The sequence below is a fragment of the Rattus norvegicus genome, chromosome 16 (assembly GCF_036323735.1).
Source record: "Rattus norvegicus strain BN/NHsdMcwi chromosome 16, GRCr8, whole genome shotgun sequence".
NCBI lineage: Eukaryota > Metazoa > Chordata > Mammalia > Rodentia > Muridae > Rattus > Rattus norvegicus.
The window spans coordinates 55,293,888-55,365,976 of record NC_086034.1 but is presented as its reverse complement, the minus strand read 5'-3'; the positions used below and the strand labels follow the sequence as shown (position 1 = coordinate 55,365,976).

The window sequence follows — 72,089 nt, the reverse complement described above, 5'->3', positions numbered from 1 at the left end:
TTTACTGCATGGGCATGGACTCAGAAATCTTACATGTTGTGATACAATACTGTCACAACAGATTTTGGTGTTCAAATTGTGCTAGATTTCATCAGTATCAGCTCTTGAAATGAACATAGATGCACTTTCAACACCTTTTTATGTCTTAAGACTTATTTATTAAAGGATTAATTCATCTACATAAAATTGTAAACATCTTCATTATACAGATTTTAAAAGAATCACACAAATGAAACACATCCCAGGAAACTAGCACAGAGCTAACGGTGAGAATGAAGCTACCACCTCCAAAGCTACCTGACCTGTTCTAAACTGCTCATTCCCACGAATAACCCCTGTGTTGGCTCCACTGCCATGAATTAGTTTGACCTGTTTTGAAAGGTAAATGGGTGAAATTATGCAATGTGTTCTTTGGTCCTGATATACTTTGCTTTACTCTGTTTTGAGAGCTATACTGCCAATGTGTATTAGCTTATTTCTCATGGATATACTTACCTTCACATTGCGATGATTCTCATTCAAGCAGGAATACATATGTATGAATATATAAAATATGTGAATACACATACACACACACACACACACACACACACACACACACACACACACACCCCACTATGTATAATGTGTATACATTTCTCTTGGGTATATTTAGTTGTGAAATTCATAGATCATAGAATGTGCATGTGGTCATTTTTAGTACATATTGTCAAATGATTATTTAAACAGATTGTCAGGTTTATTCCATTTGATCACAGTCTTATGAATGTTTGCTGTTGCTTGTGTTTTTACATTGAGAAATGTGATGACTATGTAGTGGAATTATTCTTCTTTTAATTTTAATCTCTCTCACATATAAAGACACACTTGATGTAGGTGTTGGACATTTGGATTTTTTTCTCAAAACTGTCAGTGATGGGTTTTGTTTCAATTCTCTTTATTTATTTATTTATTTTTCTGGAGCTGGGGACCGAACCCAGGGCCTTGCGCTCGCTAGGCAAGCAAGCGCTCTACCACTGAGCTAAATCGCCAACCCTTCAATTCTCTTTAAATTGATGTGCTGAGATCAGGAATCACAACCTACATGTTATCATGGTGTGTGTGTGTGTGTGTGTGTGTGTGTGTGTTTGAACATATGTGGGAGTTAAGCAAATTTAAAATTCTTATGGCAATACAAAGAGTCAAGATTTGGGAAGGACATTTAAAAAATGTTGCTGAGGAATTTATAGTTTAGATTTTAGTGTTAATGTAATGATTATTACTTATGATAATGTAGCAATTAATACTTATGGCTGAGTAAGCTAATGAAAAAGAGTAGCATATTTGGACTTATGATGTTAATGTCCTGAGGAATGAATGCTGGTTTTCAATAAATACCTTTGGATCAGCTAAAAACAAAGAGAACATCTATTTTGACTTAGGCATGATGGCACATGCCTGTAGTGTCTGAGGCAGGAGGCATACAAGTTTGTGGCATCTCTGAGAAAATTAGTGAGACTATGTCTCAAGGACAAGAAGTAAAAAGGGTTGGGCATGCAACTTAGTGGCTGTGTGCTTGCCAATAATACGCATGAAGTTTTGGGTTCAAAGCCCAGAATGCAACAAGCAAGTAAGTAAATAAATAAATAATGGAAACAAAGGAAACACTCTGGGCACTGGGACTGAAACAAACAAAATCAGTGAGTGGCAAGGACATTTATTTATATGTCATAGCCAGATAGTATGTATGTGAGATATAGATAAGTGGTCCATTTTACAGATGCAAAAACTGAGGTTCAGATGTCCTTATATTAAAGACTAAGGTCATCCAACAAGACAATGTCCTTACTTCCAAACTGGTTCTGTAAACTTTATTATTATTTTTGTGTTTATGTGGTGTGTCCTGCTACAGTATACACATGGAGGTCAGAGGGCAACTTCGCAGGGTCTTCTCCTTTCTCCTACGGGAACTAAACTCATGTTCACAGGTTTGTGTGGCAAATGCCTTTACTGAGTAAGTCATCTTGTTGGCTCCCAAAACTCTTCACTGGCAAGAAATATTTAAATGAACCTTTCAAACTTCATCATGGTTTTTCAATCTACTGAATTTCAGATAAAAATTTGTGATCGTTTTTTCACCTCTATGTCATAAAATAATGTTTTCACACAGGTAACTTAAAGTTCACTTTAGGCAGACAGTGTTTCATAGTGAACATCATGATGGCCCATTCTAAGAATCTCGGCCCATGCATTGTATACACAAGTCCCAAAGTGTCCCATTAGGGAGTGCATCCTGTTTTGTTTTCTGAATTAGAATCTCACTCTGAAGCCCAGGCTTACCTGGATCTCACTCTGTAACCCAGAGTGCTTTCAAATTCACAATTGTCCTGCTTCAACTTCTGGGGTACTGGGACTTCGGGGACCTCCTCCATACCTGGCTTAATTTTGTGAACTGTAGAAACACAGGTGAGAATACGTATCATGGAAGTGGAGGCAGCCACAAAGCCTTTTTTGATTGTAAATAGCTTAAGAGATGAGTTTCCAATTGATATCACTGGACACTGCCAGTTATGTGCTGAGCATGGTTGCAAAACTGCACATGCTATCCTGAGACTTTCAGACCCACATTCTTCTGTGTGGACACTGAGCTTCATATCCTGTGCGTCCCATTGGCTGTTTCAGAACCAGGTCTGTGATGTTGGACAAGTTCTCATCTCTGCACATTTTTGTCGGCGAAGATAGGGAGCACAAGAGTGTGCCACTGTCATCCTCATCAGAGTGGCTTAGAAGATTAAATAACTGAGGATGTACAAGGCACTGAAGTGGTCCAGGCGGATAAGTAATAGAGTAGTGCAAACCATTCTAGTTCTTCCAGTTCCTGCTGTGCCTGGAACACACTGCATTTCTCTTCAGAACTCTCTAAGGAAAACCCATGTGGAAAAAAAAATCTGTAACTATCCTGCTTATTTCATAGCAATCAAAAGAACATTCACCAGTCTCTCTCCCTCATATACTAGGCAGTGGCAGCAGCAGGTCAGAAAACAGTTTTTATTACTAAGTCTCAGTATGTAGATAGAGCAAGTAGTTATTAGATACCTACTTTCATGTTAGACAAGCTTCTGTCTCAATCTAGTAAGAATTAAAAGGGCCTGGTAGTTTAAAATCAAATTAAGATTTACAGCTTTGTGAGCAGGAAGGTTCTGGGAAGTGTTAATTGCCCCTCGTAAGTGATGGCAGACATATTCCCCCATTAGCACATGATGATTCTCCTTCATCTCCTTACTGTGTAGGGGCAATGTATAATGATACTGGGCTGTTAATCAGCTTGATTGTTTCTTCAGTCTCTGCTTACAGAAGTGTCCACACTCCAAGGTTCTCCTTTTGTTAGCTGATGTCCCGCTTCATCATCTGAAGGAGTATTTGGTTAGAATAATTACATTACCGGTACAGTGCAAACCGACTTGTAATGAAAAGAGGGCTGGTGAAAGGAGATTTTTCAAAGGTCATTTTCCAAGTGTTTCTCGATATCAGCCTTTACCATTTGTGTCCTTGACTCAAAACTTAGCAACTCTGAAATTTCTTTGTGCACGTGTGAGGAACCAAAATTTCATGGCTGTTTTGTATTAGCAGAAGGGGTACAAATCATCAGATAGGCGTGGGTGCCTATCCGGAGACTGTATAGAAGCAAGAGTGACTTAGCTAGTGAAGTGATCTTTTTCTTGACGTAGTGAATTGCATTGATTTACTTTGGTCTGCTAAACTGTCCTTACTTGACTGAGATGAACTCTACCTTAATATAATGTATTAGCTCTTTTTGCATATTTCTAGATTTGATTTGCTAATTTTCTTTAGAAATAATTTTTGAATATTCATAAGGAATGTTTGACTGTCTCTCCCTTTCTCTCTCTCTCTCTCTCTCTCTCTCTCTCTCTCTCTCTCTCTCTCTCTGTGTGTTTGTGTGTGTTTTGAAACTGGGTCTCCTATACCTGAGGCTGACCTTGAACTCCTGATTCTCCTGCCTCAGTTTATATTTTCTGAGATTAGAGGACAGTAGCACCATGTCCAGTTTGTGTGATGCTGGGGATCAAGTCCAGAGCTTGGTGTACATTAGACACAATGACAGTCAAGCCTCATCTCCTCTGATTTATCTTGTCTGAATAAACACTTATTTCAAGAGACCCAAAATATCACTGTGGTTCATCAATGTATAGTCTAAAGGATGTCATCTGATCAGTGGTGATGTAACTTAAGCCCCCTTTACAGTGGTTCTAATGGAGCCCTAATCCAGTGGTTATTTTACCAATTTTAGAAAGAGACATTTAGCATCAGCACAACCCCCACATTGGTTCCCTGACCTGTCGAGTGAAGGCTCTTGTAAGAAAGGCCCACTGTAAGCCATGAAAACTACCTCTATCACCAAAACAACAAATCCTGAACAATACTTTCTATGTGGAAGGAATGTTGAGATGAGTGATGTGATCACAGACTTGGAAGACATAGGGTGATGATTCTCAGTATATACCAACTTAATAAGCTTATTTTGGCCTGTGTAGAGGACAGATGGATCTTGAAGACTAGCGTATTTTTTTTTTTTTTGCAAGACTGTGTAAATGTTTTATTTCAGGTCAACCAGGGCTCCCTTTTGGGCTGCTTCACAGGTTCTCAATGGGCTGGTGGGACCAGTACGGGTACTTCTTCTCGTCCAGCTTGGTTTCAGGGAAGATCTCATTCAAGTCATCAATGGTCATCTGGTCAAAGGGAATCATGCTCTTTATTTTCTCCAGCTGCTTCTCATACTCCTGGACCCTAGCCTGAGATCCAGACACGAACTGGGCACAGGTCTTCACCTCCTCCTTCTCCTCGGCGTCCACTAGGGCTGTGTATTTATCCTCAGGCACAGGGATCTTCAGAACGTTATACTTCTTTTCAAAATCATCCACCAAGCCAGCCTTGCCTACATTGGTCCTGTAGTAAGCCCAGTCAATCGCTGGTGGTTTCTCAGACATACTAGCCAACCTGGTGTGGAAGGTCTTATTCCAGGACTTCAGAGCATTTCCAATTGCCTTCTGGTTTTGGGGCATGATCTCCACAAAAGATACCCAATCGATGGTTTTTAGAGCAAGTTTGCGCCCAGCCATCTTGAGATACTTCACCGACCCCGGCGGAGCGCTGTCTCCAGCAGCAAGGAACGGAAGTGTGTTTCCCCCAGCGTACTTTTTCTATTTACCTATGTGATGACTTATTTGCAGCTGCTATATCAAGTATAGTTTTATTGTTTGAGGAAATTATTACAACCCCCAGGCACCCTGTGTCTACATAGCTACTGATCTGTCAAATACTTTCCTCTACTACACCAGTTAATAGACAACCATAGTCAGTTGAGGTGTTTGCTGAAAGCAAGAGGGAATGTGGAGTGGTTAGCGGAAGACAGTACTTGTAAATACCTGCTAGCTGAATGTCACCAGTTGCATAAACAGTATCTGTAGATGCAACATACTTTACATGAAATAAATACATATAAATGTGACATTTTCTTCCATCTACCATCACCCCTTTGATGTAAACTTAAAGTGTATTGACATCATGCCATAGTACTTAACTACTGTTTGCCTCATAGTAATTAAGTTGTGATCTATTAGGAAGAAATTAGGATGTATTAGGAGAACTACTCTCTGGGAAGGAATCTGTGTGATTTTTGCATGTGCGCACAACACCTCTGTCATGTTAAGTGGGATTGTGATTTTTTTCTTCATTTTGAGATCAAATATAGTTTAAGAAGGTGCTATGAGTTCCAGATTGACAAGGTGCAGAGTTGTGTCAAATTGTTGGGTTCACGGGGTACTCAGATGTTTTAACTGAGAGTATCTCTACAGCATTTCTTGGATAGAATGAACAATTTAACTGGCAGACTGAACAAATCAGACTTTTTTCCTTTATGTTAATGGGCCCCATTCAGTTAATTGAAGGTGTTAGCATAATTAAAAGGTGACCATTCTACAAGTAGTAGACATACTGAATTTAACAAATGTCAGTTTTTCCTTATCTTCAGTCTGCTGCTTTCATATTAGAACTCTGCAATGAGCTTGCTTGTTTCTTGACCCTTAGTACTCAACTGTAGTGGTGAGATTATAACTATAGCCTGGCCTTCCTGGACTTCCTAACTCAACCTCTTAATCTTATACTCTATAATTATACATAACCAATCACTTATGATCTCTCTCTCTTTCTCCATTTCCCTCTCCCTTCCCCCTCTCTCTTCTTTCCCTTTCTCTCCTTGCCCCTTCTCATTTTCTTGTCTTCTCTTTCTACGTTTGCTTGAAGAAGCCTGACAAATATTCCTACATAACTTCTATGCATATCACAAAGACTAAATCTGTTATTATTTTAAAAGTTGAATTATTTTTTTCCAAATATAAATACCAGGCAAATCCATGGGATCCCTGAGCTGGGTGTTAAATGACATACGGGTTCAGCATACAGCATTGAGATGAGGGAAAGTAGGATAGTTCAGACCTCGAGTGGGAAAATGGGACAGAGATAAAGATCTATTCATCTGAGATGGATAATTGATGCTGGACCAAAGTAACAATTCTGTCAAAATCCAACTTGACAATTGATGGGTTTACCTGGGTTACTGTAGGATTGTGGGTAAGTCAAGGACCATTGCATTACTGAAAAGCCCACTCTTGTGTACATGACATCTCACAAAAGCTGAATCTCTGGAGCTCTCTGTAAAACTTGCAGGCAGCTGTATGGCTTAAAAGTCTTCAGGCAACTGGGCTGGTTGGAAAGTCTCCTCTTCCCAACAAATTTTTTACTGACTCTAGAACCTTCTGAATTGTCTAAGTTTCATCTTTCCTAAACTTGTCAATTTGTTCCCATCTTAGTTTAATGGGCCTTTTTCATTCTTTCCAGGAGTTAATGTCCAATTCACAGGAAATCGTCACAGAATAGTAGAGTATGTGTTTGGAAAGAGATTCCATCATGCTACTTAGGGCTATGCACAATTTAAAAATGAAGAGTTGTTTCTGGAATTTTCCATAGGATATTTTCAGACTGTGGTTGGGCCTTAATCCCATGTGGATGTGTCACACAGGTGCACATGGTGAGAGTCAAGACTAGGTTGTCCATGAAGAACACTCTGGGGTCCTAATGGTCATCCAGGCAATTATGTTATCATATTATTATTAACTGTACTTTAAACAGCCACATCTTTTAAATAAATGAATAAAATATAATTTAGACTTGCTTGTATAGTCTTCCTTATTATCCTTCTTTGTTTCAGAGATCCAAATTATATCTGACAAAATTTTCCTTCATCCTAAAGACTTTCCTTTAACATTACTCTCTGCTGGCAACAAGCTCCACTTTAACTTATATAGAGAATACTTTATTCACCTTTATCTTTTTTCATCTTTATTAAATTGGGTATTTTTATTTACATTTCGATTGTTATTCCCTTTCCTGGTTTCTGGGCCAACATCCCCCTAGCCCCTCCCACTCCCCTTCTTTATGGGTGTTCCCCTCCCCATCCTCCCCCCATTACCGCCCTCCCCCCAACAATCACATTCACTGGGGGTTCAGTCTTGGCAGGACCAAGGGCTTCCCCTTCCACTGATGCTCTTACTAGGCTATTCACTGCTACCTATGCAGTTGGAGCCCAGGGTCAGTCCATGTATAGTCTTTGGGTAGTGGCTTGGTCCCTGGAAGCTCTGGTTGGTTGGCATTGTTGTTCATATGGGGTCTCAAGCCCCTTCAAGCTCTTTCAGTCTTTTCTAAGATTCCTTCAACAGCGGTCCTGTTCTCAGTTCAGTGGTTTAATGATGGCATTTGCCTATGTATTTGCTGTATTCTGGCTGTGTCTCTCAGGAGAGATCTACATCCGGTTCCTGTCAGCCTGCACTTCTTTGCTTCATCATCTTATCAAGTTTGGTATTCATCTTTATCTTATTTTTTTATTAGTTAACTAGAGCTTAACCACCTTTTCTGTTTACCAAGACTTTTAAGATGTTTTTCCATTGTTGTTTGCCCCACTGGGTTTGGCTGAAAAATTACAAATCTTTATCTTTCCCCCTTAAGTGCACACATATTTTATTCACACATTGGCAAATATCTCATCACAGTGATTTTCGGAATGACCGTCATCACTAGGCTCCCTATTTAGCTTTCATTAGGTAACCACAACTTGGAGCTTCCTAAGTTTCATCAGTTTATCCTAGAACCCACTATGTATCTGAAGATGACCTTGAAAGTATTCGTTTTCTCTCATTTCTCTTTATTCCTGAACAAAGAGAAATAGAAAGATCAGAAAAATTATTAGAAGGTACAGAAGTATGTGACCAAATGTACAGTAAATGCTAATGGGGAAGGATATGCAGGATTTGCAGGATGCTTTTCTTTCCTGAACAGCTCAGTTCCATTCATGAAAGAAGGGACACATAATGAAGAAACTTGACTACTAGTTAATTTATGTTTGGAGGGGACAATCGAACCAAGCTGGGAATGTCATTTCTTTATTAACTTAATTATTCAGTCATTTAGAAAATACACAAGTTCCTGTTATGTGCCAGACAGCATGAGGGCCACTGAGACTATAATCACAGAAGCACACACAAGATCCTGTTCCTGGAAGCATACATCAAGGAAATGGGAAGAGGCAAACTGAGCAATGAAAATGTTCGTTATAAACAGAATACTTTATAGACTATGGGGGCTTATGGGAGGAGGGCAGGCTAGAGTATAGAATACAGGGAAGGATAAATAATTCTGAAAGTCCCTTGAAATTGTGATATAGTAGCCTATCTACTACTAGAAAAACTTATCAGACTATGTGTAAATACATATATGCAAAGAATTCAAATATAATTATTCTACAATGAGATAGCAATGGCCTACTAGACACCATGGATTAAAAAAAATTAAAAAGCCAGGTGTCATGAATGAATTTCCTCTTTTGGAATTCTTTTCCGGTGAGGTCCTAAATATCCCCCAAACATTACAGATTAGTACCAATGCTATTGGTTTCCCTCCCAAACTTGACTGTGAGACTTCATGTAATGAGTTACAGAATGTGAATATATTAAGCTGGTATGGACGTGGAAGTAACATGCAGCTTTTATAATGCATGGTATATGAAGAGAAAAATAATCAGTTTTGAACCCTGTGACATACAGTAATAAATGACTAGCCTGGCCAAGAAATGTCCACTGTTGAAATGTCAATAAGACTGGGGTAAACATCATGGGTGCAACCAATTTGTAGCATAATGTTTTCTAGATAAATTAACACAGATACCACAAACATCTAATGTGGTGAATCAATTAGTTTTATTGTGGTCACTTACAAGAATATGTTTGAAGATTTAGTTATAGGAACAGAAATAATTGAAAGACAACTATGTCACCAAAAGCTACTCCAGGATTGGTGACAACTCATAAAACCCAGAAACCTGGAGCATAATCCAGAGCCTGCAGGCAGCTCAATATGTTGAAAAAGTTCCTTTCCAGGTGGCTAAGTTAGCTCAGCAGGTCTGTGTTTCTTCTAGGCAGTTTGGATAGTCTGTTTCTCTTAGGCTGCTTGCTGGTTTCTGCCTCTTCCAGGCTGTAAGCCTTGTCTGAATGTCTTCTTTGCAGCCTACCTTTCTGAGAGTGACTCTTGGCAGTTTTTCCTGTTTGCTATTGGGGAAGGAGGTGCCTAGTGAAGAGGGTCAGTTTCAGGAACTTCCTGAAAGCTGTTTGTTTACTTTCTGCCTTAATTAGCTTCCCTGGAGGTTGGAATACCTGGTACTGTTGTTGGGCCATGAACCTGTGGCTACATAAGTTGTAGGTCTCAGTGGAGAACCTGTTGCTAGTCAGCTAAACAAACATATTAGTTAATTGATTCCTAATGCCTCATTGTTATACTCATAGATCAATCCACCAAGTCCATCACAGAAGCTTCTACTTGCATAGATAACAATTCATAGAGGCTAACAGCTAGGCAAGGTGCAGAAAACAGGAATTTGCAGAATGCTCTGTTTGAATGTAACATCTGACCTGCACCCCATCCTCTCAATGATCACAGGATTATTGGACAGGAGGGAGGAAGAATATCTACAAGAGTCAGGGGCAATGAATGAGCACAGGGAATAGTGTCCTGCTGACAAACTAGGGAAGCTAAACATGAATTCACAGTGGTTATGACAGCATGTGCAAGTCCCATGCCAACTCAAACCACACCAGTTGTCAGCAGGATGGGGACCTGAATTCTCACCTCTAGATGAGAAGCTATCAGCAACCGATAGCTACTTGGAAAAGAAGAGTCCATTTTATTTAACATCTTGCCACTGTAGACTGACCCTCCTCCAGTGGAAGATCATATATCAATTAATATATTGACAGCACAAATTGGACTTGATAGGTGGAAAACAAAACAAAACAAAACAAAACAAATCTAGTGGGAAGGAAAGAGGGGTGGATCACGGAGAATATGAGAAAAGAGGTGAATATGTAAAGAAAATCTTCAGTGTGCCAAGCTTTCAAAGAACTAATAAAATAAATTTAAAAAATCAAAACAAATTATTCTGAGAATGTTTGGAAAAGTGTCATACTTATTCACTGCTATTAGGAATGTGAACTGTAACAGCCACTGTGGAAATCAATGTGAATGATTCTCAGAAACCTAAAACAACAAACAAACTAAGCAACCAACAGCAACGAGAACAAATAAAAAAACTACTATATGACCCAGCTATATAACTGCTAGGTATGCATCGAAGGACTCCATGTTCTACCACAGGGATACTTGCACACTTGCAGTTATTCCTGATGTATTGTTAATAGCTAGAAAATGGAATTGGCCTGAATGTACATATTTAGATGGATGAGTAATAAGAATGTGATACATGTTAACAATAGAAAGTTTTTGACTATAAAGACAAATGAAATAAAAAGAGAACTCGATAAAAGTGGAAAATATTGAATGGGTAGAGGTAGTTCTGGACAGAATGACAAATGCATACATTTTCTGAGTCATGTGGAGTATATCTTAGAAATTTTAGACTAGTGTGTATAACTTGGAGAGGTCAGAATGTTAGAAAATAGCAATGAGCTCTCTGCTCCCAAACCCCGTGGGAGAGAGACCTCACCGCCTGGTCAGGTGGGCACTCCTGAGGCTGCAGAGCGGAGGAGACCACCAACACTGCCCACCCCTGCCCACATCCCTGGCCCAAGAGGAAACTGTATAAGGCCTCTGGGTTCCCGTAGAGGAGGGCCCAGGAGCGGCAGGACCCCTGCGCCTGAGACACCGCCGGAACCTGAAGGAGACAGACCGGATGGACAGTTCTCTGCACCCAAATCCCGTGGGAGGGAGAGCTAAACCTTCAGAGAGGCAGACACGCCTGGGAAACCAGAAGAGACTGCACTCTGCGCACATCCAGACGCCAGAGGAAAACACCAAACGCCATCTGGAACCCTGGTGCACGGAGGCTCCCGGAAAGAGCAGCACAGATCTTCTCGGTTGCTGCCACCGCGGAGAAGACTTAGGCAGTACCCCACGAGCACACTTGAGCCTCGGAACCTCAGGAAGGACCAACTTTTCCCCTGCAAGTGACCTGCCTGGTGAACTCAAGACACAGGCCCACAGGAACAGCTGAAGACCTGTAGAGAGGAAAAACCACACGCCCGAAAGCAGAACACTCTGTCCCCATAACTGGCTGAAAGAAAACAGGAAAACAGGTCTACAGCACTCCTGACACAAAGGCTTATAGGACAGTCTAGCCACTGTCAGAAATAGCAGAACAAAGTAACACTAGAGATAATCTGATGGTGAGAGGCAAGCGCAGGAACCCAAGCAACAGAAACCAAGACTACATGGCATCATCAGAGCCCAATTCTCCCACCAAAATAAACATGGAATATCCAAACACACCAGAAAAGCAAGATCTAGTTTCAAAATCATATTTGATCATGATGCTGGAGGACTTCAAGAAAGACGTGAAGAACTCCCTTAGAGAACAAGTAGAAGCCTACAGAGAGGAATCGCAAAAATCCCTGAAAGAATTCCAGGAAAACACAATCAAACAGTTGAAGGAATTAAAAATGGAAATAGAAGCAATCAAGAAAGAACAAATGGAAACAACACTGGATATAGAAAATCAAAAGAAAAGACAAGGAGCTGTAGATAGAAGCTTCACCAACAGAATACAAGAGATGGAAGAGAGAATCTCGGGAGCAGAAGATTCCCTAGAAATCATTGACTCAACTGTCAAAGATAATGTAAAGCAGAAAAAGCTACTGGTCCAAAACATACAGGAAATCCAGGACTCAATGAGAAGATCAAACCTAAGGATAATAGGTATAGAAGACTCCCAGCTCAAAGGACCAGTAAATATCTTCAACAAAATCATAGAAGAAAACTTCCCTAACCTAAAAAAAGAGATACCCATAGGCATACAAGAAGCCTACAGAACTCCAAATAAATTGGACCAGAAAAGAAACACCTCCCGTCACATAATAGTCAAAACACCAAACGCACAAAATAAAGAAAGAATATTAAAAGCAGTAAGGGAAAAAGGTCAAGTAACATATAAAGGCAGACCTATCAGAATCACACCAGATTTTCGCCAGAAACTATGAAGGCCAGAAGATCCTGGACAGATGTCGTACAGACCCTAAGAGAACACAAGTGCCAGCCCAGGTTACTATATCCTGCAAAACTCTCAATTGACATAGATGGAGAAACCAAGATATTCCATGACAAAACCAAATTTACACAATATGTTTCTACAAATCCAGCACTACAAAGGATAATAAAGGGTAAAGCCCAATATAAGGAGGCAAGCTATACCCTAGAAGAAGCAAGAAACTAATCGTCTTGGCAACAAAACAAAGAGAAGAAAAGCACACAAACATAACCTCACATCCAAATATGAATATAACAGGAAGCAATAATCACTATTCCTTAATATCTCTCAATATCAATGGCCTCAACTGCCCAATAAAGAGACATAGATTAACAAACTGGATATGCAACGAGGACCCTGCATTCTGCTGCCTCAGGAAACACACCTCAGAGACAAAGACAGACACTACCTCAGAGTGAAAGGCTGGAAAACATCTTTCCAAGCAAATGGTCAGAAGAAGCAAGCTGGAGTAGCCATTCTAAAATCAAATAAAATCAATTTTCAACTAAAAGTCATCAAAAAAGATAAGGAAGGACACTTCATATTCATCAAAGGAAAAATCCACCAAGATGAACTCTCAATCCTAAATATCTATGCCCCAAATACAAGGGCACCTACATACGTAAAAGAAACCTTACTAAAGCTCAAAACACACATTGCACCTCACACAATAATACTGGGAGATTTCAACACCCCACTCTCATCAATGGACAGATCATGGAAACAGAAATTACACAGAGACGTAGACAGACTAAGAGAAGTCATGAGCCAAATGGACTTAACAGATATTTATAGAACATTCTATCCTAAAGCAAAAGGATATACCTTCTTCTCAGCTCCTCATGGTACTTTCTCCGAAATTGACCATATAGTTGGTCAAAAAACGGGCCTCAACAGGAACAGAAAGATAGAAATAATCCCATGCGTCCTATCAGACCACCACGGCCTAAAACTGGTCTTCAATAACAATAAGGGAAGAATGCCCACATATACGTGGAAATTGAACAATGCTCTACTCAATGATAACCTAGTCAAGGAAGAAATAAAGAAAGAAATTAAAAACTTTTTAGAATTTAATGAAAATGAAGGTACAACATACCCAAACTTATGGGACACAATGAAAGCTGTGCTAAGAGGAAAACTCATAGCGCTGTGTGCCTGCAGAAAGAAACAGGAAACAGCATATGTCAGCAGCTTGACAGCACACCTAAAAGCTCTAGAACAAAAAGAAGCAAATACACCCAAGAGGAGTAGAAGGCAGGAAATAATCAAACTCAGAGCTGAAATCAACCAAGTAGAAACAAAAAGGACCATAGAAAGAATCAACAGAACCAAAAGTTGGTTCTTTGAGAAAATCAACAAGATAGATAAACCCTTAGCCAGACTAACGAGAGGACCCAGAGAGTGTGTCCAAATTAACCAAATCAGAAATGAAAAGGGAGACATAACTACAGATTCAGAGGAAATTCAAAAAATCATCAGATCTTACTACAAAAGCCTATATTCAACAAAACTTGAAAATCTACAGGAAATGGACAATTTCCTAGACAAATATCAGGTACTGAAGTTAAATCAGGAACAGATAAACCAGTTAAACAACCCCAAAACTCCTAAGGAAATAGAAGCAGTCATTAAAGGTCTCCCAACCAAAAAGAGTCCAGGTCCAGATGGGTTTAGTGCAGAATTCTATCAAACCTTCATAGAAGACCTCATACCAATATTATCCAAACTATTCCACAAAATTGAAACAGATGGATCACTCCCGAATTCCTTCTATGAAGCCACAATTACTCTTATACCTAAACCACACAAAGACCCAACAAAGAAAGAGAACTTCAGACCAATTTCCCTTATGAATATCGACGCAAAAATACTCAATAAAATTCTGGCACACCGAATCCAAGAGCACATCAGAACAATCATCCACCATGATCAAGTAGGCTTCATCCCAGGCATGCAGGGATGGTTTAATATACGGAAAACCATCAACGTGATCCATTATATAAACAAACTGAAAGAACAAAACCACATGATCATTTCATTAGATGCTGAGAAAGCATTTGACAAAATTCAACACCCCTTCATGATAAAAGTCCTGGAAAGAATAGGAATTCATGGCCCATACCTAAACATAGTAAAAGCCATATACAGCAAACCAGTTGCTAACATTAAACTAAATGGAGAGAAACTTGAAGCAATCCCACTAAAATCAGGGACTAGACAAGGCTGCCCACTCTCTCCCTACTTATTCAATATAGTTCTTGAAGTTCTAGCCAGAGCAATCAGACAACAAAAGGAGGTCAAGCGGATACAGATCGGATAAGAAGAAGTCAAAATATCACTATTTGCAGATGATATGATAGTTTATTTAAGTGATCCCAAAAGTTCCACCAGAGAACTACTAAAGCTGATAAACAACTTCAGCAAAGTGGCTGGGTATAAAATTAAGTCAAATAAATCAATAGCCTTCCTCTACACAAAAGAGAAACAAGCCGAGAAAGAAATTAGGGAAATGACACCCTTCATAATAGACCCAAATAATAAAAAATACCTCGGTGTGACTTTAACCAAGTAAGTGAAAGATCTGTATGATAAGAACTTTAAGCCTCTGAAGAAAGAAATTGAAGAAGATCTCAGAAGATGGAAAGATCTCCCATGCTCATGGATTGGCAGTATTAATATAGTAAAAATGTCCATTTTACTAAAAGCGATCTACAGATTCAATGCAATCCCCTCAAAATTCCTATCCAATTCTTCATAGAGTTAGACAGAACAATTTGCAAATTCATCTTGAATAACAAAAAAACCCAGGATAGCCTAAACTATCCTCAAAAATAAAAGGACTTCCAGGGGAATCGCTATCCCTGAACTCAAGCAGTATTACAGAGCAATAGTGATAAAAACTGTATGGTATTGATACAGAGACAGACAGATAGACCAGTGGAATAGAATTGAAGACCCAGAAATGAACCCACACACCAATGGTCACTTGATTTCTGACAAAGGAGCCAAAACCATCCAATGGAAAAAAGATAGCATTTTCAGCAAATGGTGCTGGTTCAACTCGAGGTCAGCATGTAGAAGAATGCAGATTGATCCATGCTTATCACCCTGTACAAAGCTTAAGTCCAAGTGGATCAAGGACCTCCACATCAAACCTGATACACTCAAACTAATAGAATAAAAACTAGGGAAGCATCTGGAACACATGGGCACTGGAAAAAATTTCCTGAACAAAACACCAATGGATTATGCTCTAAGATCAAGAATCAACAAATGGGGTCTCATAAAACTGCAAAGCTTCTGTAAGGCAAAGGACACTGTGGTTAGGACAAATCGGCAACCAACAGATTGGGAAAAGATCTTTACCAATCCTACAACAGATAGAGGCCTTATATCTAAAATAGACAAAGAACTCAAGAAGTTAGACCGCAGGGAGACAAATAACCTTATTAAAAAATGGGGTTCAGAGCTAAACAAGGAATTCACAGCTGAGAAATGCCGAATGGCTGAGAAACACCTAAAGAAATGTTCAACATCTTTAGTCATAAGAGAAATGCAAATCAAAACAACCCTGAGATTTCACCTCACACCAGTGAGAATGGCTAAGATCAAAAACTCAGGTGACAGCATATGCTGGCGAGGATGCGGAGAAAGAGGAACTCTCCTCCATTGTTGGTGGGATTGCAGACTGGTACAACCATTCTGGAAATCAGTCTGGCGGATCCTCAGAAAATTGGACATTGAACTGCCTGAGGATTCAGCTATACCTCTCTTGGGTATATACCCAAAAGATGCCCCAACATATAAAAAAGACACATGCTCCACTATGTTCATCGCAGCCTTATTTATAATAGCCAGAAGGTGGAAAGAACCCAGATGCCCTTCAACAGAGGAATGGATACAGAAAATGTGGTACATCTACACAATGGAATATTACTCAGCTATCAAAAACAATGGCTTTATGAAATTCGTAGGCAAATGGTTGGAACTGGAAAATATCATCCTGAGTGAGCTAACCCAATCACAGAAAGACATACATGGTATGCACTCACTGATAATTGGCTATTAGCCCAAATGCTTGAATTACCCTAGATGCCTAGAACAAATGAAACTCAAGACAGATGATCAAAATGTGAATGCTTCACTCCTTCTCTAAAAGGGGAAAAAGAATACCCTTGGCAGGGAAGAGAGAGGCAAAGATTAAAACAGAGACTGAAGGAACTCCCATTCAGAGCCTGCCCCACATGTGGCCCATACATATACAGCCACCCAATTAGACAAGATGGATGAAGCAAAGAAGTGCAGACCGACAGGAGCCGGATGTAGATCGCTCCTGAGAGACACAGCCAGAATACAGCAAATACAGAGGCGAATGCCAGCAGCAAATCACTGAACTGAGAATAGGACCCCGTTGAAGGAATCAGAGAAAGAACTGGAAGAGCTTGAAGGGGCTCGAGACCCCATATGTACAACAATGCCAAGCAACCAGAGCTTCCAGGGACTAAGCCACTACCTAAAGACTATACATGGACTGACCCTGGACTCTGACCTCATAGGTAGCAATGAATATCCTAGTAAGAGCACCAGTGGAAGGGGAAGCCCTGGGTCCTGCTAAGACTGAACCCCCAGTGAACTAGACTGTTGGGGGAGGACGGTAATGTGGGGAGGGTTGGGAGGGGAACACCCATAAGAAGGGGAGGGGGGAGGGGGATGTTTGCCCGGAAACCAAAGAATTATTATTAAGTATCAAATAAATAAAAAAAAAACTGAAAAAAAGAAAATAGCAATGAATAGGTAAACAAAAAGAGGCTATAAGGGATGTATTTGGGGAGGTATATTGTATAATATGGAACATATAAGAAAGGTTGCTGGATTTAAAAATGAGGCAATGCCATGAAAGGGGGAAAGAGAGGGATAGAAGCTTAACTAAAACTAAGGTATATGAAAACATCATATAGAAATTTATACTGTATATTAATTAAAATATGTAATAAAGATGTTTGAATAGAGGTATCATGCATGAGAGAATAATGTTTCTGACAGAAGTCATGTTACTAAATGAAAATCCCAATGCCAGGTGTTTAATATTTATCTATACATTTTTGCTCATAGAGGGCTTCATGACAAATAATATAGGATATTGGGATCATTCTTAGATCGACACTAGATCAAGATGGTAATACCCTATTGCTAAACACAACATACTATGCTTACAGTAATAAAGAAACTACACCAGACCTGCTCTAGAATTTCACCTTGTTGGAAAGTTTTCACAGTGCCAGAAAGTGCTATGCAGGCTGATGGAAATAAAATGCTATCAATGTTCTTCCCCAGCTGTGGGTCCTGCATTCTACAACACTGGTCTGCCAGGTATAATATACCCACTGGAGCAATAGTAGCTTAATTGTTATGGGGAAATATATTGCTTTTTGATTGAATTGGAGACCAGTTCCGCAGTAAGGCATTCTTGCTTTATACCATAAACCTGATCAACAGCCCATGACTGGGGTAGACCCTAAGAGGGCAGCTCCTTCTGTTGTTTTCCTAAATGAACATGTTTTATAATTGCATTCTAAATATTTTTGCTTCAAACTTTAGATTAGTGCTGTGGTGAGTTGTGGTCAGAAAACCCATCCTAACTCCATCCCTCTCCATCCCCCAAATGCACACAGTAGATGGTAGTTAATGCACAGACAAATTAGTCTTTATAGTGCAGAACATAAGCGTTAACTCCCCATACCCAAATGATACATGTAAACGTCTAATCACTTCAAGCCTCATGGAATACTGCTTCAGAGGAGCAGGAAGAGATGGAATGATGGAGGATGGGGATGATGGTTGAGAAGAACATGACCTGACCATGGTACTCATGGACATACAGCAGTTGTTGATATGTACATGAAACTGGGAACATCAATATTTCATCATGGATAGAGGAGAGCTTTAGAAGACTCCATGTCCTCTGAAAGAGTTATAATCAGTTAATGGTTGCTGTGTGAGTCATTTTCTTCAGTGGTTTACCCAGTGAAATTTGTTCATAAAAGTAACTCTGAGGAAACTCTGTGTGTCTTAAAATATCATAAAATTATGAGGTGAAGCGACTTACTGACAAGATATGGCTTTCAGTAGAAGAGGAAGTGGTATAAAACAAGGCAATGGGGGGGCAATATTATATATATAATATTAAGGAAATTATTAAATAATGAATTTTAAAAATGTTAAAGGATGGAGAATGGGGGATCAATAATAGGGATGTAAATTAGTACAGATTCCATAAGAAACATTATAGTATTCCTTAGCTATTCTTTTTTTTTCATTATTATTAACTTGGGTATTTCTTTTTTTTGACTTTTTTACATATTTTGTATTTATTAATAAGCCTTTTCAACTCACCTCTCCCAGGCTTCTTCACTCTCCTGCTAACCAACAGCCCTCAAGTAGTTCCCTTTCTCTGTAAATGTCATGTAAACCATCCAGACTTTGTCTTTTATGGTCCCTTTTCTAGTTTTTTTTTATTATTTTTTTTATTAACTTGAGTATTTTTTATATACATTTCAAGTGTTATTCCCTTGGGTATTTCTTATTTCGATTGTTATTCCCTTTCCTGGTTTCCTGGCCAACATCCCCCTAACCCCTCCCACTCCCTTTCTAAGTGGGTGTTCTCCTCCCCATTCTCCCCCCATTACCGCCCTCCCCCCAACAATCACATTCACTGGGGGTTCAGTCTTGGCAGGACCAAGGGCTTCCCCTTCCACTGATGCTCTTACTAGGCTATTCACTGCTACCTATGAGGTCAGAGTCCAGGGTCAGTCCATGTATATTCTTTGGGTAGTGGCTTAGTCCCTGGAAGCTCTGGTTGGTTGGCATTGTTGTTCATATGGGGTCTCAAGCCCCTTCAAGCTCTTTTAGTCTTTTCTAAGATTCCCTCAACAGGGGTCCCGTTCTCAGTTTAGTGGTTTAATGATGGCATTCGCCTATGTATTTGCTGTATTCTGACTGTGTCTCTCAGGAGAGATCTATATCCGGTTCCTGTCAGCCTGCACTTCTTTGCTTCATTCATCTTATCTACTTTGGTGGCTGCATATGTATGGGCCACATGTGGGGCAGGCTCTGAATGGGTGTTCCTTCTACCTCTGTTCTAAAGTTTGCCTCCCTATTCCCTCCGAAGGGTATTCTTCTTCCCCTTTTAAAGAAGGAGTGAAGCATTCGCATTTTGGTCATCCTTCTTGAGTTTCATGTGTTCTGTACATCTAGGGAAATTCGAGCATTTGAGCTAATAGCCACTTATCAATGAGTGCATACCATGTGTGTTTTTCTGTGATTGGGTTAGCTCACTCAGGATGATATTTTCCAGTTCCATCCATTTGCCTATGAATTTCATAAAGTCATTGTTTTTGATAGCTGAGTAATATTCCATTGTATAGATGTACCACATTTTCTGTATCCATTCCTCTGTTGAAGGGCATCTGGGTTCTTTCCAGCTTCTGGCTATTATAAATAAGGCTGCTATGAACATAGTGGAGCACGTGACTTTTTTATATGTTGGGGCATCTTTTGGTTATATGCCCAAGAGAGGTATAGCTGGATCCTCAGGTAGTTCAATGTCCAATTTTCTGAGGAAACTCCAGACTGATTTCCAGAATGGTTTTACCAGTCTGCAATCCCACCAACAATGGAGGAGTGGTCCTCTTTCTCAACAACCTGGCCAGCATTTGCTGTCACCTGAATTTTGGATCTTAGCCATTCTCACTGGTGTGAGGTGAAATCTCAGGGTTGTTTTGATTTGCATTTCCCTTATGACTAAATATGTTGAACATTTCTTCAGGTCTTTCTCAGCCATTCAGATTTCCTCATCTGTGAATTCTTTGTTAAGCTCTGAACCCCACTTTTTAATAGGGTTATTTGTCTCCCTGCAGTCTAACTTCTTGAGTTCTTTGTATATTTTGGATATAAACCCTGTATCAATTGTAGGATTGGAAAAGATCTTTTTCCAATATGTTGGTTGCCGTTTTGTCCTAACCACAGTGTCCTTTGCCTTACAGAACTTTGCAGTTTTATGAGATCCCATTTGTCGATTCTTGATCTTAGAGCATAAGCCATTGGTGTTTTGTTCAGGAAATTTTTTCCAGTGCCCATGTGTTCCAGATGCTTCCCTAGTTTTTCTTCTATTAGTTTGAGTGTGTCTGGTTTGATGTGGAGGTCCTTGATCCACTTGGACTTAAGCTTTGTACAGGGTGATAAGCATGGATCGATCTGCATTCTTCTACATGCTGACCTCCAGTTGACCCAGCACCATTTGCTGAAATTGCTATCTTTTTTTGCATTGGATGGTTTTGGCTCCTTTGTCAAAAATCAAGTGACCATAGGTCTGTGGGTTCATTTCTGGGTCTTCAATTCTATTCCACTGTTCTAGTTGTCTGTCTCTGTACCAATACCATGCAGTTTTTATCACAATTGCTCTGTAATACTGCTTGAGTTCAGGGATAGTGATTCCCCCTGAAGGCCTTTTATTGTTGAGGATAATTTGAGCTATCCTGGGTTTTTTGTTATTCAAGATGAATTTGCGAATTGTTCTGTCTAACTCTCTGAAGAATTGGATTGGTATTTTGATGGGGATTGCATTGAATCTGTAGATATCTTTTGGTAAAATGGCCATTTTTACTATATTAATCTTACCAATCCATGAGCATGGGAGATCTTTCCATCTTCTGAGGTCTTCTTCAATTTCTTTCTTCAGAGGCTTGAAGTTCTTATCATACAGATTGTTCACTTGCTTGGTTAAAGTCACACCGAGGTATTTTGTATTATTTGGGACTATTATGAAGGGTGTGATTTCCCTAATTTCTTTATTGGCTTGTTTCTCTTTTGTGTAGCCACTTTGCTGAAGGTCTTTATCAGGTTTAGTAATTCTTTGGTGGAACTTTTTGGATCACTTAAATATACTATCATATCATCCACACATAGTGATATTTTGACTTCTTCTTTTCCAATCTGTATCCCTTTGATCTTTTGTTGTGTGATTGCTCTGGCTACAACTTCAAGAACTACATTGATAAGTAGGGAGAGAGTGGGCAGCCTTGTCTAGTCCCTGATTTTAGCGGGATTGTTTCAAGTTTCTCTCCATTTAGTTTAATATTACCTACTGGTTTGCTGTATATGGCTTTTATTATGTTTAGGTATGGTCATGAATTCCTAGTGTTTCCAGGACTTTTTTCATGAAGGGGTGTTGAATTTTGTCAAATGCTTTGTCAGCATCTAATGAAATGATCATATGGTTTTTATCTTTCAGTTTGTTTATAAAGTGGATTACGTTGATGGTTTTCCATATATTAAACCATCCCTGCATCCCTGGAATGAAGCCTACTTGATCGTGATGGTTGATTGTTTTGGTGTGCTCTTGGATTCAGTTTGCAAGAATTTTATTGAGTATTTTTGCATCGATATTCATAAGGGAAATTGGTCTGAAGTTCTCTCTCTTTGTTGGGTCTTTGTGTAGTTTCAGTATGAGAGTAATTGTGGCTTCATAGAAGGAATTTGGTAGCACTCCATCTGTTTCAATTTTGTGGAATAGTTTGGATAGTATTGGTATGAGGTCTTCTATGAAGGTCTGATAGAATTCTGCACTGAACCCGTCTGGACCTGGGCTCTTTTTGGTTGGGAGACCTTTAATGACTGCTTCTACTTCCTTAGGAGTTATGGGGTTGTTTAACTGGTTTATCTGTTCCTGATTTAACTTCGGTACCTGGTATCTGTCTAGGAAATTGTCCATTTCCTGCAGATTTTCAAGTTTTGTTGAATATAGGCTTTTGTAGTAGGATCTGATGATTTTTTGAATTTCCTCTGAATCTGTAGTTATGTCTCCCTTTTCATTTCTGATTTTGTTAATTTGGACGCACTCTCTGGGTCCTCTCGTTAGTCTGGCTAAGGGTTTATCTATCTTGTTGATTTTCTCAAAGAACCAACTTTTGGTTCTGTTGATTCCTTCTATAGTCCTTTTTGTTTCTACTTGGTTGATTTCAGCTCTGAGTTTGATTATTTCCTGCCTTCTACTCCTCTTGGGTGTATTTGCTTCTTTTTGTTTTAGAGCTTTTAGGTGTGCTGTCAAGCTGCTGGTATTTGCTGTCTCCTGTTTCTTTCTGCAGACACTCAGAGCTATGAGTTTTCCTCTTAGCACAGCTTTAATTGTGTCCTATAAGTTGGGTATGTTGTACCTTCATTTTCATTAAATTCTAAGAAGTCTTTAATTTCTTTCTTTATTTCTTCCTTGACCACGTTATTACTGAGTAGAGCACTGTTCAACTTCCATGTATATATGGGCCTTCATCCCTTCTTGTTGTTGAAGACCAGCTGTAGCCCGTGGTGGTCTGATAGGACACCTGAGATTATTTCTATCTTTCTGTATCTGTTGAGGCCTGTTTTATGACCGATTATATGGTCAATTTTGGAGAAAGTACCATGAGGTGGTGAGAAGAAGGTATATCCTTTTGTTTTAGGATAGAATGTTCTATAAATATCTGTTAAGTCTATTTGGTTCATGTCTTAGTCTGTCTCTGTGTCTGTTTAATTTCTGTTTCTGTCATCTGTCCATTGATGAGAATGGGGTGTTGAAATCTCCTACTATTATTGTGTGAGGTGCAATGTGTGTTTTGAGCTTTAGTAAGGTTTCTTTTACGTATGTAGGTGCCCTTGTATTTGGAGCATAGATATTTAGGATTGAGAGTTCATCTTGGTGGACTTTTCCTTTGATGAGTATGAAGTGTCCTTCCTTATCTTTTTTGATGACTTTTAGTTGAAAATCGATCTTATTTGATATTAGAGTGGCTACTCCAGCTTGGTTCTTCTGACCATTTGCTTGGAAAGTTGTTTTCCAGCCTTTCACTCTCAGGTAGTGTCTCTCTTTGTCTCTGACGTATGTCTCCTGTAGGCAGCAGAATGCAGGGTCCTCATTGCGTATTCAGTTTGTTAATCTATGTCTTTTTATTGGGGAGTTGAGACCATTGATGTTGAGAGATATTAAGGAATAGTGATTATTGCTTCCTGTTATATTCGTATCTGGATTTGAGATTATGTTGTGTGCTCTTCTTCTCTTTGTTTTGTTGCCAAGATGATTAGTTTCTTGCTTCTTCTAGGGTGTAGCTTGCCTCCTTATGTTGGGCTTTACCCTATATTATCCTTTGTAGGGCTGGATTTGTAGAAAGATATTGTGTAAATTTGGTTTTGTCATGGAATATCTTGGTTTCTCCATCTATTTTAATTGAGAGTTTTACTGGCTACAGTAACCTGGGCTGGCTTTTGTGTTCTCTTAGGGTCTGTATGACATCTGTCCAGGATCTTCTGACTTTCATAATCTCTGGTGAGAAGTCTGGTGTAATTCTGATAGTTCTGCCTTTATATGTTACTTGACCTTTTTCCCTTATTGCTTTTAATATTCTTTCTTTGTTTTGTGCATTTGCGGTTTTGACTATTTTGTGACAGGAGGAGTTTCTTTTCTGGTCCAATATATTTGGAATTCTGTAGGCTTCTTGTATGTTTATGGGCATCTCTTTCTTTAGGTTAGGGAAGTTTTCCTCTATGATTTTGTTGAGGATACTTACTGGTCCTTTGAGCTGGGATTCTTCACTCTCTTCTATACATCAGAGTGTAAAAAGCTCTAATGAAAAAATGCCCTCATAAGGTTGACCTGTAGACAATCCTATAGAACATCTGTCATTTAGTGGTGTATGGAGGGAGAGGGTAGATGTTTTGGGTAATGCTACTTCTAGACTTTTTATACTTAATTCTCTGAGAAAGCAGGAAAAGCAAACCAGTAGGGTCAGCCCATCCAAGGGCTCTATATTAGCTCTGTTTATGTTCCTCTCCTGCCTTTAAGGATAGTCAGTGATGAGGAAGTAGAAAGCAAGTATCCCCTTTGCCTCTCCACTTGCTTTTCTCCTGGTGTCTTATTGCAGCAACAGTAACAAAGGAGTCCAGTTGTGCTGGGCAGTTTTGAAAATTGTGGAAAAACCACCTGCGGGGTGAGAAGTTCTGATACCGTGGAGGTCAGAGCTGAGACTACAGCAACCATGACAGGAACCTCAGACCATTCTCTCAAGTTTCCACTCCACACTCTGGCTCTCCTAGGGCAGATTCTAGTTCACATAAATTGTCCCCAGGAAATAGGATTTGGAGGGTGCTTCTCTCTAGGTGACAAAGCAGAATGAAAAGGGGAATGGGCTATTAGAGCCTAGAGAAATCAAATACAAAGAAATACAAACAGAGGCCCATGGCTTAGACGTATGGAAGCAGATAATTCCTTTAAAAATTAGGCAACACACTGCTTACAAATAAAGAAAAATGTGGATGAAGTTGGATTTCCATTTACTTGGTGGTGATACTTTTGATATGTAATCAGTGAGGTCTATAGAACTTTGGCCTGGGATTTCACACACACAGACACACAGACACACAGACACACAGACACACACACAGACACACAGACACACACACACACACACACACACACACATGAGGAGAGAGAAAGAGAGAAATCGCTATGTTAAAAAGTCAATACATTAATAACTGAAGAATGTATTGTACTAAATTTTTTTATTATTAATTCATTTGTGTTTTCTTTTTAACTGTGGCATCTTCTACAGGATGTGCAAGTCAGCAGACCCGAGGTTTGGTTTCTCAGATGCATTTTTATCACTGGATGCTGGGTTCTACACAGCTTATTTTAGGGACTAATTCATTCTTTCCTCTTAATTACGCCAATTAAAGAAATTAGGACAACTGATAAAATAATTAAAAACGCGACAAAGAATAAACCCCAACTAGAATGTGAATGGATCACTGGAGGTGGTCCACTGTCTATACTACCTCCATAGCCACGTAGTCGACAGTCTGGTGGTTCCCATGTGACGTCACAATGACAGTGGTGTTTATTGTTGCAGACACCTTGCATATTGCATAATTGTGGTGAACAGTTACTTATCAGAACAGACTTGCTGACACACTTTCTGTCAACACATAAATGATTTGGAGCACAAACTGCACCATCGCTCACTGCTCCAAAGTCATCTATGGTTATCCCAAAATGATAGTCCATAGTCCAGCAGGTGACATTATTGAAGTGAGTGTAATGCACTGTTTCGTGGTTTTTCCTCTGGGGAAGTTCTGTCACATTCTCACACTGAATTCGCCCACAGAAAACATCAGCGCGTTTGCATCTTCTGTATTTAGAACTATCATTACCACAGTTACCAAAACGGTCACCCCGTTTGTTCATTTCCGTGTAGCAAATTTCACCGGCACTTCTACTTCCATTGCCAAAAATCTTTCGACACTGTTCATCATGTTGATGACATGCCATTTTATAACAATAGCCATCACCACTGCAAGGGTTTCCGTCCTCTTTATACACATCTCTTGGACACTCAGGTGAAGTTCCATTGCACCACTCCGGAAGATCACATTCATTTTTCTCTTTTCTACACACAGTGCCTGTTTGAAGGAACTGGCAATTTTTGCAACAAAGCCCAAAAGCACATTGTGCACCAGGTTTGAGAACACAGTCCTTGCTACAGCATGGATCTTTCAGACAGGATTCCAAGTTCCCACAATCACACTGCTCTCCTTTCTCAACCAATTTATTTCCACACATGGTCAGGTTTGTTACTAGTGCCTCTGGAGTATTATATAAGCATTTTCTTTGGGTAACAACTGAATACATTTCTTCGTGACTACAGTTGCTGAATTTGGGGGAATTAGATTTATATGGGGCCATTATGCAGTCTTCTAACCCACAAGTACACCCATTTACATCATGTTTCATGCCCAAATTATGACCCATCTCATGTGCTACAATGAATGCCATGTCTGACATTACACTGGAAATGAAACTGTTAACTGCACAATTATCAGGTGTGCAAACGGTAGCCACATTAGCTAGCCCTAAATACATATCATAGTCATGTCTGACAAAAAGGTGTATGATATCGTATCTCACATGACTGCCAATCATGTTTACCTTCCAATTGCAGAAATCTTGTAGAACATTATGTAAGGTTTGTTCTACATTGACATGGTTTTTTTTATTCCACACTTCAAGCGTGGTTAAAACTACATCAGTATCTATTTGATGGTAATAACCATTTAATCCATTGACCATTTGCAGCATATCTTGAATACAAGTTGTGGTATTATTATTTCTATGAACATATCGTTTATGGTCTATCACAGCAAAATATTCGATAAACCTGTGGTGGGTCCACCAATTCTCATATGGGATTTGCAAAAGAATGGAGTCATTGCTTTCTTGGAGCTTTATTTGCCGTGCTATGTCCTCTTCTGATAACCCACACCTCATGGGAAATGATTCGGATGCCCCACTGTCCATTCTGTAAGCCAGATGTTCAAATGTTGAAGTTGAGCTCTTGGGCATGATCTCATAAGTTGTGCCATTTATCTCTAGTATGCCTTGCAAACTCCCGAAACAGGTGTTAATAATGGCAAAGGATTCTCGGTCTTCATCCACATAACCATGATAGTAGCAGTCATTCTGCACAAAAGGCTGTTCTTCAAGGAGATCACCTTGCTGAGTGTAAGTGAATAGTATGAAGTTTCTGGATATCAAATTTTTTTTGGGTTTCATAGTGATTATGTGTCTCTGCCCCTCAATGTTCAGGCTATAGGACAGCCAACCTGGGGAAATATTATTTCTGTTAGTGACGGTGACCCTCAAGGGTATCACTACTTCTGGAAGGTTATTGTACTTAGCATGTTCAGTTGGTGACCATGCAGAGAAGAAGAATATCTTCCACAGGCAGAACTTAAGCAATATGTTCCAATTATGGACCAGGGTCTCACCTGCAGTCACCATGTCCTATTAGAGACAAAGAAGGAGCTGAGAAATCCTTGCTGTCCTACTCTTCACTTTGTCTGGTTGCTGGCAGTATTGGCCTTTCACAGTGTGTCTTCTGACAGAGTTGAGTCATAAGAGCAGCAGGACTACAAGAAACAGGTAAATAATCGTAGACACAGCAACTGGTAAATCACAGTCAAGTTAAGTTAGATGGCGTATCTGCAGAGAATGGGTTGAAATCAATTAGTCTTTGTTCTAAGATGTTTCAACAATATGCTTCTATTTTTCCTTTAATGTTGTAGTATACACCTCTGTAAATCTCTCTCTCTCTCTCTCTCTCTCTCTCTCTCTCTCATCTGGTATTTTTAGTGTATTACTCTTTTAAAAAATAATTGTTACAAGATACACCAACATGTGAATGATAAAAGTCTATATAAGAAAAAACATAGAAAAAGAAATTTAATGACAAAACACTTTTAGTTCTTAATAACAGAACAACATTTTTAATAAATTGTCCTTTTTTCCTCAGTTTCAGAATGTTTTAATTTCCACCATTCCTCAGCGGCAACTGTAGGTTTCCTTAGCTGAAAAGAATGTTATTGCCTTCATATACGTAATCATTTAATTGTAACCTTCAATTACTGTCCTGCTTACTGAAAGCGTTTGACTAATTCTTTTTGTGTTAGTCTTGTCATTGCTGTGGTGGTCAGAAACTTCTCTTAGGCAGAAAATTATTCTCCTTTTTATTTTATCCCATGTTTGCTTTAATATTGCTGTCTGTGTGTTTTATAGTATTTGCCCGAACCCTGTGTGCAGGTTGATATATGGGTGTAGGTCATAGTTCTTCCTGACCGGTGATTCTTCAAATGTTATACATCTTATTTATGCAATTACTACCAAAGTTTAATATTTCATTTATTTGTTGTATTTTTGTACTTATATAAGATTGTATATATATATATATGTATATGTGTCTCTGTATATATTTATTTGCGTACATGTATCTGCCTGTGTTTAGGAAAGCCTACGATAAGTTTTGGATCTCATTCCTAGGTCATCTCAGCACATAGGTGATTACTGACATGGTACTCTCTAAAGAGGGAGAATAGCTCTCCAACAAGCCTTAGACATCTGCATATGTCTGCCTTCTCATGGCTGGCATTTCAAATGCTGGCAACCAACAAAATATTTTACACACATTTTGGAGTTTCCTTCTCATGTTTGTATGCTTTTGAATCATTCATTTTACCAAATGTGCTCTCTCTCTCTTTCTCTCTCTCATCTAGTATCGTTAGTGTATTACTATTTTGAAAAAATATTTAAGTTACAAGATGCACTAACATGTACAATGATAAAAGTCTATATAAGAAAAAACATAGTAAAAAGACATTTAATGTCAGTATAATGAACTCTGATTAAAATACTGACATACTGATGATTAGTCAAAAATAAATTGCTTTAGATTTGATAATATTATAGTAAATATATTTCTGGTATAAAGTGAAGAATTATTCATTAACATTGCAGCATTGTTGGCATTCTATTAATTTAGTCAAAATTAATGACTAAAACTATAGTAAAAGATAGGTTATAAACAAAACTTAAAAATTATTGAACAAGCTCATTCATTCATTACTGTACACAACTCTAGAAAAGAGATACATGTTTTTCATCTATAATTTGGTACAACCATTATAACCTAGATTTCATGTTGGCTGTCAGATATCAGATATTACTCATTCTGCCCACAACTGCATCAAATGTATTTATGGCTTGTCATTTACCCCTCAAAATCTCTAATAATTTAGGGGTAGTGAATCAAGCTAAAAACTTAAAGTCACCATAACAAAATAAAAGAGAGTGGAAATATCTAAAGAAAATAAATGCCATTCCCAAACATGAACAATATGCAAGATATTGAGGTGTGTATGTGTTCACTGACTATTTGTGCTTCTATTCTCTACTGAATATTCTAAAAGCTTACCATAAGAGGAAGTGATGCCCATGTTTTCTCCTGTTATTGTCTTGCTCACAAAACCTTTTTACATCCCATCTCAGGAACAAAGCTTGTTGTGGAGAATGCCAAAGACAATATAAATCCTTCACTTGTCTCACATGAAGTAAGTTCTAGATTCATGTGCCTAGCAACGGAAGCATCTCCCTTCTCAGAACCTGGCAACTGATGCGGTTCTTCCCAATGGCTCTTCTACCACACCAACCAAATTTATTTGTTTTTATCTTTGACGTCAGTAAGTCTAACTTCTTTCTCCACATATGCTACGCACCAATGTCTCTGGTATGAAAAAAAAATCTCATGTCCAAACTTACATATTTCCTCATATACTGTAAAACCATAAGAATCCTCTGTTTTTCATTTTATTTGTTTGTTTGTTTTTTTGGTTCTTTTTTTCGGAGCTGGGGACCGAACCCAGGGCCTTGCGCTTGCTAGGCAAGCGCTCTACCACTGAGCTAAATCCCCAACCCCTGTTTTTCATTTTATTATCATTGTTCCATTTTATTTACTATTGGCTATAATACTCAAAGCACTTCAAATTATGGAAAATAATTCTACTTCTTTTAAAGTATATTCTTAAGAAATCATTAGTTTTATTAGTAACCAAGACATTGGGCACCTGCACATATAGACACATTGCCTATGTCATACAGCTGTTATTCAAGCTAATATATGGGACGAATTTGGAGGAGGAGTTGTGAGTACCAAAATAGGGGCGAATTTATTTGGCAGTAGGGTAACTGATAACTGAGAAAACATCGATCTGGGAGCAGTGCATTTTATAGGTTGATTAGAAAATGATGTTGACTTGTTTATGTGCTATTTAATATTGCTAATGTCCTGATATTCGACGACCTGCCAGTGGGCTTCATTGAACATTCCTGGGTTTTATTTTCTTTGAGAATTTAGTACTTTATATTTTAATACATTCCTTACCATCCAGGAATTCATCGCAGATCCATCTCCTGATTTCAAGCCACCCAACTTTATGCTTTCTCTCTGTCTTAAAACAAAGCAAAACAATAAGAAATACAACCCCAGCAGCAGCAGCAGCAGCAGCAGCAGCAGCAGCAGCAGCAGCAGCAGCAGCAGCAACAACAACAGCAAGACACTGAAAAACTGGATTCCATTTAGTGTTCGCCAATTATGTGTGATCATCATGTCTGCTCACAAATGAGTGAGTGGGGTTAGAATACAGTTTCACTGTATTGAAGAAAACCAATTTTTCTTTTCCCTAGGAAAATGCTGTTTCCTTAACCACATATCTTCTCTGGGTCATAGGACCTTTACTTTTTTTCCACAATATTCTCTGAGTATTGACGGGAGGTTTTTAATAAGGACATTGTACTTATGGCTGAACAACCCAAGGTCCCTCACTTTCTGTGTACTGATCACACTGTGTGGGCTTGTGTTATTCACAGTTGATTGAAGAAGCTTCTTTGATGAGAGCTGAGTAACCATGTGGTCTATGGGTATAGCAATATACCATTAGGACTCATTTTATTGTAATATTCATTAAGTGGAGTAATAGTTGTATATGTATCCTCCTAGGCCATATGATTTAGTGAGTCTAAACATAAGCAGTAGAAGTATGGGTTCCATCTCATGACGTTTAACTTGAATCCAATCAGAATGGGCTTGGTGAGCCTCTGAAGATTCCTTCCACAAGTTTCACTTTCAAATTCATGAACATCTTATAGTTAGTTCATTACTATAGCTTGGCACATCTATTCTACATCTGGGTAAGGTTATTGTCATCTTTATTCTTGTTGCAAATATGGCACTTGAAAGAAACATATGCAAGCTTGCCTGAAGTTTGAAGTCTCTAGTTTACTATGTAGATTACTCTACATTTGATGCCACACATATGTGGTATCATCATCAATAGTGTCTTACTATTAGTTGTACCTCATAACCAACAGCATTAGCAATATCCTCTAGTGATTGCCAGTGATTTAGGCAAACAGCTCACAAATTTGTTCTCATTACTGGAGGTTTTTTTAAGTAGGGTAAGTTGGGGCATAGTCTCCCCCTTTATAATTATCACTCCACTAAAAATGTATTTATATATACATAGATTTATATATAATATATACACACGCATATACTATATATTTAAATGATTTTCCTAGTTTCTCTCTATCCCTTCCTCTCTCTTTATATCATATAATGTTTGTGATATATGCTGCTTCTTTCGCTTTCTTAACTTCTTGACTATTAGTTATCCCTCCTCATATTTCTGACTTTTTCTTGTTCCTTTTTTCCAAGAAGTGAGGTCTGTAAATGACGTTACTAAGCAAGTGAATATCTCTACAGGAAAAGAGTGAAGCTGTTATCAAGGTACATCTAGAAGACCTTTATTGAACAGTGAATAGGATCATTGGAGCCATCAAGAAAGAAATGGGATAATAAGACATCCCAACCTTATGGAATATAATGAAAACAATCTTAATATGAAAATTTTTACTTCTACCTGTATGTAGTAAGAAACCAGAGAGATCTCCAAAAACCAAACAAACAAACAAAAAAAACCCCCAAAAACCAAACCTGCCCTAAACCAAAAAGACCCAACAACAACAAACAAACAAACAAACAAACAAACAAACAAACAAACAGATACTTTAATGCCCTCAAAAAATTTAAAGTCTAGATTCAATGATGGAATGAAGTCATTATGATTGGACAGAAATTAATCTAATGGAAATAACAAAACAGAGGCTTTACTTTTTAAAAGTATAGATACAACTAAAGAAATCCTTGGCCACAGTAACCAAATGAGAGAGGAAAGATGTAAATGGTGTTTTTTGTTTTGTTTTGTTTTTTCAAGATCAGATAATCAACTTTAATAAACTTTTGTTTTGTAATGAAACAAAAACAGTAATTGAAAGTCTTCCCACTGAGGAAGAATTGTAAGAACCACAGGAGTCAAAAGACACTAGGAGAACACAACCTACAAAATCAAGCCCAAGAAAGGCTCCTGGACTCAAGGGGACTGAAGCAGCAATCACAGAGCCTTCATGAATCTGTGACAGGTCATCTGCATATGTGATTGTTAGCTTGGTGTTTTTGAGGGTTTCCTGACAGTGGGAGGAATGGGGGTGTCTCTGACTCTCTTGCTTGTCTTTGGGACTCTTTGCCTCCCAGTGGGTTGCCTTGCCCAATCCTAATATGAGAGTTTGTGCCTAGTCTTTTTTTTTTTTTAATCTTTATTAACTTGAGTATTTCTTATTTACATTTCGATTTTTATTCCCCTTCCCAGTTTCAGGGCCAACATCCCCTAACCCCTCCTCCTCCCCTTCTATATGGGCTTCCCCTCTCCATCCTCCCCCAATTATCATCCTTCCCCCAACAATCATGTTCACTGGAGGTTCAGCCTTGGCAGGACCAAGGGCTTCCCCTTCCACTGGTGCTCTTACTAGGCTATTCATTGCTACCTATGAGATTGGAGCCCAGGGTAAGTCCATGTATAGTCTTTGGGTAGTGGCTTAGTCCCTGGAAGCTCTGGTTGCTTGGCATTGTTGTTCATATGGGGTCTCGAGCCCCTTCAAGCTCTTCCAGTCCTTTCTCTGATTCCTTCAACCGGGGTCCCGTTCTCAGTTCAGTGGTTTGCTGCTGGCATTCATAGGCAGCGGTTCTAACGATTAGGGGTTCTAATGATTTCTGGCTAGACAGCCTTCTCTGATAGGATCATTTACAGTAGAAACCATATTCTACACAGAATATGGCCCAGCACAGAGACGCGCAGGCTGGAGTGCTCAGGCAGGGATCAGTGTAGGACCCGTGTCCCAGGAGACCCATCTCCGTGTTGCTCTGTAGGTCTTCATACAGAATGGATAAATCAAAATACAAATCTTTGGGCTCCAGCTGCTCCCAGCTTGCGTTCATGTAAGGGGATCCTCCTGAGTTACCAGTATATGAGTCTTCATCATATTCCCACAGCAAGGGGTTTGAGCTGCCAGCTCTTTGAGCTGAGGGGACCTCGGGCTCAGGAGCAACCTGGGGTGAGGGGGTCTCGGGCTCATAATCAACCTGAGGTGAGGGGATCTCGGGCTCAGCAGCAGCCTGAGGTGAGGGGGCCTCAGACTCAGGAGCAGCCTGTGCTGAGGGGCCTCAGGCTCAGGAGCAGCAGCCTGAGGTGAGTGGGTCTCGGGCTCAGTAGCAGCCTGAGCTGAGGGGGCCTCAGGCTCAGCATCAGCCTGAGCTGAGGGGGCCTCGGGCTCAGTAGCAGCCTGAGGTGAGAGGGCCTCGGGCTCAGCAGCAGCAACTTGGGGTGAGGGGGCCTCAGGCTCAGCAGCAGCAACTTGGGGTGAGAGAGCCTCAGGCTCAGCAGCAGCAACTGAGCTGAGGGGGCCTCAGGCTCAACAGCTCCTTGAGATGAGGGGACCTGGGGTTTAGCAGTTCCTTCATCTGAAGAGTCCTCCTTGTTGTCCAGGGAGCTCTTCAGTGCCTTGTTCTTATTCTTCAGGAGAGAGATTTCTGTTTTTAGTCTCCTGTTCTCTTTGTGCAGGAAGTCGCTCTCTTTCTGCAGGAAGTCGCAGTCAACCTTGATGTTGCTGAGCTGTTGTTGCAGAACGACAACTCTAGCCTTTAGCTCCTGCTCTTTCTTCCATACTGCAGTTTCCTTCTCCTTCAGCATTTCCAGTCTGTTCAAGCTCTTTCCAGTGCTGCTTCTGTTCAGTGAAGCTAGAGGAGAGCTGACTGTTGCTTTCTTTCTCGAGCTGTTTCAACTGCTTTGTCTTTTCTTGATCTTTCACGATAAACTCCAACAATTCTCTTTGTTTATCGATCAGCTGGGTCAGAAGCCCTTCTATTCTGATGTCCATGTTCTGCTTTTCCGAGCTTATCTTCTGGTTGTATTCTTCCAGGTGGAGTATCTCACTCTCCCAAGATGCTTTCTGTTCCTCCCAAGAGGCCTTCTGTTCCTCCCAAGAGGCCTTCTGTTCCTCCCAAGAGGCCTTCTGTTCCTCCCAAGAGGCCTTCTCTTCCACTTCCTGTCCTAAGCTCTCATTCATCCTCTGTGTTGCCTCCAACGCCACCTGCTTCCTCTGGAGCTGCTCATGGAGGTCAGCATACTTGTCTTTCAGCTTCTGGTTTTCTTGGTAAAGCTCCTCCCTGAGCTGTTCCATCTTGTCTATCTTTTCCTTATTGATAACAATCATTATGTCCTCCTCAGAGTCTGGACGGAACTGGAAGGGGATTCTTATTCCTTGGACCAAACCATCTTCATCCACATAGCAGAACTGGTAATGCTCTTCATCCTTGGGAAGATAGTAAGCTTTGAATTGGATTTTCTGCTGTGTCCCTGATTCTGTGTTTAGGTCATCGGGCAAGGGGGCCCACATGAAGATGTAATACTCCTGGGTCATCTCCCACCCTACTTTAAAGATGCCGATCCAGTCTTTGGGACAAGGGACGAACTTTTCAGTGAGGGTGTAACAGCACACGACATCTCCAGGAATATAGAACTTCTCCACATTGTTAAACAGAACCTGAGAGAAATTGCCATGGCGCTCCTCCATGGTGGAGTCCAGGCACAGCAGCCGCACGACAGCAACAGGGCACACAAGAGCTGGTGGGCGAGATTAAATACCAAAGGGATGGTAGAGCGCTTACCTAGGAAGCGCAAGGCCCTGGGTTCGGTCCCCAGCTCCTAAAAAAAAAACCAAAAAAAAAAAAAAAATACCAAAGGGATCGCCAGGCCCCGCCCATGGTGTCACACAATTTACAAGCCCCGCCCCCGCCGCGGGACACCTGGGACTCTTACTGTCTTCCTACTTAAACTTAAAATCATGTGCACATGACTTTAAAAGCCTATGATAAAACTCTGAGACCATCATAGTTATCAAATGTGACATAGGGCAACCTGTGTAACTCAGTTCACTTCTAGAATGAGAAGACACATCCTTGATATAACTAAGAGTGGAGAACTAGTTTGAGTAGCTCTGTCCACTGGGAGGACAGATCAAAGACAGGGATGAGGGAACGGTCTACCAGGGCTTTAGAATTTATCTTATAGCTGTAAACACAAGAACCTAGAAATCACTTAGGGAATGGTTTAGTGAATTTGATGATAGATCATCTGGATTTTTCTAGAGGTCTGAAAACCATGAATCAATATCAGGTTTTTTCTAAGCAGTACTGTATCCGTGGGACTTTCAGTGCAGATGCTTAGAGAACAGCTCAATCTACATGCCAATTAAACCCAGAGTCAAACTTGCAAATGCCACCTAGGTCAGAGCTTTTACAAAACAGCATTAAAAGAATTTCATTCAAACAATTGCCATACCCACTTTCAAGTCCAAATCAGGCTCCTCTAGATGGGTCTAGATGTTGAAATGAGTTGGGTGAAATGAAGTGGATAAAGGGGTAGTAAACTAGTTTACAGGATGTGCTTTCTCTTTAAAGCCTAATGTGTGTGTGTGTGTGTGTGTGTGTGTGTGTGTGTGTGTGTGTGTGTGTGTGTTGGAAGAAGAACAGTCTGTGCAGAAAGATTATATATGACAGGACAGAGTCCTTTCATTTGTAGGATAGATAATGAGGATCTACACCCAAGTCTAGAACATCTTTTCAACAGTTAGGGGACCCAGGCAGAAAGGTATAGATTGGGAGGAAAGGGGGACTTACCAGATGAGATGCTGGAAGAGGAAGAAAGCAGTCTGAGTATCTAGTAGGTTGTTTTAGAAGTGTCTCACAAGGGACCAGTGGTTGATTTCATTTAGGATAGGCCTAGACTTTGACATAATGCAGTCATGGTTGGTTAGATTAGGCTGGATGATGAAACATGATTTGGGATACTACAGAGGCATGCATTCAACGGTGGCCAGATTAGGCTTGGCATTGGGTTTTAACCAGGGCTTGCTATACCCACTTGCAGAAAAACCATGGATCAGGTGGTCTTACATACACAGAAGGTTATACCGTGGGTACTGAGAAGTGTGGTAGAATCAGCAGAGAAGGGATCAGTGGCTAAATGTTCATAGAACGTTGTTTAGGGAAACCTAGAGTTTAGCAGCAATGCCTGCTGGGTGATCACATTAAGCTCAGGCCAAATTACGATTCTGTCTGCTTTTAAAAGCAGTGTGTGTGTGTGTGTGTGTGTGTGTGTGTGTGTGTGTGTGTGTGTGTGTGTGTTTAATGTTTAATAGGGATGTTCAACTTTATTTCTAAGAAAAACAAGATTTGCTTATATTTACTTTAACACAACTTTGCAGATATCTTCATCATCTTAATTTATAGGCAAAGTTGATTAATAATTGTCAGGATCCATCATTTTATGTTATAGACTTTCAGGAAATCATATCCAAGCTTTAATTACTTTCTCATTCTGGTCAAGGGAAATGATAAAGCTTAAACACCCAAGAGGATAGTAGATGTAATCAAACTCAGGACTGAAATCAAACAAACAGAAACAAAGAGAACTTTACAAAGAATCAACAAGACCCAGAGCTGGTTGTTTGAGAAAATCAAGAAAATAGACAGAGCATTAGGCAAACTAACTGAATGGCAGAAAGACTGTACCCAAATTAACTGAATCAGAAATTAAAAGGAAACAAAACAAAGTATACGGAGGAAGTTCAAGAACCATTAGGTCTTATTTCAAAAGCCTGTACCATACTAAATTGGAAAATCTAAGTGAAATTATGATTTTCTAGACAGCTATCAATATTAAAGTTAAATCAAGATCAGGTGAAGTTTATGATTTTCTAGACAGATACCAATACCAAAGTTAAATCAAGATCAGAGCTAGCTAAATAGTCCTATGGTCCCTAAGGAAAGAGAAGTAGTCATTAAAAGTCCCCAAACAAAAAAGCCCAGGGCCAGATGATTTTAGTTCCAAATTCTATTGGACATTTTAAGAAGACCTAATGCCAATGCTCCTCAAAGTATTCTACAAAATAGAAATGGAAGGATCATTGACATACACTTATTTATAAAGGCACAGCCATCCTGATATCTAATTGACAAAAAGACTCAACAAAGAAACAGTACTTTAGACCAATTTCTCTTATGAACATTGATGAAAAATAGGCAATTAAAAACTTGTACACTAGTCTAATAACAAATAAAAGATGTCACCCACTATGAACAAGTAGGCTTCATCCCAGTGATATAGGCATGGTTTAGTATATGTGAATATATCACTGTAGTTCATTATGTAAACAAAATAAGATAAAAAATTCCACAGGATCCTATCATTAGAAGCTGAAAGGGCCTTTGATAAAATTCAATATCCCTTCATGTTTAATGTTTTAGAGAGATGGGGGATAAAAGGCAAATTATAATAAAGGCAGTAAACAGTAAGCCAGAAGCTAACATCAAATTAAGTGAAGAGAAACTTAGAGCAATTCCAGTAAAATCATGACCAGTACAGTACTTGAAGTTCTAGCAAAAGCAATAAGACAACAAAAGGTGATGAAGCAGATACGAATTGGAAATGAAGAAGTCAATATCACTATTTGCAGGTGTTATGATAAGTGAGTATATATATGAAACCACAAAAATTCTACTAGAGAAGTTCTATAACTGATAAACCCCTTCAGCAAAGTGGTTGAAATTAACAAAATTAACACAAAGAAATCAATAGCCCTTATTATGCAAATATTAAACAGCCTGAGAAAGAAGTTAGGGGGACAATACCCTTTAAAATAGCCACAAATAATATAAAATATTTTAATATATATCTATATAATCAAGTGAGAAACCTATATGACAAGAACTTCAAGTCTCTGAAGAAAGAAATTGGAGAAGATATCAGAAGATGCAAAGGTTTCCCGTCATCCTGGATCAGTTTGATAAACATAGTAAAATGGTGATCTTACCAAAAGAAACTTACAGATTCAATGAAGTTCCCTTCAAGATTCCAAAACAGTACAGATCCTGAAAAAACAATTTTCTACTTCATACAGAAACAAACAAGCAAGCAAACAAAGAAACATGCAACCCAGGATAGCTAAAATAATCACTGACTTCAAATTTTACTAGAGGGAAATAGTAATAAAAACTGCATGATTTTGGTATAGAAACAGACAGGTTGCTCAATGGAACTAAGAACACAGAAATTGACCCACACCCTCATAGACATTTGCTTTTTGGTAAGGAAGCCAAAACCATACAATAGAAAATATAGAGCATCTTCAACAAATACTGCTGGTCTAATTGGATGTCTGCTGGTAGAAGAATGCAAAAATGGTCCATATTTATCACATAGGAAAAAAGGAAAGTCCAAGTGTATCAAAGATTTCAACATAAAACTGGATACACTAAATGTAATAAAGGAGAAAATAGGGAATAGCCTTGAATTCATCAGTACAGGAGACAACTTTCTGAACAAACACCAGTCTCAGGTATTACAGATCCTCCAAACAGCACAACCAGGGGGGCTGTACCTGAGATTGATCCTCTCTTCTCTGCCTCTGGATTCCATGCCACTAAATGGACTGCCTTGTCTGGCCTCAGTGGGAAAAGATGTGCCTAGTGGGTTTGACAACCAGAGCAGGAGCGGGGCTTCCCCTTCTCAAACCAGAAGGATAATGGGTATTTGGAGGACTACTGAATGAAAAGATAATGACAGGAGATGAGGGATGATATTGAGTTGTAAAGGGAATAAATAGATAAATCTAAAAAAAAGATCAAATAATAAGTAAATGAGACCTCATGAAACTGAAGCGCTTCTGTAAGTTAAAGGACACCACCAGTGGACCACTTGAGAGTCTACAGATTTGGAAAAGATCTTCACTCACCCTACAGCACACACACACACACACACACACACACACACACACACACCAAAAGTTAAGACACAAACAATCCAAATAACACCATTAAAAACTGCAGTCCACACCTAAACAGAAAACTTGAATGACTGAGGAGCAACAATTAAAGAACTTCTGGGTGAATCACAATCTGTAACCTCCAGCTGTATTACAGAGCAATAGTGATAAAACCTGTATGGTATTGGTACAGAGACAGGCAGGTAGATTAGTGGAATCAAATTGAAGACCCAGAAATGAACCCACGGAACTATGGTCACTTGATCTTCGTCAAAGGAGCTAAAACCATGCAGTGGAAAATGGCAGCATTTTTAACAAATGTTGTTGGTTCAACTGGAGGTTAGCATATAGAAGAATGCAAATTGATCCATTCTTATTGCCTTGTACAAAGATCAAGTCTAAGTCTATCTTGGACCACCACATAAAACCAGATACAATGAAACTAGCAGGAGAGAAAGTGAGGAAGAACTTCGAACACATTGGCACAGGGGAAATTTTCCTGAACAGCAATGAACACCAATAGCTTATGTGCTAAGATCAAGAATTGACAAATGGGACCTCATAAAATTGCAAAGCTTCTGTAAGGCAAAGGACACTGTCAGTAGGACAAAATGACAACCAACAGATTGGGAAGAGATCTTTACCAATCCTACATCTGATAGAGGACTAATGTCTAATGTATAGAAAGAACTCAAAAAGTTAAAGTACAGAGAACCAAATAATCCTATTAAATATGGGTTGCAGAGTTAAACAAAGAATTCTCAACGAGGAATATCAAATGGCCAAGCAGCCCCTAAAGAAATGTTAAAGATCCTTAGTCATCAGGAAATTCAAATCAAAAACAACCCTGAGATTCTACCTCAAACTAGTCGGAATGGCTAAGATCAAAAACTCAGGTGACAGATGCTGGTGAGGATGTGGAGAAAAAGGAACACTCCTCCACTGTTGGTGGGACTGCAGCCCAGTACAACCACTCTGGAAATCAGTCTGGAGGTTCCTCAGAAAATTGGACATTGCACTACCTGAGGACCCAGCTGTACCTCTTTTGGGCATATAACCAAAAGATGATCCAAAGTATAACAAGAACACTTGCTACACTATGTCCATAGCAGCCTTATTTATAATAGCCAGAAACTGGAAAGAACCCAGATGTCCTTCAACAGAGGAATAGATACAGTAAATGTTGTACATTTACATAATGGAATACTACTCAGCTATTAAAAGCAATGACTTTATGAAATTCTGAGACAAATGGATAGAACTAAAAAATATGATCCTGAGTGAGGTAACCCACTCACAAAAGACCATACATGGTATGCACTCACTGATAAGCAGATAATAGCCTAAAAGCTCAGAATACCCTAGATACAATTCACAAACCACATGAAGCTCTGGAAGAAGGAAGACCAAATTCTGAATACTTCAGACCTTCTTAGAAGGGTGAACAAAAACAGTCTGGTGACAAAGTGTGGAGCAAAAACAAAGTCCATCCACAGACTGCTCCACATAGGAATGCATCCCATATATAGCCACCCAACCCAGACACTATTGTGGATACTAAGAAGTGAATGCTGACCAGAGCCTGATATAGCTGTCTTTGGAGCGTCTCTGTCAGAACCTGTCAAATACAGAGGCAGATGCTAGAATCCAAACATTGCCCTGAGAATGGGGTCCCCAATAAAGGGTTTAGAGAAATGACTAAAGTAGCTGAAGCAGTTTGCAACCCCATAAGAGGACAATATCATCCAAACAGACAGCTGAGGACACAGGGATGGACCTATGGCTCCATCTGTATGTATAGCAGAGGATGGCTTTGTTGGGCATCGATGGGAGGAGAAGCCTTTGATCTTTTCAAGGTTTGATGTCCCAGTGCCAAGGCAAGGAGGTGGGAGGGAGTAGGTGAGTGGGTGAGGGAGCACCCTCATAGAAGCAGGGGTCGGGTGGGATAGTGTGTTTCGGTAGGGGAAAAAAGGAAATGGGATAACGTCTAAAATGTAAATGATAAAATTCAATTGAAAAAAATAATAAATATATTTACATTTCTTGCTTATTTGATCTATATTCTCTAATTTCGAAATCTGATATTCTATCCTTCCTTGCTTGACTTATTCTAACTGTAAGGCTTTCCTTGAGTTTTGCTGTTGAGCTATTCAGTTTCTCAGGTCTACCTTCATTTTTGTTTGAGTCTTCTTTAAAGTTTCTTTCTCTTCTTCTTCTTCTTCTTCTTCTTCTTCTTCTTCTTCTTCTTCTTCTTCTTCTTCTTCTTCTTCTTCTTCTTCTTCTTCTTCTTCTTCTTCTTCTTCTTCTTCTTCTTCTTCTTCTTCTTCTTCTTCTTCTTCTTCTTCTTCTTCTTCTTCTTCTTCTTCTTCTTCTTCTTCTTCTTCTTCTTCTTCTTTGTTTGAATTCTGTTCTCAAGGCCTGGATTGTCTTGTTCATTTACATGAGACTTGTGTTTGTGTTTTCTATATTATCAATAAGAAATTTAGCTTCCTTTTGACCAGGACTTGGTATACTCACTTGCAGAAAAAACTCAAAAAGAAAAACTTGCCCTTTCTTGGCTACAGGGCAGACTATACCCTGGGTACTGAGAACTGTGGTAGAATCAGCGGAGAAGGGATCAGTGGATAAGTTCCTTAAGTTCTTTCTCCTTAATTTAATTGAGTTTAAGGATTCTTTTAAAATAGTCCTTAAATTTTTTTTTATATTTTATTTCATTTATTTTATTTTTTTTTTCTTTTGTTTGAGACAGTCTTTCCGTGTAGGAGAGTCTGGCACCTTAAACACTACTCTTTTTTTTTTTTTATTAACTTGAGTATTTCTTATATACATTTCGAGTGTAATTCCCTTTCCCGGTTTCCGGGCAAACATCCCCATCCCCCCTCCCCTTCCTTATGGGTGTTCCCCACCCAACCCTCCCACCATTGCCGCCCTCCCCCCATAGACTAGTTCACTGGGGGTTCAGTCTTAGCAGGACCCAGGGCTTCCCCTTCCACTGGTGCTCTTACTAGGATATGCATTGCTACCTATGGGGTCAGAGTCCAGGGTCAGTCCATGTATAGTCTTTAGGTAGTGGCTTAGTCCCTGGAAGCTCTGGTTGCTTGGCATTGTTGTACTTTTGGGGTCTCGAGCCCCTTCAAGCTCTTCCAGTTCTTTCTCTGATTCCTTCAATAGGGGTCCTATTCTCAGTTCAGTGGTTTGCTGCTGGCATTCGCCTCTATATTTGCTGTATTCTGGCTGTGTCTCTCAGGAGCGATCTACATCCGGCTCCTGTCGGTCTGCACTTCTTTGCTTCATCCATCTTGTCTAATTGGGTGGCTGTATATGTATGGGCCACATGTGGGGCAGGCTCTGAATGGGTGTTCCTTCAGTCTCTGTTTTAATCTTTGCCTCTCCCTTCCCTGCCAAGGGTATTCTTTTTCCTCATTTAAAGAAGGAGTGAAGCATTCACATTTTGATCATCCGTCTTGAGTTTCGTTTGTTCTAGGGATCTAGGGTAAATCAAGCATTTGGGCTAATAGCCACTTATCAATGAGTGCATAACATGTATGTCTTTCTGTGATTGGGTTAGCTCACTCAGGATGATATTTTCCAGTTCCAACCATTTGCCTACGAATTTCATAAACTCGTTGTTTTTGATAGCTGAGTAATATTCCATTGTGTAGATTACCACATTTTCTGTATCCATTCCTCTGTTGAAGGGCATCTGGGTTCTTTCCAGTTTCTGGCTATTATAAATAAGGCTGCGATGAACATAGTGGAGCACGTGTCTCTTTTATATGTTGAGGCATCTTTTGGGTATATGCCCAAGAGAGGTATAGCTGGATCCTCAGGCAGTTCAATGTCCAATTTTCTGAGGAACCTCCAGACTGATTTCCAGAATGGTTTTACCAGTCTGCAATCCCACCAACAATGGAGGAGTGTTCCTCTTTCTCCACATCCTCGCCAGCATCTGCTGTCACCTGAGTTTTTGATCTTAGCCAATCGCACTGGTGTGAGGTGAAATCTCAGGGTTGTTTTGATTTGCATTTCCCTTATGACTAAAGATGTTGAACATTTCTTTAGGTGTTTCTCAGCCATTCGGCATTCCTCAGCTGTGAATTCTTTGTTTAGCTCTGAACCCCATTTTTTTTTATCCCCCTCCCCCCTCCCCTTCCTTATGGGTGTTCCCCTCCCAACCCTCCCCCCATTGCCGCCCTCCCCCCATAGTCTAGTTCACTGGGGGTTCAGTCTTAGCAGGACCCAGGGCTTCCCCTTCCACTGGTGCTCTTACTAGGATATTCATTGCTACCTATGGGGTCAGAGTCCAGGGTCAGTCCATATATAGTCTTTAGGTAGTGGCTTAGTCCCTGGAAGCTCTGGTTGCTTGACATTGTTGTACTTTTGGGGTCTCGAGCCCCTTCAAGCTCTTCCAGTTCTTTCTCTGATTCCTTCAACGGGGGACCTATTCTCAGTTCAGTGGTTTGCTGCTGGCATTCGCCTCTGTATTTGCTGTATTCTGGCTGTGTCTCTCAGGAGAGATCTACATCCGGCTCCTGTCGGTCTGCACTTCTTTGCTTCATCCATCTTGTCCAATTGGGTGGCTGTATATGTATGGGCCACCTGTGGGGCAGGCTCTGAATGGGTGTTCCTTCAGTCTCTGTTTTAATCTTTGCCTCTCCCTTCCCTGCCAAGGGTATTCTTTTTCCTCATTTAAAGAAGGAGTGAAGCATTCACATTTTGATCATCCGTCTGGAGTTTCGTTTGTTCTAGGGATCTAGGGTAATTCAAGCATTTGGGCTAATAGCCACTTATCAATGAGTGCATACCATGTATGTCTTTCTGTGATTGGGTTAGCTCACTCAGGATGATATTTTCCAGTTCCAACCATTTGCCTACGAATTTCATAGACTCGTTGTTTTTGATAGCTGAGTAATATTCCATTGTGTAGATGTACCACATTTTCTGTATCCATTCCTCTGTTGAAGGGCATCTGGGTTCTTTCCAGTTTCTGGCTATTATAAATAAGGCTGCGATGAACATAGTGGAGCACGTGTCTCTTTTATATGTTGAGGCATCTTTTGGGTATATGCCCAAGAGAGGTATAGCTGGATCCTCAGGCAGTTCAATGTCCAATTTTCTGAGGAACCTCCAGACTGATTTCCAGAATGGTTTTACCAGTCTGCAATCCCACCAACAATGGAGGAGTGTTCCTCTTTCTCCACATCCTCGCCAGCATCTGCTGTCACCTGAGTTTTTGATCTTAGCCATTCTCACTGGTGTGAGGTGAAATCTCAGGGTTGTTTTGATTTGCATTTCCCTTATGACTAAAGATGTTGAACATTTCTTTAGGTGTTTCTCAGCCATTCGGCATTCCTCAGCTGTGAATTCTTTGTTTAGCTCTGAACCCCATTTTTTAATAGGGTTATTTGTTTCCTGCGGTCTAACTTCTTGAGTTCTTTGTATATTTTGGATATAAGGCCTCTATCTGTTGTAGGATTGGTAAAGATCTTTTCCCAATCTGTTGGTTGCCGTTTTGTCCTAACCACCGTGTCCTTTGCCTTACAGAAGCTTTGCAGTTTTATGAGATCCCATTTGTCGATTCTTGATCTTAGAGCATAAGCCATTGGTGTTTTGTTCAGGAAATTTTTTCCAGTGCCCATGTGTTCCAGATGCTTCCCTAGTTTTTCTTCTATTAGTTTGAGTGTGTCTGGTTTGATGTGGAGGTCCTTGATCCACTTGGACTTAAGCTTTGTACAGGGTGATAAGCATGGATCGATCTGCATTCTTCTACATGTTGCCCTCCAGTTGAACCAGCACCATTTGCTGAAAATGCTATCTTTTTTCCATTGGATGGTTTTGGCTCCTTTGTCAAAAATCAAGTGACCATAGGTGTGTGGGTTCATTTCTGGGTCTTCAATTCTATTCCATTGGTCTATCTGTCTGTCTCTGTACCAATACCATGCAGTTTTTATCACTATTGCTCTGTAATACTGCTTGAGTTCAGGGATAGTGATCCCCCCTGAAGTCCTTTTATTGTTGAGGATAGCTTTAGCTATCCTGGGTTTTTTGTTATTCCAGATGAATTTGCAAATTGTTCTGTCTAACTCTTTGAAGAACTGGATTGGTATTTTGATGGGGATTGCATTGAATCTGTAGATTGCTTTTGGTAAAATGGCCATTTTTACTATATTAATCCTGCCAATCCATGAGCATGGGAGATCTTTCCATCTTCTGAGGTCTTCTTCAATTTCTTTCCTCAGTGTCTTGAAGTTCTTATTGTACAGATCTTTTACTTGCTTGGTTAAAGTCACACCGAGGTACTTTATATTATTTGGGTCTATTATGAAGGGTGTCGTTTCCCTAATTTCTTTCTCGGCTTGTTTCTCTTTTGTATAGAGGAAGGCAACTGATTTATTTGAGTTAATTTTATACCCAGCCACTTTGCTGAAGTTGTTTATCAGCTTTAGTAGTTCTCTGGTGGAACTTTTGGGATCACTTAAATATACTATCATGTCATCTGCAAATAGTGATATTTTGACTTCTTCTTTTCCGATCTGTATCCCCTTGATCTCCTTTTGTTGTCTGATTGCTCTGGCTAGAACTTCAAGAACTATATTGAATAAGTAGGGAGAGAGTGGGCAGCCTTGTCTAGTCCCTGATTTTAGTGGGATTGCTTCAAGTTTCTCTCCATTTAGTTTAATGTTAGCAACTGGTTTGCTGTATATGGCTTTTACTATGTTTAGGTATGGGCCTTGAATTCCTATTCTTTCCAGGACTTTTATCATGAAGGGGTGTTGAATTTTGTCAAATGCTTTCTCAGCATCTAATGAAATGATCATGTGGTTCTGTTCTTTCAGTTTGTTTATATGATGGATCACGTTGATGGTTTTCCGTATATTAAACCATCCCTGCATGCCTGGGATGAAGCCTACTTGATCATGGTGGATGATTGTTTTGATGTGCTCTTGAATTCGGTTTGCCAGAATTTTATTGAGTATTTTTGCGTCGATATTCATAAGGGAAATTGGTCTGAAGTTCTCTTTCTTTGTTGTGTCTTTGTGTGGTTTAGGTATAAGAGTAATTGTGGCTTCGTAGAAGGAATTCGGTAGTGCTCCATCTGTTTCAATTTTGTGGAATAGTTTGGATAATATTGGTATGAGGTCTTCTATGAAGGTTTGATAGAATTCTGCACTAAACCCGTCTGGACCTGGGCTCTTTTTGGTTGGAAGACCTTTAATGACTGCTTCTATTTCCTTAGCAGTTATGGGGTTGTTTAACTGGTTTATCTGTTCCTGATTTAACTTCGATACCTGGTATCTGTCTAGGAAATTGTCCATTTCCTGAAGATTTTCAAATTTTGTTGAATATAGGTTTTTATAGTAAGATCTGATGATTTTTTGAATTTCCTCTGAATCTGTAGTTATGTCTCCCTTTTCATTTCTAATTTTGTTAATTTGGACGCACTCTCTGTGTCCTCTCGTTAGTCTGGCTAAGGGTTTATCTATCTTTTTGATTTTCTCAAAGAACCAACTTTTGGTTTTGTTGATTCTTTCTATGGTCCTTTTTGTTTCTACTTGGTTGATTTCAGCTCTGAGTTTGATTATTTCCTGCCTTCTACTCCTCCTGGGTGTATTTGCTTCTTTTTGTTCTAGAGCTTTTAGGTGTGCTGTCAAGCTGCTGACATATGCTCTTTCCTGTTTCTTTCTGCAGGCACTCAGCGCTATGAGTTTTCCTCTTAGCACAGCTTTCATTGTGTCCCATAAGTTTGGGTATGTTGTATCTTCATTTTCATTAAATTCTAAAAAGTTTTTAATTTCTTTCTTTATTTCTTCCTTGACCAGGTTATCATTGAGTAGAGCATTGTTCAATTTCCACGTATATGTGGGCATTCTTCCCTTATTGTTATTGAAGACCAGTTTTAGGCCGTGGTGGTCCGATAGCACGCATGGGATTATCTCTATCTTTCTGTACCTGTTGTGGCCCGTTTTTTGACCAATTATATGGTCAATTTTGGAGAAAGTACCATGAGGAGCTGAGAAGAAGGTATATCCTTTTGCTTTAGGATAGAATGTTCTATAAATATCCGTTAAGTCCATTTGGCTCATGACTTCTCTTAGTCTGTCGACATCACTGTTTAATTTCTGTTTCCATGATCTGTCCATTGATGAGAGTGGGGTGTTGAAGTCTCCCACTATTATTGTGTGAAGTGCAATGTGTGTTTTGAGCTTTAGTAAGGTTTCTTTTACGTATGTAGGTGCCCTTGTATTTGGGGCATAGATATTTAGGATTGAGAGTTCATCTTGGTGGATTTTTCCTTTGATGAATATGAAGTGTCCTTCCTTATCTTTTTTGATGACTTTTAGTTGGAAATTGATTTTATTTCATATTAGAATGGCTACTCCAGCTTGCTTCTTCTGACCATTTGCTTGGAAAGTTGTTTTCCAGCCTTTCACTCTGAGGTAGTGTCTGTCTTTGTCTCTGAGGTGTGTTTCCTGTAGGCAGCAGAATGCAGGGTCCTCATTGCGTATCCAGTTTGTTAATCTATGTCTTTTTATTGGGGAGTTGAGGCCATTGATATTGAGAGATATTAAGGAATAGTGATTATTGCTTCCCTTTATATTCATATTTGGATGTGAGGTTATGTTTGTGTGCTTTCATTCTCTTTGTTTTGTTGCCAAGACGATTAGTTTCTTGCTTCTTCTAGGGTATAGTTTGCCTCCTTATGTTGGGCTTTACCATTTATTATCCTTTGTAGTGCTGGATTTGTAGAAAGATATTGTGTAAATTTGGTTTTGTCATGGAATATCTTGGTTTCTCCATCAATGTTAATTGAGAGTTTTGCTGGATACAGTAACCTCGGCTGGCATTTGTGTTCTCTTAGGGCCGGTATTATATCTGTCCAGGATCTTCTGGCCTTCATAGTTTCTGGCGAGAAGTCTGGTGTGATTCTGATAGGTCTCCCTTTATATGTTACTTGACCTTTTTCCCTTACTGCTTTTAATATTCTTTCTTTATTTTGTGCGTTTGGTGTTTTGACAATTATGTGACGGGAGGTGTTTCTTTTCTGGTCCAATCTATTTGGAGTTCTGTAGGCTTCTTGTATGTCTATGGGTATCTCTTTTTTTAGGTTAGGGAAGTTTTCTTCTATGATTTTGTTGAAGATATTTACTGGTCCTTTGAGCTGGGAGTCTTCACTCTCTTCTATACCTATTATCCTTAGGTTTGATCTTCTCATTGAGTCCTGGATTTCCTGTATGTTTTGGACCAGTAGCTTTTTCCGCTTTACATTATCTTTGACAGTTGAGTCAATGATTTCTATGGAATCTTCTGCTCCTGAGATTCTCTCTTCCATCTCTTGAATTCTGTTGGTGAGGCTTGTATCTACAGCTCCTTGTCTCTTCTTTTGGTTTTCTATATCCAGGGTTGTTTCCATGTGTTCTTTCTTGATTGCTTCTATTTCCATTTTTAATTCCTTCAACTGTTTGATTGTGTTTTCCTGGAATTCTTTCAGGGATTTTTGCGATTCCTCTCTGTAGGCTTTTACTTGTTTATTAATGTTTTCCTGTGCTTCCCTAAGGGTGTTCATGTCTTTCTTGAAGTCCTCCAGCATCATGATCAAATATGATTTTGAAACTAGATTTTGCTTTTCTGGTGTGTTTGGATATTCCATGTTTGTTTTGGTGGGAGAATTGGGCTCCGATGATGGCATGTAGTCTTGGTTTCTGTTGCTTGGGTTCCTGCGCTTGCCTCTCGCCATCAGATTATCTCTAGTGTTACTTTGTTCTGCTATTTCTGACAGTGGCTAGACTGTCCTATAAGCCTGTGTGACAGGAGTGCTGTAGACCTGTTTTCCTCTCTTTCAGTCAGTTATGGGGACAGAGTGTTCTGCTTTCTGGCGTGTAGTTTTTCCTCTCTACAGGTCTTCAGCTGTTCCTGTGGGCCTGTGTCTTGAGTTCACCAGGCAGCTTTCTTGCAGCAGAAAATTTGGTCTTACCTGTGGTCCGAGGCTCAGGATCGCTCGTGGGGTGCTGCCCACGGGCTCTCTGCAGCGGCAGCAACCAGGAAGACCTGTGCCGCCCCTTCCGGGAACTTCAGTGCACCAGGGTTCCAGATGGTCTTTGGCTTTTTCCTCTGGCGTCCGAGATGTGTGTGCAGGGAGCAGTCACTTCTGGTTTCCCAGGCTTGTCTGCCTCTCTGAAGGTTTAGCTCTCCCTCCCACGGGATTTGGGTGCAGAGAACTATTTATCCGGTCTGAACCCCATTTTTTAATAGGGTTCTTTGTTTCCCTGCGGTCTATCTTCTTGAGTTCTTTGTATATTTTGGATATAAGGCCTCTATCTGTTGTAGGATTGGTAAAGATCTTTTCCCAATCTGTTGGTTGCCGTTTTGTCCTAACCACAGTGTCCTTTGCCTTACAGAAGCTTTGCAGTTTTATGAGATCCCATTTGTCGATTCTTGATCTTAGAGCATAAGCCATTGGTGTTTTGTTCAGGAAATTTTTTCCAGTGCCCATGTGTTCCAGATGCTTCCCTAGTTTTTCTTCTATTAGTTTGAGTGTGTCTGGTTTGATGTGGAGGTCCTTGATCCACTTGGACTTAAGCTTTGTACAGGGTGATAAGCATGGATCGATCTGCATTCTTCTACATGTTGCCCTCCAGTTGAACCAGCACCATTTGCTGAAAATGCTATCTTTTTTCCATTGGATGGTTTTGGCTCCTTTGTCAAAAATCAAGTGACCATAGGTGTGTGGGTTCATTTCTGGGTCTTCAATTCTATTCCATTGGTCTATCTGTCTGTCTCTGTACCAATACCATGCAGTTTTTATCACTATTGCTCTGTAATACTGCTTGAGTTCAGGGATAGTGATTCCCCCTGAAGTCCTTTTATTGTTGAGGATAGCTTTAGCTATCCTGGGTTTTTTGTTATTCCAGATGAATTTGCAAATTGTTCTGTCTAACTCTTTGAAGAATTGGATTGGTATTTTGATGGGGATTGCATTGAATCTGTAGATTGCTTTTGGTAAAATGGCCATTTTTACTATATTAATCCTGCCAATCCATGAGCATGGGAGATCTTTCCATCTTCTGAGGTCTTCTTCAATTTCTTTCCTCAGTGTCTTGAAGTTCTTATTGTACAGATCTTTTACTTGCTTGGTTAAAGTCACACCGAGGTACTTTATATTATTTGGGTCTATTATGAAGGGTGTCGTTTCCCTAATTTCTTTCTCGGCTTGTTTCTCTTTTGTATAGAGGAAGGCAACTGATTTATTTGAGTTAATTTTATACCCAGCCACTTTGCTGACGTTGTTTATCAGCTTTAGTAGTTCTCTGGTGGAACTTTTGGGATCACTTAAATATACTATCATGTCATCTGCAAATAGTGATATTTTGACCTCTTCTTTTCCGATCTGTATCCCTTTGATCTCCTTTTGTTGTCTGATTGCTCTGGCTAGAACTTCAAGAACTATATTGAATAAGTAGGGAGAGAGTGGGCAGCCTTGTCTAGTACCTGATTTTAGTGGGATTGCTTCAAGTTTCTCTCCATTTAGTTTAATGTTAGCAACTGGTTTGCTGTATATGGCTTTTACTATGTTTAGGTATGGGCCTTGAATTCCTATTCTTTCCAGGACTTTTATCATGAAGGGGTGTTAAATTTTGTCAAATGCTTTCTCAGCATCTAATGAAATGATCATGTGGTTTTGTTCTTTCAGTTTGTTTATATGATGGATCACGTTGATGGTTTTCCGTATATTAAACCATCCCTGCATGCCTGGGATGAAGCCTACTTGATCATGGTGGATGATTGTTTTGATGTGCTCTTGAATTCGGTTTGCCAGAATTTTATTGAGTATTTTTGCGTCGATATTCATAAGGGAAATTGGTCTGAAGTTCTCTTTCTTTGTTGTGTCTTTGTGTGGTTTAGGTATAAGAGTAATTGTGGCTTCGTAGAAGGAATTCGGTAGGGCTCCATCTGTTTCAATTTTGTGGAATAGTTTGGATAATATTGGTATGAGGTCTTCTATGAAGGTTTGATAGAATTCTGCACTAAACCCGTCTGGACCTGGGCTCTTTTTGGTTGGGAGACCTTTAATGACTGCTTCTATTTCCTTAGGAGTTATGGGGTTGTTTAACTGGTTTATCTGTTCCTGATTTAACCTCGATACCTGGTATCTTTCTAGGAAATTGTCCATTTCCTGTAGATTTTCAAATTTTGTTGAATATAGGTTTTTATAGTAAGATCTGATGATTTTTTGAATTTCCTCTGAATCTGTAGTTATGTCTCCCTTTTCATTTCTGATTTTGTTAATTTGGACACACTCTCTGTGTCCTCTCGTTAGTCTGGCTAAGGGTTTATCTATCTTGTTGATTTTCTCAAAGAACCAACTTTTGGTTCTGTTGATTCTTTCTATGGTCCTTTTTGTTTCTACCTGGTTGATTTCAGCTCTGAGTTTGATTATTTCCTGCCTTCTCCTCCTCCTGGGTGTATTTGCTTCTTTTTGTTCTAGAGCTTTTAGGTGTGCTGTCAAGCTGCTGACATATGCTCTTTCCTGTTTCTTTCTGCAGGCACTCAGCGCTATGAGTTTTCCTCTTAGCACAGCTTTCATTGTGTCCCATAAGGTTGAGTATGTTGTATCTTCATTTTCATTAAATTCTAAAAAGTTTTTAATTTCTTTCTTTATTTCTTCCTTGACCAGGTTATCATTGAGTAGAGCATTGTTCAATTTCCACGTATATGTGGGCATTCTTCCCTTATTGTTATTGAAGACCAGTTTTAGGCCATGGTGGTCCGATAGCACGCATGGGATCATTTCTATCTTTCTGTACCTGTTGAGGCCCGTTTTTTGACCAATTATATGGTCAATTTTGGAGAAAGTACCATGAGGAGCTGAGAAGAAGGTATATCCTTTTGCTTTAGGATAGAATGTTCTATAAATATCCGTTAAGTCCATTTGGCTCATGACTTCTCTTAGTCTGTCTACATCACTGTTTAATTTCTGTTTCCATGATCTGTCCATTGATGAGAGTGGGGTGTTGAAATCTCCCACTATTATTGTGTGAGGTGCAATGTGTGTTTTGAGCTTTAGTAAGGTTTCTTTTACGTATGTAGGTGCCCTTGTATTTGGGGCATAGATATTTAGGATTGAGAGTTCATCTTGGTTGATTTTTCCTTTGATGAATATGAAGTGTCCTTCCTTATCTTTTTTGATGACTTTTAGTTGGAAATTGATTTTATTTGATATTAGAATGGCTACTCCAGCTTGCTTCTTCTGACCATTTGCTTGGAAAGTTGTTTTCCAGCCTTTCACTCTGAGTTAGTGTCTGTCTTTGTCTCTGAGGTGTGTTTCCTGTAGGCAGCAGAATGCAGGGTCCTCGTTGCGTATCCAGTTTGTTAATCTATGTCTTTTTATTGGGGAGTTGAGGCCATTGATATTGAGAGATATTAAGGAATAGTGATTATTGCTTCCCGTTATATTCATATTTGGATGTGAGGTTATGTTTGTGTGCTTTCATTCTCTTTGTTTTGTTGCCAAGACGATTAGTTTCTTGCTTCTTCTAGGGTATAGCTTGCCTCCTTATGTTGGGCTTTACCATTTATTATCCTTTGTAGTGCTGGATTTGTAGAAAGATATTGTGTAGATTTGGTTTTGTCATGGAATATCTTGGTTTCTCCATCAATGTTAATTGAGAGTTTTGCTGGATACAGTAACCTGGGCTGGCATTTGTGTTCTCTTAGGGTCTGTATAACATCAGTACAGGATCTTCTGGCCTTCATAGTTTCTGGCGAGAAGTCTGGTGTGATTCTGATAGGTCTCCCTTTATATGTTACTTGACCTTTTTCCCTTACTGCTTTTAATATTCTTTCTTATTTTGTGCGTTTGGTGTTTTGACAATTATGTGACGGGAGGTGTTTCTTTTCTGGTCCAATCTGTTTGGAGTTCTGTAGGCTTCTTGTATGTCTATGGGTATCTCTTTTTTTAGGTTAGGGAAGTTTTCTTCTATGATTTTGTTGAAGATATTTACTGGTCCTTTGAGCTGGGTGTCTTCACTCTCTTCTATACCTATTATCCTTAGGTTTGATCTTCTCATTGAGTCCTGGATTTCCTGTATGTTTTGGACCAGTAGCTTTTTCCGCTTTACATTATCTTTGACAGTTGAGTCAATGATTTCTATGGAATCTTCTGCTCCTGAGATTCTCTCTTCCATCTCTTGAATTCTGTTGGTGAAGCTTGTATCTACAGCTCCTTGTCTCTTCTTTTGGTTTTCTATATCCAGGGTTGTTTCCATGTGTTCTTTCTTGATTGCTTCTATTTCCATTTTTAATTCCTTCAACTGTTTGATTGTGTTTTCCTGGAAATCTTTTAGGGATTTTTGCGATTCCTCTCTGTAGGCGTTTACTTGTTTATTAATGTTTTCCTGTGCTTCCCTAAGTGTGTTCATGTCTTTCTTGAAGTCCTCCAGCATCATGATCAAATATGATTTTGAAACTAGATCTTGCTTTTCTGGTGTGTTTGGATATTCCATGTTTGTTTTGGTGGGAGAATTGGGCTCCGATGATGGCATGTAGTCTTGGTTTCTGTTGCTTGGGTTCCTGCGCTTGCCTCTCGCCATCAGATTATCTCTAGTGTTACTTTGTTCTGCTATTTCTGACAGTGGCTAGACTGTCCTATAAGCCTGTGTGTCAGGAGTGCTGTAGACCTGTTTTCCTCTCTTTCAGTCAGTTATGGGGACAGAGTGTTCTGCTTTCTGGCGTGTAGTTTTTCCTCTCTACAGGTCTTCAGCTGTTCCTGTGGGCCTGTGTCTTGAGTTCACCAGGCAGCTTTCTTGCAGCAGAAAATTTGGTCTTACCTGTGGTCCCGAGGCTCAGGTTCGCTCGTGGGGTGCTGCCCAGGGGCTCTCTGCAGCGGCAGCAACCAGGAAGACCTGTGCCTCCCCGTCCGGGAGCTTCAGTGTACCAGGGTTCCAGATGGTCTTTGGCTTTTTCCTCTGGCGTCCGAGATGTGTGTGTAGGGAGCAGTCTCTTCTGTTTTCCCAGGCTTGTCTGCCTCTCTGAAGCTTTAGCTCTCCCTCCCACCGGATTTGGGTGCAGTGAACTGTTTATCCGGTCTGTTTCCTTCAGGGTCCAGTGGTGTCTCTGGCAGGTGTCCTGCTGCTCCTGGGCCCTCCCCCACGGGAGCCCAGAGGCCTTATACAGTTTCCTCTTGGGCCAGGGATGTGGGCAGGGGTGAGCAGTGTTGGTGGTCTCTTCTGCTCTGCAGCCTCAGGAGTGCCCACCTGACCAGGTGGTTGGGTCTCTCTCTCACCGGGTCTGGGAGCAGAGAGCTGCTGCGGGCCGGGATCCTCGGGTGTGGGACTTCCGGTAAACACAGAACGTGCCTGGTCCTAGAGAAATTCTGCTTCCGTGTGTCCCAAGCTCACCAGGCAGCTTTCTTGCAGCAGAGAATTTGTTCTTACCTGTGGTCCCGAGGCTCCGGTTCGCTCGTGGGGTGCTGCCCACGGGCTCTCTGCAGCGGCAGCAACCAGGAAGACCTGTGCCGCCCCTTCCGGGAGCTTCAGTGCACCAGGGTTCCAGATGGTCTTTGGCTTTTTCCTCTGGCGTCCGAGATGTGTGTGCAGGGAGCAGTCTCTTCTGGTTTCCCAGGCTTGTCTGCCTCTCTGAAGGTTTAGCTCTCCCTCCCATGGGATTTGGGTGCAGAGAACTGTTTATCTGGTCTGTTTCCTTCAGGGTCCGGCGGTGTCTCAGGCAGGGGTCCTGCCGCTCCTGGGCCCTCCCCCACGGGAGCCCAGAGGCCTTATACAGTTTCCTCTTGGGCCAGGGATGTGGGCAGGGGTGAGCGGTGTTGGTGGTCTATTCCGCTCTGCAGCCTCAGGAGTGCCCACCTGACCAGGCGGTTGGGTCTCTCTCTCACCGGGTCTGGGAGCAGAGCCTTAAATTTTTTAATGATGTTAATAAATGTTTTTGTTTTGCATTCTGTGTCTCGTAGTTCATTATATAATTCACATTTACTAAAACTTCTTCAGGACTTGAAGGATTTGGAGTGAAGATCCTGGATTGCTATTTACTATTGTTGATATTATGACAATAAAATCTGGACATGTGGACTTATTTTGTTAGTTTGAGTCTGTGTAGACATAGTAGGTTTGGAAGAAATAGTGTGAATGTGAGTTGTGTCTAGATATAGGAAATGAGTTGGATGAAATGAAGTGCATAAAGGGGTAGTTGGCTAGTTTACAGGGTGTGTTTCCTCTTTAAAGCCTGAAATCAATCAATCCCCCACCCCCACAAGCTCCCCTCTGTGTGTGTGTGTGTGTGTGTGTGTGTGTGTGTGTGTGTGTGTGTATTGTGTGCAGTGGCTGTGGAGAAAGATTAGATATGGCACGAGAAAGAGCTGTGGTTTGTTGAATAAGCAGTGAAGATCTACAGTCAAGTCAAGAACATCATTTCATTTTAGTTAGGAGACCCAAACTAAAAGGTATGGATGGGTAGGTGACCAGATGAGATGCTAGAAGAGGAAGAGAGCAGTCTGAGTAGCTAGTAGGGTATTGGGGGTGTCCCACAAGGGACCAGTGGTTGAGTTCACATAGGATAGGCCTAGGCTTTGACATAGTGCAGTCATCGTTTGTCAGATTAGGCTGGATGATGGAACATTTGATTTGCGATATTATACAGGCATAGAGGCCAGCTGCAGCACAGTCATGGGTGGCCAGATTGGGCTTGGCACTGGATTTTGACCAGGACTTAGTATACCCACTTGCAGAAAAAACTTGAAAAAAAAAACTTGCCCTTTCTTGGCTACAGGGTAGACTATACCCTGGGTACTGAGAGGTGTGGTAGAATCAGTGGAGAAGGGATCAATGGATAAATGGTCATAGGAGATGTTATTTAGGGAAGTCCAAAGCTTAGCAGCTGTGCTGGCTAGGTGGTCACATTAAGCTGGGGCCCAAGCACTCTTCTGAGGACATGCTACTGTCTCCTCTTAAAATGTGTGTGTGCAGCCAGAATACAGCAAATACAGAGGCGAATGCCAGCAGCAAACCACTGAACTGAGAATAGGACCCCCATTGAAGGAATCAGAGAAAGAACTGGAAGAGCTTGAAGGGGCTCGAGACCCCATATGTACAACAATGCCAAGCAACCAGAGCTTCCAGGGACTAAGCCACTATACATGGACTGACCCTGGACTCTGACCTCATAGGTAGCATTGAATATTCTAGTAAGATCACCAGTGGAAGGGGAAGCCCTGGGTCCTGCTAAGACTGAATCCCCAGTGAACTAGATTGTTGGGGGGAGGGCGGCAATGGGGGGAGGATGGGGAGGGGAACACCCATAAAGAAAGGGAGGGGAAGGGGTTGGGGGATGTTGGCCCGTAAACCGGGAAAGGGAATAACACTCGAAATGTAAATAAGAAATACTCAAGTTAATAAAAAAAATGTGTGTGTGTGTGTGTGTGTGTGTGTGTGTGTGTGTGTGTGTGTGTGTGTGTGTGAGAGAGAGAGAGAGAGAGAGAGAGAGAGAGAGAGAAAGTGTGTGTGTACTTAATGTTAAATAGGGATGTTCAATTTTATTTCCAAGGAACACAGAGTTTGCTAATCTTTACTTTATCTAACATAACTTTGCAAATATCTTCCTGATCTTATTCTATAAACAAATTGTCAGGATCCATCATTTTCTGTTATAGACTTTCAGGAAATAATACCCAAGCTTTAATTATCTTTTCTCATTGGTAAAGGGAAATGATAAAACTTAAATCTGACCTTTGACTAAAGAGCCCTCTCACTCCATGATGAGAAATACGCATCCCTGAATTGGAAAAAGGGGAAATGTGGAATATGTAGCTCTCTACAGTGGGACTAGAGAACAAATAGAAAATCTTATAGGCAGATGTTGAGGGGTCTAATGATTGTTTCATAGATGTAGGAGACTTTGGTGCTAGAATTTCTGGGCCCAGTGAAGGACTCAGAGAAGTGAGTTCATAATTCTGGGTGTGAGGCTTCATAGTTGTACTGAATCTTTAGGGGTGATACTGATACTGATCTGGCTACACCTTTTTTGCCAGTCCAACACAGGCTACCATTACAGAGAGGCCATGATGGAGGAATGTCCAGCCCATTGGTGTTGGTGCTACACCTGGGGTGTTGATTTGTGGTTCTGTAAGAAAGCAGAAGGAACAAGCCAAGAAATGCAGCCCAGCAATAATACCTTTTGCATCATCTCCTCCCTCCAGGATCCTGCCTTGTTTAAGTTCCTGTACTGACTGTGTTTGGTTGTACAGTGAGAAGGAAGTAGAAAGCAAGTATCCCCTTTGCATCTCCACTTGTTTTTCTCCTGGTGTCTTATTGCAGCAACAGTAACAAAGGAGTCCAGTTGTGCTGGGCAGTTTTGAAAACTGTGGGAAAACCACCTGCGGGGTGAGAACTTCTGATACCGTGGAGGTGAGAGCTGAGACTACAGCAACCATGACAGGAACCTCAGACCATTCTCTCAAGTTTCCAATCTCATTCTGGCTCTCCTATGGGCAGATTCTAGTTGACAGGAATAGTCACCAGGAAATAGGATTGGGAGGCTACTTCTTTCTAGGTGATAAAGCAGAATGAAAAGAGGAATGGGCTATTAGAGCCCAGAGAAATCAAATACAAAGACACGCATACTGAAACCCATGACTTAGACCTATGCTATGGAAGCAGACATCAATTCTGTTAAAACTACTTAGGCAACACACTGGTTACAGTAAAGAAAAGTATGGATGAGGTAGGACTTCCTTTTATTTGGTGGTGATTTAAAACACAATCATGTCTATAGCATTAATATTTTTTACATGATTCAGAGGAACCACAACCACACTGTTCTCTTTCACCAACCACAGTATCCCCATACAATGCTTGTGCAATGACAATATCTTCATATGGAATGTTGTGTTTCCTACAGGAAAGCACATCCCACATCTTAGCATAACTACAGTTGCTGAGTTTAATAGAATAAGTTATTTTTCTGGCAATTATGCAGGCTTCTTGGGTATACAGATGTGCTTTCATCATGAGACAAACCCAAATAGGAGACAACTTATGGACTATATTGAATTATACTGGACCTAGTGTGTTCCACAGGAAACTGTTAATAGCATAATTATCATATTGTAAGCAAACTGTACATAAATAAACTGACCCTAAATTTATGCCATATCCTTTCATGACCCCCAAATTTATGACATTGTATTGTTTGTAACAATTATCAGTTGTTTCTTCTACTTCCACAAAGAACTTGGAACACCAGCTACATTATTTTTTACATTTAGATAGTTTTGTTCAGTCCAGATTTCAAGTCCAATAAAAACCAAAACATCTACTGAAACATAACTATTCACCCCATTGAAAACTGTGAATACTTCATTTCTAGAAGTTGTGACATTACTGCCCTTGTACACAAATTGTTTATTATAACACTACAAAATATTTGAGAGTTTAGTGGTGGGTCCACCATGCCTCATAGCTGTTTTCCATAAGAGTGGTGACATTGCATTTTTGAAGCTTCATTTGTTGTGCTGTTTATTCTTGTCTTAACTTGCATCTCATTTCTTGTGAAGTTATTCTGACTCCTCACTCTTCAACTTTTAAAGCAAATGTTCATATGTGGCAGTTGAGCTCTTGGGCATGATTTTATAAGCTATGTCATTTATGTTTAGTATGCCTCACAACCTTCCCAAACAAGTTATAATAGATTCTAGGTCTTTATCCATATAACCATGGTAGGGTCACTCTGCAAAAAGGCTGTTGTGCAAAAAGATGACATCAGTCACTGTAAGTGATTTGTAAGAAGTTTTTGGATATCAAGTTTTCTTGGGTTTCATTGTGATAATATAGCTCTCCCCGCCAAAGTGCAAGCTATAGAAACAGTCACCTTGGAAAACAATTATGTCTCCTAGAATCAGTAACCATCAAGTCTATCACAACTTCTGGAAGTTTACTATATTTAGCGTGTCCAGTTGGTAGCCATGCAGAGACGAAGAAGTCTAAGGAGTTAAACCTCAAGAGCTTTTCATTTCTAACTTCATGTCAGAAAAGTTTCGATTTTCTATAGTGATTTGATTTCTTTGTTAAATTCTATAGTTTTAAGTCTTGAATTGTTTCTAATTTTGGTTTTGCTTCCATGGCCTTTATTAAGGCACTTATTCACATCCTCTTTAAGGTCCTTGGACATATTCATGGTAACTATTTGGAAGTTCTTGTCTTGTGGTTCAGCTTTGTTGTTTTTCTCAATGAATATTACAATAGGGGTGCTAGCGTCTATAGTATACATATTGTCTTGAACGTTCATGTTAGTGTTCTGGGACCTAGGTAGCTGGAGTTGTGATGTTAGAAGTGTTCCTTGGTGTAGGTTTATGATCTCATCTTTGTTGGTTGGTTGTACTTTTAACTTGGTTGTATTGCTGACTTTAATCATCTACTGTGGCTGTGGCAAACTTATAGAATGGTCTTCAAACCCATCCAAATCAAATTAAACCAAACAAAAACAAAATGAAGAAAACCTTTTTTATAAAGATAAGAAAATAAAGTTATGATCCTGAAACTTCTATAGTATTGATCTTGGCAGGGGCTCATATTCCATTGGTCAAGGGAGGGCATCAACAACTCCACTTTTGCAATACCTCCTCCTCATTTTGTTTTTTTGTAGTGAATTTAATGGGTCCATAGTCCTTAGGAGATATCATGGGATGAGGTACTCCAAAATTGCCCTGACTAGAGATTTGACCAGTTTCATTTTTTTTCCTCACTCAAACAACTGAAAAGACAAGAAAATTCTTAGATACAGCAGACAGTAACAGATAACAAACTATTAAAAGCAAAAGAGCATATGCACACCAAAACAGAGGAAGAGAAAGAGAAGCTGCAAGGCAGAGGGATGACATGAACCAGAAATCCATTTTTTTCTTTGTAGGCTTGGAGGTTTAATAGGTCTTGTCAGTATAGGGTGGATCTCTATTGTTAACTTTGAGTAGGTTAGCTTAAACAAAGAGAGCAAGGCTGACTGGCCACCAGCTTCAGGTAAACATGTTTAGGATTAGTCTTGAACATACTTATACCAGTCATACAGAAGGAGGAAGTCTGCTCCTGGAGTGAAAGTACAATAGGATATTGACTGCTGTCAGGAATGTGAGGAAATATCCAGAAGTATGCCCATCTTCTTACTTGTCTATCCCTCATTTCCTACTGGTCAGGGATCTGTCTACCTTCCATGTGTAATTAGATAATTTTATGTATAAGTACTGTTATGGGTAATGTTTATGTAAGGAAACAATTTTAATATCAAAAATATCTCAGAAATTGAATCAAAACCCATACACTATTGGATATACATACATGGTCCTGTCTAAGACTTAGAGAATTGGATTTTTTTCTGTGTATGAGGAGAAATTCTCACTTCTGAAACCTATCCTCAGCCCACAGGGAGTCTTACGCGATACTGTAGAAGGAAGTATGGAGGACAATTAAAGTCATTTAATGATAGTTTTACTTGTTTGTAATAGGAACCACTTAGATATCTTTTTGAGCACATCTCCTTTACCACAAAAAATGTTAAAGTTTAAGTATGATTATAAATTGTATTTCGAAAGAATATATAATTTTCTAACAGTTACTCCATGAAACAGCTTTGTAAATAGCTCCATGATTCCATTTAATAGGCAAGGTGGACAAAGAGTTGATTGACATGATCTATTACTTTGCTATAAATTTTATCCAGGTTTTAGATGGTGAAAGAAAATGATGAAACTCTAACTTCAGCATTGTACTAAAGTGTTCCGTCACTCAATATTGAGAAACATCCAGTCCTAAATTCGCAAAGGCGCGGGGCGGGGGGAAGTGCGGGGAATATGAAGCTCTACACTGAGGCTAAAGATTGGAGGGAAGAAGGTGTGGATAGTTGTTGAGGGTTTTGGAGGCTGTTTCATGGCTGTGCAAGGACAGACTTTGATGGTGGTCTCAGAGACCTCAGGTCATAATTCTGGGTATGATATATCATAGTTGTGTTGAACTTCACAGGCCTAGAATAGTGTGTTTAGGAGTTTTGAATTCTGTGTGAAAATTACCCACAGAGCAAGAGCTAAAGCTGCCACTTTAAAGCTAAAGCTAAAGGTGAGAGCAGAGACCACAAAAACCATAATAAGTACTTCAAACTGTTCGTCAGATTTCCCAACTCACTTTAGCTCTCCTTGGGGCAGATTCTAGTAAGCAGGAATTACCATTGAGAAATGGAATTTGGAGGCTCCCCCCCTCTCTCTCTGTAACAAAGCAGGGTGCTCTTCCCTACAGCCCATGGGACTTTCTCCAATATAGATCAGCTGGTTGTATATGAGTTTACATCACATGTTGTTGACAGTCATGGGTGAAACAGAATATCAAAACGGAACAAATGACACCAATACTTAAAGCCATGGATGCTAGCAGCATACTACTCTATCAACTTTGATTTAAAAAAATAAAAAAGAAACTACTCAAAGTCATGGATGCTAAACAGCATGCTATTTTATCAACTTTGATCAAGGAGAAGAAATCAAGAAGAAAATTTAAAATACCCCAAAATTAAATGAAATTGAATATAAATTATACCCAAATAATTGTGGCACATCAATGTATGCAATTCCACAATAAAAAGACCAGGCAAACAGAGTGGATGTTTAAACAGAATGCATCATTTTGATGTATACAAGAAATGTATCTCAGCAACAAAGATAGACATTATCTAACAGTAAATGGCTGGAAGAAAGTTTACCAAGAAAGAAGCTAGAGTAGCCATTCTAGTATCTACTGAAATAGACTTTCAAGCAAAATTAGTCAAAAGAGATGGGCCAGGATATTTTATACTTATTAAAGGAAAAATCAACCAAGGGGACATCTCAATTCTGAACATCTATGTCCCAAATCAAGAGCACCCACCTTTGTAACAGAAACATTACTAAAGAGAAATTACACATTGAAACATTAATAGTGGGAGACTTCAACACCTCACTTTCACCAAAGGATATGTTATTGAGACAGAAACTAAACAGAGAAATAATGAAACTAACATAGGATATGATTCCAATGGTCCTAACAGATATCAATAGAACACTTCATGCAAACATAAAAGAATGTAGTTTATTCCCAGCACCTCATTGAACCTTTCCCACAATTAACCATATAATCAGTCACAAAGCAAGCCTTAACAAATATCAGAAGATTGAAATAACCCCTTTCATCCTATCAAATCAATATGGATTAAAGCTAGACTTCAAAAACAACAGAAACAACAGAAAGGCTATATATCCATGAAAATTGTACAGCTCTCTACTTAATAATCACTGGTCAGGGAAGAAATGAATAAATAATGAGGGCACAACATACCCAAACTTATGGTACACAAAGAAAGCAGAGTTAAGAGGAAAAATCATAACACTAAGAACATTAATAAAGAGAATAAACTCATACTAATGAATCAAAAAGTTTGTCTGAAAACTCTAGAAAAAAAGAAGCAAGGACTCCCAAGAGGACAGTAGATATAGTCAAACTCATGGCAGAAATCAGAAACAAAGAGAACATTACAAAGAATTAACAAAACCAAGAGTTTCATTGAGAAAATCAACAGGATAGACAAAGTCTTAGGCAAACTAACCAAAAGACAGAAAGACTGTACCCAAATTAACTAAATCAGAAATTAAAAGGGAGACAAAACAGAGTATACAGAGGATGTTCAAGGATCATTAGGTCATATTTTCAAAAACCTGTACTGTACAAAATTGAAAAATCTATCTGAAATTTACAATTTTCTAGACAGATATCAATTACCAATGTTAAATCAAGATCAGAACCAGCTAAATAGTCTAACAACCCCTACGGAAATAGAAGTCGCCATTAAAAGTTTCCCAATTAAAAAAAAAAACCCAGGGCCAGATGGTTTTAGCATCAAATTATATCAGACATTTTGAGAAGGGCTAACACCAATCATCCTCAAACTATTCTACAAAATATAAATGGAAGGAAAATAGCCATACTCATTTTATGAGGCCACAGTCATTCTGATACCTATTTTATACAAAGATTCAACAAAGAAAGAGTACTTCAGACAATTTTCTCTTATGAATATTAATGGAAAATAATCAGTAAAATACTTGTATCTGAATCTAATAACAAATTAAAGACATCATCCACCATGATCAAGTAGGCTTCATCCCAGGGATACAGGGGTGGTTCAATATGTGAGAATATATCAATGTAGTTCAACATGTAAACAAAATAAAATAAAAAATACCACAGGATCTTCTCATTAGAGGCTGTAAAAGCCTTTGATAAAATTGAACACCCTTTCATATTTAAAGTCTTAGAGAGACAAGGGATACAAAGCACATGGCAAATCACATAAAGGCAATATATAGCAAGCTAGTAGCTAACATGAAATTAAATAAAGAGAAACTCAAAACCAAACCAGGGAAAAGACAATAAAGTACATTAAGTTCTTCCAAGAGCATCAAGACAACAAAAGGTGATGAAGGGGATACAAATTTGAAATGAAGAAGTCAAAGTATTACTATTTGCAAACAATATGATATCAGAGTACATATAAGTGATCCCTAAAATTTCACTAGAAAAGTTCCAGAAGTGACAAACCTATTCAGCAAAGTGGCTAGATTAAAAAATTAACAAAGAAATTAGAGGCACTCATTACACAAATGATAAAAAGACTGATGAAGAAGTTAGAGAGACAACACCCTTTAAAATAGTCACAAATAATACAAAATATTTTGATGTAAATCTAGCCAAGCAAGTCAAAGATCTCTATGACAAGAGTTTCAAGTCCCTGAAGAAAGAAATTGGAGAAGATATCAGAAGATGCAAAGGTCTCCCATGTACATGGATCAGTTCGATAAATAGTGTAAAATTGGCAATCTTACCAAAAGCAATTTACATATTCCATGCAATTACCATCAAAATTTTAAAACAAAACTTTACAGATTCAGAAAAAAATTTTCAACTTTATAGGAAGACAAACGAACAAGCAAACAACCCATGGTAGCTAAGACAATTCTAAACAATAAAAAACCTTATAGGGTTGTTACCATCATGGACTTCAACTTTTACTACAGGGAAGTAGTAATAAAAACTGTACAATTTTGGTATAGAAACAGACAGCTTGATCAATGGAACACAGAAATAAACCCACACCCCCTATAGACACTTGCTTTTTGGTAAGGAAGCCAAAATCATACAATGGAAAATATAGATCATTTTCAACAAATACTGCTGGTCTAATTGAATGTCTGCACATAGAAGAATGCAAAAATGGTCCATATTTATCACATAGGAAAAAAGAAAAGTCCAAGTGTATCAAAGACTTCAACATAAAACTGGATACACTAAATCTAATAGAACAGAAAATAGGGAATAGCCTTGAATTCATCAGCACAGGAGACAACTTCCTAAACAAAAACCAGTCTCAGGCATTATAGGTCCCTGAAAAGGTTATTCCTAAGGTTGTTCCTTGTTTCTCTTCCTGTGGATCCTGTGCCACTAAAAAGACAGCCTTGTTTGGCCTCAGTGGGAAAGGATGTGCCTAGTCCAACAGTGAGTTGATCTGTGTGGGGGTTTGATACCCAGAGTAGGGCTTCCCCCTCTCAAAACAGAAAGGCAATGGATATTTTGAAGACTACTTGCACAAGGGGGTAATGACAGAGTATGAGGGCTGATAATTGTGTTGTAAATGGAATAAATAATTAAATCTAATTTAAAAAGATCAAATAACCCGGCCCACAGCTCCCTGCTTCCAAACGCTGTGGGAGAGACGACTAATCGCCCAGAAAGGTGGGCACTCCTGAGACTGTAGGGTAGGAGAGACCGCCAGTACTGCCCACCATTGCCTACATCCCTGGCTCAAGAGGAAACTGTATATGACCTCTGGGAACAGGAAGACAGGGGCACTCAAGCTGCAGGAACGCTGCAGTCCAGACTGCGCCCAGATCTGAAGGGACCTGGTCAAACAGCCCCCTGCACCCAAATCCCATGGGAGGGAAAGCTAGACATTCAGAGGGGCAGACACACCTGGGAAGCCAGAGGAGACTACTCTCTTCCCACATTTCTGACTCCAGAGGAAAACGCCTAGCGCCATCTGGGCCCCCTGTGCACAGGGTCCAAAAGGAAGGCAGAACAGGCTCTTCTGGTTGCTGCCCTCACGGAGAGCTGAAACCTAGTCCCAAAGAGCGATTTCAGGCCCAAGACCAGAGGTAAGACCAACTTTTCTGCTCCAACTGACCTGCCTGGTGGACTAAGGACACACGTCCACAGGAACAGCTGAAGACCAGTATACAGGAATGACTACATGCCTGAAAGAAAACACTCTGTTCCCATAACTGGCTGAAAGAAAACAGGAAAATAGGTCTACAGCACTCTTGACACACAGGATGGTCTAACCACTGTCAGAAAAGGCAGAACAAGGTAACACCAGAGACAACTTGATGGCAAGAGGTAAGCGCAGGAACACAAGCAACAGAAGCAAAGACTACATGGCATCATCGGAGCCCAATTCTCCCACCAAAGCAAACACTGAATATCCAAACACACCAGAAAAGCAAGATCTAGATTTAAAATCACATTTGATCATGATGATGGAGGACTTCAAAAAAGACATAAAGAACTCCCTTAGAGAAATGCAGGAAAACATAAACAAGCAGAAGCCTATAGAGAGGAAATGCAAAAGTCCCTGAAAGAATTCCAGGAAAACACAATCAAACAGGTGAAGGAATTAAAAATGGAAATAGAAGCAATAAAGAAAGCACAAAGGGAGACAACCCTGGATATAGAAAACCAAAAGAAGAGACAAGGAGCTCTACATATACGCATCAGCAACAGAATGCAAGAGATAGAAGAGAGAATCTCAGAGCAAAAGATTCCATAGAAATCATCGACACAACTGTCAAAGAAAATGTAAAACAGAAAAAGATACTGGCCCAAAACATACAGGAAATCCAGGACACAATGAGAACATCAAACCTAAGGATAATAGGTTATAGAAGAGAGCGAAGACTCCCAACTCAAAGAACCAGTAAATATCTTCAACAAAATCATAGAAGAAAACTTCCCTAACCTAAAGAAAGAGATGCCCATAAACATACAAGAAGCCAACAGAACTCCAAATAGACTGGACCAGAAAAGAAACTCCTCCCATCACATAATAGACAAAACACCAAATGAACAAAACAAAGAAAGAATATTAAAAGCAGTAAGTGAAGAAGGTCAAGTAACATATAAAGGCAGACCTATCAGAATTACACCAGACTTCTCACCAAGATTATGAAAGCCAGAAAATCCTGGACAGATGTCATACAGACCCTAAGAGAACACAAATGCCACCCCAGGTTACTGTAGCCAGCAAAACTCTCAATAAACATAGATGAAGAAACCAAGATATTCCATGACAAAACCAAATTTACACAATATCTTTCTACAAATCCAGCACTACAAAGGATAATAAATGGTAAAGCCCAACGTAAGGAGGCAAGCTATACCCTAGAAGAAGCAAGAAACTAATCGTCTTGACAACAAAACAAAGAGAAGAAAAGCACACAAACAACCTCATATCCAAATATGAATATAACAGGAAGCAATAATCACTATTCCTTAATATCTCTCAACATCAATGGTCTCAACTCCCCAATAAAAAAACATAGATTAACAAACTGGATGCGCAATGAAGACCCTGCATTCTGCTGCCTACAGGAAACACACCTCAGAGACAAAGACAGACACTACCTTAGAGTGAAAGGCTGGAAAACAACTTTCCAAGCAAATGGTCGGAAGAAGCAAGCTGGAGTAGCCATTCTAATATCAAATAAAATCAATTTTCAACTAAAAGTCATCAAAAAAGATAAGGAAGGACACTTCATATTCATCAAAGGAAAAATCCACCAAGATGAACTCTCAATCCTAAATATCTATGCTCCAAATACAAGGGCACCTACATACATAAAAGAAACCTTACTAAAGCTCAAAGCACACATTGGACCTCACACAATAATAGTAGGAGATTTCAACACCCCACTCTTATCAATGGACAGATCATGGAAACAGAAATTAAACAGAGACGTAGACAGACTAAGAGAAGTCATGATCCAAATGGACTTAACAGATATTTATAGAAAATTTTATCCTAAAACTAAAGGATATACCTTTGTCCCACCACCTCATGGTACTTTCTCCAAAATTGATCATATAATCAGTCATAAAACAGGCCTCAACAGATACAGAAAGATAGAAATAATCTCAGGTGTCCTATCAGACCACCATGGGTTAAAGCCTGTCTTCAATAACAATAAGGAAAGAATGCCAACATATACGTGGAAGTTGAACAATGCTCTACTCAATGATAACCTGGTCAAGGTAGAAATAAAGAAAGAAATTAAAGACTTCTTAGAATTTAACGAAAATGGAGGTACAACATACCCAAACTTATGGGACACAATGAAAACTGTGCTAAGAGGAAAACTCATAGCTCTGAGTGCCTGCAGAAAGAAACAGGAGAGAGCATATATCAGCAGCTTGACAGCACACTTAAAAGCTCTAGAACAAAAGGAAGCAAATACACCCAGGAGGAGCAGAAGGCAGGAAATAATCAAACTTAGAGCTGACATCTACCAAGTAGAAACAAAAAGAACTATACAAAGAATCAACAGAACCAGAAGCTGGTTCTTTGAGAAAATCAACAAGATAGATAAACCCCTAGACAGACCAGAGGACACAGAGAGTGTGTCCAAATTAACAAAATCAGAAATGAAAAGGGAGACCTAACAACAGAATCAGAGGAAATGCAAAAAAAATCATCAGATCCTACTATGTAAGCCTATATTCAATAAAACATGAAAATCTGGAGGTAATGGGCAATTTAGTAGACAGATATCAGTTACCGAAGTTAAATCAAATTAGGAACAGGTAAACCATTTAAACAACCCCTTAACTCCTAAGGAAATAGAAGCAGTCATTAAAAGTCTCCCAACCAAAAAGAGCCCAGGTCCAGATGGGTTCAGTGCAGAATTCTATCAGATCTTCAGATAAGACCTCATACCAATACTATCCAAACTATTCCACAAAATTGAAACAGATGGAGCGTTACCAAATTCCTTCTATGAAGCTACATTTACTCTTATACCGAAACCACACAAAGACCCAACAAATAGAGAGAACGTCAGATAAATTTCCCTTATGAATATCGACGCAAAAATACTCAATAAAATTCTGGCAAACTGAATCCAAGAGCACATCAAAACAATCATCCATCATGATCAAGTAGGCTTCATTCCAGGGATGCAGGGATGTTTTAATATATGGAAAACCATCAAAGTAATCCACTATATAAACAAACTGAAAGATAAAATCCACATGATCATTTCATTAGATGCTGAGAAAGCATTTGACAAAATTCAACACCCCTTCATGATAAAAGTCCTGGAAAAAATAGGAATTCAAGGCCCATACCTAAATATAGTGATAATCATATACAGCAAAATAATAGCTAATATTAAACTAAATGGCGAGAAACTTGAAGCAATCCCACTAAAATCAGGGACTAGACAAGGCTGCCTACTAGACAACATACCCAAAGTTATGGGACACAATGAAAACTGTGCTAGCCAGAAGTCCTAGCAGAGCAACCATACAACAAAAGGAGATAAAAGGGATACAGATTGGAAAGGAAGAAGTCAAAATATCACTATTTGCAGATGATATAATAGTATATTTAAGTGATCCCAAAAGTTCCACCAGAGAACTACTAAACCTGATAAACACTTCAGCAAAGTGGCTGGGTATAAAATTAAGTCAAATAAATCAATAGCCTTCCTCTACACAAAAGAGAAACAAGCCGAGAAAGAAATTAGGGAAATGACACCCTTCATAATAGACCCAAATAATATAAAATACCTCGGTGTGACTTTAACCAAGTAAGTGAAAGATCTGTATGATAAGAACTTTAAGCCTCTGAAGAAAGAAATTGAAGAAGATCTCAGAAGATGGAAAGATCTCCCATGCTCATGGATTGGCAGTATTAATATAGTAAAAATGGCCATTTTACCAAAAGCGATCTACAGATTCAATGCAATCCCCTCAAAATTCCTATCCAATTCTTCATAGAGTTAGACAGAACAATTTGCAAATTCATCTTGAATAACAAAAAACCCAGGATAGCCTAAACTATCCTCAAAAATAAAAGGACTTCCAGGGGAATCGCTATCCCTGAACTCAAGCAGTATTAGAGCAATAGTGATAAAAACTATATGGTATTGATACAGAGACAGACAGATAGACCAGTGGAATAGAATTGAAGACCCAGAAATGAACCCACACACCTATGGTCACTTGAATTTTGACAAAGGATCCAAAATCACCCAATGGAAAAAAAAAAGATAGCATTTTCAGCAAATGGTGCTGGTTCAACTGGAGGTCAGCATGTAGAAGAATGCAGATTGATCCATTCTTATCACCCTGTACAAAGCTTAAGTCCAAGTGGATCAAGGGACTCCACATCAAACCAGATATACTCAAACTAATAGAAGAAAAAGTGGGGAAGAATCTTAAACACATGGGCACTAGAGAAAATTTCCTGAACAAAACACCAATGGCTTATGCTCTGAGATCAAGAATTGACAAATGGGATCTCCTAAAACTACAAAGCTTCTGTAAGGCAAAGGACACTGTGGTTAGGACAAAACAGTAACCAACAGATTGGGAAAAGATATTTACCAATCGTACAATCGATAGAGGGCTCATATCCAAAATATACAAAGAACTCATGAAGTTAGACTGCAGGGAGACAAATAACCCTATTAAAAAATGGGGTTCACAAATCCTTGAATTACCCAGATGCACAGAACACATAAAACTCAAGAAGGATGACTAAAATGCAAATGGTTCACTCCTTCTTTAAAAGGGGAACAAGAATACCCTTGGGAGCGAATAGGGAGGCAAAATATAAAACAGAGGCTGAAGGAACGCCCATACATATACAGCCACCAATCTAGATAAAAATGGATGAAGCAAAGAAGTGCAGACCGACAGGAGCCGGATGTAGATCGCTCCTGAGAGACACAGCCAGAATACAGCAAATACAGAGGCGAATGCCAGCAGCAAACCACTGAACTGAGAACGGGACCCCAGTTGAAGGATTCAGAGAAAGGACTGAAAGAGCTTGAAAGGGCTTGAGACCCCATATGAACAACAATGCCAACAACCAGAGCTTCCAGGGACTAAGCCACTACCTAAAGACTATATATGGACTGACCCTGGGCTCCAACTGCATAGGTAGCAATGAATAGCCTAATAAGAGCACTAGTGGTCTTGACAAGACTGAACCCCCAGTGAACAGGATTATTGGGGGAGGGTGGTAATGGGGGGAGAATTGGGAGGGGAACAACTATATGGAAGGGGAGGGGGAGAGGTTAGTGGAATGTTGGTCTGGAAACCGGGGAAGGGAATAACAATTGAAATGTAAATAAGAAATACCCAATTTAATAAAGATGGAGAAAAAATTTACACATTTTTAAGGCTCAATCTCAACAGAGATAAAAGTATGAAACCCTAATCTTAAAAATGTTACTAAATTGCTGTAAAATATTAAAGACAGTTAAGACGTACAAGTGTATGGTCAGCCACTTTGTAAATAATTAAATTCTTTAATGTGTTAAAAAATAAAAAAATCAAATAATAAATAAATGGGACCACATGAAGCTGGAAAGATTGTGTAAGTTATAGGATACCATCAATAGACCAAATGAGAGTGTACAGATTTGGAAAAGATCTTCACTCACCCTACTGCACACAGAGAGTTTTAAACTCTATCTAAAGAACTCAAGAAGTTAAGACACAAACAATCCAAATAACACCATTAAAAACTGCAGTCGAGACCTAAACAGAAAACTTGAATGGCTGAGAAGCATTTGAAGAGCTGAAACTACAGTAACCAAAACAGGAGCCTCATATTGTTCCCTCAGTTTTCCAAACTCACTGTGGCTCTTCTAAAACCACATTTTAGTAGCTGGGAATTGTCACCAGCAAATGGAATTGGAGAGTCCCTCTCTTTTCCTGACAAAGCACAATGAAAAGAGGGAAGGGCTTCAGAGCTGAGAGAAACCAAATGAAAGATACACATACGGAGGCCCATGGGTTGGGCCCATGTTGATGGAAGACATTTACTAATTCTGCTCTTAACAGGTAAAAAATTGAATAAAAGAAGTTGTGTAGGACTACCTTTTATTTGTTGGTGAATGCTTTTGATACTAAAACAAGGTAGGAGAGCCAGATCCAGAACTTCTGTCTTGGAAATACAGAGAGAGAGAGAGAGGGAGAGAGAGAGAGAGAGAGAGAGAGAGAGAGAGAGAGAGAGAGAGAGAGAGAGAGGGGGGGGGGAGGGAGGAAGAGAGGGAAGGAGGGGGAGGGGGAGGGGGAGGGGGAGGGGGAGGGGGAGAGGGAGAGGGAGAGGAGTAACATATGTTAAAATGTCTACACATTAGTACCTGAAGGAAGTTTTATAGGGTATATTTTATTGTTTCTTTTACCTGTGGCATTTTCCCCTTCAGGTTTTGCAAGTTTGTAGACCAGAGATTGTGTTTTCTGGTGAGATTTTTTATCACCAGATTCTGAGTGTGGCACAGCTTATTTTCAGGATCATTTCCTTAACTTACGAAGGCCATACAAAGAAATTAAGCCAAGCACATACAGAATTAAAAAAGCTAGGAAGTACATACTCCAATTGGTAGGAGATGAGATCACTGGAGGTGGTCCACTATCTATACTACCTCCATAGCCACGTAGTCGACAGTCCGGTGGTTCCCAT

The 72,089-nt window shown here is 39.6% G+C and overlaps 2 protein-coding genes, 1 long non-coding RNA gene and 2 pseudogenes across 5 annotated transcripts in view; 1 reads left to right on the top strand and 4 right to left on the bottom strand.

Annotated features, from left to right (window-relative positions):
• On the bottom strand, positions 4,576 to 5,175 carry Atp5hl1 (ATP synthase, H+ transporting, mitochondrial Fo complex, subunit d-like 1; annotated as a pseudogene).
• On the bottom strand, positions 25,212 to 29,623 carry Adam26a (a disintegrin and metallopeptidase domain 26A). Of its 2 annotated transcripts, none has more exons than XM_039094385.2 (2): positions 29,470 to 29,623; positions 25,212 to 27,631 (listed from the first exon to the last, which is right to left on the bottom strand). In XM_039094385.2, the coding sequence occupies exon 2, from the start codon at positions 27,501 to 27,503 to the stop codon at positions 25,371 to 25,373; it is 2,133 nt and encodes a 710-aa protein (XP_038950313.1). In that variant the 5' UTR covers positions 27,504 to 27,631; positions 29,470 to 29,623; the 3' UTR covers positions 25,212 to 25,370. The 2 variants fall into 2 exon arrangements, with proteins under 2 accessions (XP_038950313.1, NP_001162590.1); NM_001169119.1 differs by having other exon boundaries at positions 25,371 to 27,704; positions 29,470 to 29,554.
• On the top strand, positions 28,742 to 30,717 carry LOC134482382 (uncharacterized). The gene is made up of 2 exons (XR_010058395.1): positions 28,742 to 29,781; positions 30,515 to 30,717. It is a non-coding gene; the product is annotated as an uncharacterized LOC134482382 (long non-coding RNA).
• Positions 30,718 to 32,844: 2,127 nt separating this feature from the next.
• Positions 32,845 to 35,043, bottom strand: Calcoco2-ps1 (calcium binding and coiled-coil domain 2, pseudogene 1; annotated as a pseudogene).
• Positions 35,044 to 71,775: 36,732 nt separating this feature from the next.
• Positions 71,776 to 72,089, bottom strand: part of Adam34 (a disintegrin and metallopeptidase domain 34) — a 4,194-nt gene continuing 3,880 nt past the window's right edge. For both annotated transcript variants that reach the window (XM_039094826.2, NM_001135090.2), the window contains exon 2: positions 71,776 to 72,089. This exon is cut by the window's right edge and continues 2,099 nt beyond it. In XM_039094826.2, the coding sequence (XP_038950754.1) occupies positions 71,921 to 72,089 (169 nt within the window). In that variant the 3' untranslated portion in view covers positions 71,776 to 71,920.

Bases quoted from the DNA above. Each gene is read 5' to 3' on its own strand.
- Adam26a (XM_039094385.2), bottom strand. From the start codon at position 27,503: ATGGTGACTGCAGGTGAGACCCTGGTCCATAATTGGAACATATTGCTT.